The sequence below is a fragment of the Leiobunum rupestre genome, chromosome 2 (assembly GCF_980474605.1).
Source record: "Leiobunum rupestre chromosome 2, qqLeiRupe1.1.hap1, whole genome shotgun sequence".
Classification (NCBI taxonomy): Eukaryota; Metazoa; Arthropoda; class Arachnida; order Opiliones; family Sclerosomatidae; genus Leiobunum; species Leiobunum rupestre.
In genome coordinates, this window is record NC_143385.1 from 66,962,023 (window position 1) to 67,034,111 (window position 72,089).

Consider the following 72,089-nt stretch of genomic DNA (forward strand, 5'->3'; position numbering starts at 1 on the left):
GTACGATAAGTTAAAAATGTATTTGGTACAAACAAGTCAGAGAAGGATAAACAAGTACTTTCCAATCAAACTAAGAAAAAACATTTTTAATCTGAGTAACCAAAGGGTTGCAAAATTACAGGTATGGTTAGATAATTCCTGCCGCGATACATGTTTCTGCTATGGTGAACTTGTTTTTTTACTGACCTCATTATCTAAGTGAAAAATTAATCGTTTGTGATCGAACAAACGTTATTTGTAAATTTTCAAGTATGCTCTACAACTTTCTCATTGAAAACTGTACCCTAGCACCTAGCGGTCAATAATTAATTTAAAAAAAACGTGTAAACGTATTCGAGTTTTCTGCAATTTACAATTTAAAGCGTTCCCAACTAAATACCGAGGGGCTAACCACTCTTAGAAAATCTGTACACCGGATTACGCTTAGATTAGCACTGCCAAAGGCAGGGATTTCAAAATTACGCGTAATCCCATTAGTACAGTCAAAGGTACAGCCCCTCGCTAAATACGCATGCCCTGAAAAATTCAAAATTATATCTCAAATAGTTTTTGAGAAAAAAAAGCCTGGTCAGAGCAAATCGTACCACCCTGTATTGTCATAATTTATGGAATTGTTGAACAATTGCATTTCTGATTTGTGACTCACGGACGGACGATATCTGTTGGGAAATTAGGAATATCTTTGGTATATAGTTCATTAACGAAATGTAATAGATTTTACAAATATGGCCTTATTTCCGTATCAAAAGATTAACAAGACGTTCAATATACTAACACGTACCTTTTTTTGTCTTGAAAAAAATAGTTTTTAGCCCAAAAAGTGGAAACGAAAAATAACGCCGCCATCTTAGGGGCTGCCGCCAGCGCCCCTAACCCCGTATGAGCGTTTTGCGAACTTTTAAAATCGCGCAATTTAGGCTTAGGTCTCTTAAAACTGGAAAGCGCCGCGCGTGCAAAACAAATTTTTCGCGTCTTCAGCAGTGAGCGCTTTTACGTTGTTTTACTGTCTCACCGACTTCTCACCAGGTGTCACGGCGGACGCGCGCTTTTCGATTCCCCGAAATTTCTTTATTTTATTAAAAATTAACCACTCAATATTTTTTGATGCGGTTTTCGCCATAAATTTTAGTTTTTAATGGGCTATAGGGCTATCTAACTGGTTAAAGCTTGACCGTTCCCCTTTAAGATAATACGGGACCCATGAGTCTTGGTCATTTGCTTAGATTAAATCATTATCCGTAGTTCTGTACTCTGTTTAAATATACTGCAATACCCTATTTTGCCTAGGCCAAAACACGTCCCTGCTGTGCTGACAACTAAACCTGGATTGCGCAATAGCTCTAAAAATCAGTTCGTTGATAATTTTTCATTATGTTACTTCGATATGATAAATATAAAATTATTAATATTAATAATTAACATTATGAAGATAAGTAAACTGCCACATTTATGTGAAACCTAATTTTACACTTATGTCTGATAATAAAATATAAAAGAATATAAAATTAATATAAGATAAATAATTATGTCTGTACCTTGAAAACTATGATCTAGCAAAAATAATGTCACTGCGAATTTTCGTTGACATTAAAGATGATGCATAACTACAATCTATCATCTTTTTAACCGCCAAAATTAAATAAATAGTAAAAAACGACTCTGTTCAAATATTAGGTGTGCGGGTTAACAATAAGAAATGCCAGTTTCTTTATTAAATCGCCTTAGCCTTCTTGGAAACACCTGTTTCAGCAAAACCTCAACCAGGAATGGAACTATTCTGTGTTGAGACGATTTGTAAGTTCCGTCCCTATAAATCAAATTAAATCAACCACGGTACCTTATTGGTTACCAAAAATTGACGTCTATCGACGGGACGAAATGCATGATGGTTACGTTCCCCCCCCCCCCTCCATTTCGTGCCTGGGGGGAAATTAAATGACATAGTCACTCTCCCGACAGTATAATCAAAAGTAGCATAAGACCCAAAAGTGTGTCAGAACGGTATAGTAGTTAAAGAGAGTTTGTCGCAAAGTAAAAAAGGGAAACGAAGGGGGGTCGGAAAATACGTTATCAAAATCGAGGTACTCCAGCGCCACCGAGTGAGGCGTTTTAGAACGTATGTCTACGGGCGAGATAATCGAACTGAGAAAATCGCGCCAGATTATAGACTAAATATAATGTTGCTAGTACTGTTCCAACTAGTAGGTTATGTAGTCTATAGTGAGACTAGGTCTCACTAGAAATTTTAATAGGCGCGAAAGTACAGCTGATACACTTTTGGGTCTTACGCTACTTTTGGTATAATTACATTCTTGCCACAAACGATATATTTTTTGCACCGATTCCACGTTGGTATTATTTATTTCAAATGTCCCCTGCCGTCGCCATGACAACGGTGGACCTAGAGTAAGTGTATTTCAAAACATATCTCCGTTTGTAACCAACCTCTTTCCGCCAGGGAGCGTTCAAAACAGGCTGACGCGAAGTTCAAATGACAGGCGGAACATTCCGTGAATAGGAATTCAATGTCAATCCAACGGTATATAAGCTAGCGACAAACTCACTTAATAAGCTTATTCTAAAACTGAGCATGTACATCGCTATGAGGGGACTCAACATTTGTTTCCTCGCCTTTACATTCGTAAGTAATATTTTTTTCATCTATTTGTCGAACGCGTTTTTTTAAAATTATCAGCCTTTTCATATTAAGTTGCCGAACTCGTTTTTTTAATAAAATTATTTTTCAGATCAATTTGTCGAACGGTTTAAATTAATATCTTTTTCGGATCAATTTATCGAACGGGTTTAAATTAATATCTTTTTCAGATCAATTTGTCGAACGGGTTAAAATAATATCTTTTTCAGATCAATTTGTCGAACGTATTTAAATTAATATCTTTTTCGGATCAATTTGTCGAACGGTTTTAAATTAATGTCTTTTTCAGATCAATTTGTCGAACGATTTAAATTATTATCTTTTTCAGATCAATTTGTCGAACGGTTTAAAATAATATCTTTTCTAGGGATGCATTGTCCTATATTTCTAATATCGGTATTAGAAAATATTTTCTGAAAAGCATTTAAAAATAATAAAATGCTCGATTAACTAACTAATGATAATATTTGATTTGATTGGCCGCGCCGCGGACGCCAGACTTCAGAATCTAGATCATACCTTTTTTAGACAGGGGTTACGAGTTGAAACAAATAATAAAACAACGATATTCGATTTGTGATAGAAAATATGTATCACGTAAAATGAAAAAAACAAAAAAAAACAAATTTGGATATGCTCTTGCAAACATTTTTTTTATGAAAAATGAGAATAAAATGGTATGATAGTGCACTGAACCGTCTTTTACAATGATTTGATCATATGCACTACTGTTATGATAGATAACTTTGTTAATATAAGCCGATATTATCGGCCACGAATAGCCGATATATCGGCTGTACCCAAATCGGTGCATTCTATTCTTTTCAGATCAATTTGTCAAACGCGTTTTTTAAATAATTATCGTTTTCGGATTAATTTGTCAAACGCGTTCTTTTAAATTAATATTTTTAAGATCAATTGGTCGATCACTTTTTTTAAATTATTATCTTTTTCAGATTAATTTGTCGAACGCCTTTATTTCGGAATTTCTGGATCAGTTTTCTCATGGCAAAAATAGTAAGTAAAATAAGATTTTATAAAAATTATATCGTTATAAGAAAATTCAATTCAACTAAAATTTTTATATTACCTGCAAAATATCATGCTTTTTCCTCTTGAATTAAATTCAAGACAAAATATTATTACTCATTTCATAGTATTTAATGTCAGCGTTCCCAGAGTACCTATAATTCCTATAAATTTCAAATTATTCCTATTTTTCAAAAATCCCTATAATTTAAAAAAAAATGTTATTAGATAGCTGCTGAAACGCTTATGGGAAATGTAATAAACACCTTCACTTATACGAAATCTTTAAAAAATCACTTGGCGAGATTCTTACATGATAATAATAATAATAATAATAATAATAATAATAATAATAATAATAATAATAATGTAAGCGGCGTTATGGCATTCTTATTGAATATGATTTTTCAAAAAAGCCAAAACACTATTTTTTTTTTCCTATTTTAATTTTGAAACAAATAAGTAAAATTTGAAGTACATATTAAACGTGATAGAAAGAAATTAAAGTTATAAAATATTTGACTTTTGTTACAATGGTTTTTATGAGAAAGATGTTCCTAAATAATTTAAAATATATAATAAACTAAAATTTTTTTAATGAAAATAAAATCATAATATTATAATTTCATTTAATTTTAAAATGGTGAGCTGTTGTTACATACACAACTAAAAATTTGTTACATGATTGCAAATTAACAATTTTAAAATTTATGGTTCCTATATATAATCCTATTTTTTCATGATATTTTACCTATAAACTTCTATATTTTCGGTGTTAAGTTCCTATAATTTAAAGAAAATAATCGTGAGGAGCCCTCTAATGTTAGGATAGCAGTATTTATAGGAATGAAATGCACATGGAAGTGTGGTCTAGTTCTAAACAGCTGCGCCGTGAGATAAAAATCTTGCAATTCTTTTCAATAAATCAAGAAATTCTAACATAAAATAAATAGTAGGCCATTGATGTTAACATAAAAGTATTTAATTAAAATTAACTATTTTCGAAGCACTTTGTTGTGTTGTGTATTATTAATAAAATATTATTATGTAAACTATGAAATTTAAATAAATAAATACTAGTATGTTAACTTTGAAATTTAAATAAAATAAATATTAGTATGTTAACTTTGAAATTTAAATAAATAAAAGTATGTTAACTTTGAAACTTAAATAAATAAAAGTATGTTAACATTGAAATTTAAATAAATAAAAGTATGTAAACTACGAAATTTAAATATTTTATCGTTACTTTAAATTTTTCGTCACTCGAATTTTATGGTAACTCAAATTTTGTCTTAAAGGGACTTTCAAGGGAGGTGTGAGGGGTCAATGCAAAAAACGTCACTGAAACGTCGTCAGAGTGTAACTTTGTAAATGCGACGATCGACGACCGAATGACGTATTTTAAATGGACTTCACCCCCCCCACACCACTCCCTTGAAAGTTTCTTGAACTCTTATGGTAATTTTTAGACTGAGCTAATGGTACAAAATGGTACAAAATGGTACAAAATAAAAATTTTAAATTTAAATTAATTTTCGTCAACTTAATAGTAATTGAGCTCAAAAGATAAATTTAATAATTAACAAAAACATATTTAAAGAAAGCTCGATATTGTTTTTAAAAATCGTTTTGTCAAAGGTAAATAATTTTAATTTACCGTAAGTAACTCCAACAATGACCAAAAATAAAACAAAGTTTTTCGCGTCTTTTCAAAATTGAAACCAATTTATTTATTGATTTACCTCTTGAAAACTAATCATAGTGGTATTTAAATAAGAAAAACAAGTACTAAATTGTTAGTGTGAATTATAAAAAATAAAATTAGGATTATTTGATATGCAACATGGCAGTGAAAAAATATTTACTGGGTTCGTTGTAACAGCTGTGGAACAATTTTTGATTCTTCGAATTGTGACCTTTTCGACGAGCAGGTTTTTTCATACGGTTAGTAAAAGGGTCGTTGTTGAATTCTTTTCAACGTTCTGGCGTTCTATTTGGATCAGCAACCTTTACGTCACGATAAGCAATCGGACCGAACGGCAAGGTGATCAGAAGTATCTGCTTATTTTACGATTTTAGTTTATTGAACGCCATCTACAGGTATGCATGATAACTGTGACTATGTTGCTTGAAACTCTTGCCAACCCTTGTTCCAACACCACGGAATTGAAACTAGTTTACCATCGTTTCAAATTTTCAAATACTACATTTTCTTTTCTAATTTTCAAATAGTGCATTTTATTTTCTAATTTTCAAATAGTACATTTTCTTTTCTAATTTTCAAATAGTACATTTACTTTTCTAATTTTCAAATAGTACATTTACTTTTCTAATTTTCAAATAGTACATTTTCTTTTCTAATTTTCAAATAGTACATTTACTTTTCTAATTTTCAAATAGTACATTTTCTTTTCTAATTTTCAAATAGTACATTTACTTTTCTAATTTTCAAATAGTACATTTTCTTTTCTAATTTTCAAATAGTACATTTACTTTTCTAATTTTCAAATAGTACATTTTCTTTTCTAATTTTCAAATAGTACATTTACTTTTCTAATTTTCAAATAGTACATTTTCTTTTCTAATTTTCAAATAGTACATTTACTTTTCTAATTTTCAAATAGTACATTTTCTTTTCTAATTTTCAAATAGTACATTTTCTTTTCTAATTTTCAAATAGTACATTTTCTTTTCTAATTTTCAAATAGTACATTTTCTTTTCTAATTTTCAAATAGTACATTTACTTTTCTAATTTTCAAATAGTACATTTTCTTTTCTAATTTTCAAATAGTACATTTACTTTTCTAATTTTCAAATAGTACATTTTCTTTTCTAATTTTCAAATAGTACATTTTCTTTTCTAATTTTCAAATAGTACATTTACTTTTCTAATTTTCAAATAGTACATTTTCTTTTCTAATTTTCAAATAGTACATTTTCTTTTCTAATTTTCAAATAGTACATTTTCTTTTCTAATTTTCAAATAGTACATTTTCTTTTCTAATTTTCAAATAGTACATTTACTTTTCTAATTTTCAAATAGTACATTTTCTTTTCTAATTTTCAAATAGTACATTTACTTTTCTAATTTTCAAATAGTACATTTACTTTTCTAATTTTCAAATAGTACATTTTCTTTTCTAATTTTCAAATAGTACATTTTCTTTTCTAATTTTCAAATAGTACATTTTCTTTTCTAATTTTCAAATAGTACATTTACTTTTCTAATTTTCAAATAGTACATTTTCTTTTCTAATTTTCAAATAGTACATTTTCTTTTCTAATTTTCAAATAGTACATTTACTTTTCTAATTTTCAAATAGTACATTTTCTTTTCTAATTTTCAAATAGTACATTTACTTTTCTAATTTTCAAATAGTACATTTACTTTTCTAATTTTCAAATAGTACATTTTCTTTTCTAATTTTCAAATAGTACATTTTCTTTTCTAATTTTCAAATAGTACATTTTCTTTTCTAATTTTCAAATAGTACATTTACTTTTCTAATTTTCAAATAGTACATTTTCTTTTCTAATTTTCAAATAGTACATTTTCTTTTCTAATTTTCAAATAGTACATTTACTTTTCTAATTTTCAAATAGTACATTTTCTTTTCTAATTTTCAAATAGTACATTTACTTTTCTAATTTTCAAATAGTACATTTTCTTTTCTAATTTTCAAATAGTACATTTTCTTTTCTAATTTTCAAATAGTACATTTACTTTTCTAATTTTCAAATAGTACATTTACTTTTCTAATTTTCAAATAGTACATTTACTTTTCTAATTTTCAAATAGTACATTTACTTTTCTAATTTTCAAATAGTACATTTTCTTTTCTAATTTTCAAATAGTACATTTACTTTTCTAATTTTCAAATAGTACATTTTCTTTTCTAATTTTCAAATAGTACATTTACTTTTCTAATTTTCAAATAGTACATTTTCTTTTCTAATTTTCAAATAGTACATTTACTTTTCTAATTTTCAAATAGTACATTTACTTTTCTAATTTTCAAATAGTACATTTTCTTTTCTAATTTTCAAATAGTACATTTTCTTTTCTAATTTTCAAATAGTACATTTACTTTTCTAATTTTCAAATAGTACATTTTCTTTTCTAATTTTCAAATAGTACATTTTCTTTTCTAATTTTCAAATAGTACATTTTCTTTTCTAATTTTCAAATAGTACATTTTCTTTTCTAATTTTCAAATAGTACATTTACTTTTCTAATTTTCAAATAGTACATTTACTTTTCTAATTTTCAAATAGTACATTTACTTTTCTAATTTTCAAATAGTACATTTTCTTTTCTAATTTTCAAATAGTACATTTTCTTTTCTAATTTTCAAATAGTACATTTTCTTTTCTAATTTTCAAATAGTACATTTACTTTTCTAATTTTCAAATAGTACATTTACTTTTCTAATTTTCAAATAGTACATTTTCTTTTCTAATTTTCAAATAGTACATTTCTTTGGGGATGCCTTGAAACGGAACATTAGTAGCCCAAAACGTCACACTACTTTATAACCCAAAACGGCACAATAATTTGTATAACAATTTTTTTAGGTATGTTTTTAGGACACATTTTCATTTTAATCTATATATGAATATTATTTATCGGTAAGCGGTAGACGTGCTTAAATGGATTTTAAATTAATAGCCAGTAATAAGGGTGGTTATTGTTTTGTATTTGATGACTATAAATTTAAGTTGTTTCGTTCGCATAAATAAATTGGTGATATAGCATGGCGGTGTTTTGAAAAGAATGGTAATGCAACGGTTACGACCGACGCATGCCAAACCATAATTAAAGGAATAAACTAGGCGGAAAATGACCATGACAGGTTATCTTTTCTATATTTTTTTGTAAATTTTATCTGAATAAAATAAACCTACATAAAAAAAAATTGCCGTTTTGGATTATCTAGAAATGTGCCAATTCGCTTTTCAAATAGTGCAATAATTTTTTCGAATGCTAAAATAGCACATTTTTTTTCGAATTTAAATTAAACAATTATCGTTTCAAATTTAAAATAGGCAATTGTCGTTTGGAATTGTTAAATAACCAATTTAGTTTGAAATTTTAAAATAGTCAATTTTCTTTTTGAATTTTAAAATAGTCAATTTTCTTTTTGAATTTTAAAATAGTCAATTTCCTTTTTGAATTTTAAAATAGTAAATTTTCTTTTTGAATTTTAAAATAGTCAATTTTCTTTTAAATTTTAAAATAGTCAATTTTCTTTTTGAATTTTAAAATAGTCAATTTTTGTGTCGAATTTTAAAATAGTCAATTTTTGTGTCGAATTTTAAAATAGTCAATTTTCTTTTAAATTTTAAAATAGTCAATTTTCTTTTAAATTTTAAAATAGTCAATTTTCTTTTTGAATTTTAAAATAGTCAATTTTTGTGTTGAATTTTAAAATAGTCAATTTTCTTTTTGAATTTTAAAATAGTAAATTTTTGTGTCGAATTTTAAAATAGTCAATTTTTGTGTCGAATTTTAAAATAGTCAATTTTTGTGTCGAATTTTAAAATAGTCAATTTTTCTGTCGAATTTTAAAATAGTCAATTTTTGTCTTGAATTTTAAAATAGTCAATTTTTGTGTCGAATTTTAAAATAGTCAATTTTTGACTTGAATTTTAAAATAGTCAATTTTTCTGTCGAATTTTAAAATAGTCAATTTTTGTGTCGAATTTTAAAATAGTAAATTTTTCTGTCGAATTTTAAAATAGTCAATTTTTCTGTCGAATTTGAAAATAGTCAATTTTTGTCTTGAATTTTAAAATAGTCAATTTTTGTCTTGAATTTTAAAATAGTCAATTTTTGTCTTGAATTTTAAAATAGTCAATTTTTGTGTTGAATTTTAAAATAGTAAATTTTTGTGTCGAATTTTAAAATAGTCAATTTCAAAGAGTAATTTACTTTTTTTTAGAATTTAAGAACTAAATTAAAGGGAATATAACCTGCAAAGCAATCTTTACGGAAGACCCCTTCAATTTTTCAAATGTCCCTGTACAGTGGCGCCAAACATTTTAAAACCCAAAGGCAAGAGCGGCCAGAGCTGCAAGCGTTGGTGTTCCACACCAAATACCTGTGGTTATATTCCCTTTAATAAATCGTCATAAAAATGAGCTAACTAATCATACACTGTGAAATTATTTTCGATGCTCAAAAGATGGTTTATTTTAACAACTGTTAAAATTAACAATTTTTTTAAATCCATGAAGATTCAATCTTTTAAAAAAAATATTAACCATCACAACTTACGAATGGGCATTTAACCAGTGTTGTTTCCTCTCATACTTATTTTATTACGTTACTTATGCATCTACTGAATAACGTCCACTGCCAGTAGCTTTGGTTATTGGAGTGATTTTGTGCAGTTTTTTACCTATGGATTAAAGCATCGGTGACGTCTTGGGACGTGCGACTTAGGCTAGGCGCCCACTGGCTCTCCGTTTCGTATCCGCCCTGCCTTCCACGAGGCGTTGTCTCCGTTACGAAGCAAAGGCTTGTGGAAGCTAGGACAGAGATGTTACGAAGAGCAGTGGGCGCCTGGCCTAAAACGAATCTATTTCAGATAAAGAAGAATTGGCGATCGTTGACGCAGACTTTTGCGCCGATGACGTCATCGGAACCATGGTACTGACCATGAAAGAGGGAATAAAGATAAAGATTCTTAGTGTCACGTACGGCAACGTTGGATTGGACGTCACCGGCCCCAACGCTTTGAGGCTCGCAGAATTCTTGAATTTGGTAACAAACCGCATTTTGGACGTTTCTACCTTTTCGCATATTTTAAGGTTCTATTTGCACAACCACTAAATAATTTTCATCAAAGTTTGAAATTTGATAATCATTTCGTTTATTGCCTACGTGGTTAAAGTTTTATAAAAATCCGTTGAACCATGTTTGAATGAGTGGTCGATTTGACCTTTGTTAAGTTTGATCCACAATTAATTTATTTCTACTGTCGGGAGGATGACCATGTTGAAACGGTTGCTAATGCACTTTTTAAAATAATTCATCATTTATAGTTAGATATAGATTGATGATGTGACGTCACATATCTGAGTGACCCAACCCCTGTAGCATATCTGAGTGACCCAGCCCCTGTAGTAACTCTGAGTGACCCAGCCCATGTAGCATATCTGAGTGACCCAACCCCTGTAGCATATCTGAGTGACCCAGCCCTTGTAACATTTAGTAAGCTTGTATGATCCACCCTCCCCCCCCTTAGTGCGTTACGTCATTTGTGAACAGCCCCATTCTACGCTTGAGACACTGACCGCTCCATAAAATCACCTTGTTCTCACATACTTGAATGTATTCTCGCATAGAGCATTAGAGCTGCATAAAAATTATCAAGAAGGTTTTCGCGACCGAAACGAGTCTAGATGGCGTAACGGCGCTATCTTCTCCGAGGTTGAGTTTACGATCTAGCGTCCGCTACAGACAAATTAAAAAGTATTAAGAACGTGTTTTCTTAAATAATCTTTTGATAATATAAGCAACCCGGGAGTAGTGGCGTACTCCTGTAATCCCAGAAGGGAGGCAGAGTTTGTGGATAGCCGTGTGAGGACGACCACCAATCCCCCAACGGGTGGTCGAAATACTTCCGCCACGGGTGTCCCCACCCCTGTCCCCACGTATCCCCTCGTTAGCGTGGCCGTGGCACATATCTCGCCCTGATTAATCAGATGGACGAGAGGACTGAACTGTCCCACATGTTACAATCGAATAAAAGAAAATATATAAGCAAACGATGTAAAAATTATTTTAAAATGCAATTATCATTAGTTAATTTACAAAGTCAAATTAACGAATAACGACGAGGAAAAACTAATAGCGTCTGCTTAAGCCGCTTCCTATCTAGGTTTCAATTGCGAACTAAAGGGGGCGTAGCGATAGTTTTCGGTCGCGAATTGATTTAAAGTCTAGAAGAAGGCTTATATTGGAACGATTTTTAGCGTTGCTGCCAATCCCCCTTAATATCTAATAGTCAGCAGAAAATCACATCAGCTCGGTATCTCATTTTTTTGCCAAAAACTGTAGTCTCTCCACGCCAGTAGAGCGCACAATGGTGCTGAGGGGGGGGGGGGGGCACGCCCTCAACATATAGGAGCAACAAACACAAGGAGAACGCAGCTAGCCTTTAAACACGCTAACGCATTGTTCTGTACAAATTTCATTGGACGAACATTTAGGGCAAGTTTTCTCCCCACTGGTTTAAGGGGTTTTCCCTCGAGTTCTTCAGTTTCCCCTTCCATAAAAACTTGTTGAGGTTAACGTTAATAGATAGTGTAGGGAGCTGTTGGCTCGCGTGGCATGACGGGCTTGCCACCACCCTCCTTCGCATTTTAACCCGGCCACCTGAATTAATGGCTTCAAAAGTCGCTCGATGACTTAGGCGTAAGGTGGTGCCTTGGGTATTAGCCTAGCTGGTTATTACTATTACTAATTTCCGTATTTTCCCCTTCCGACGGCAGCAGGCGCTAAAGCTTCTAACCAATGAAAACTGTACGCGAGAAAATGCACGAATTTTGACGGGTTGCGTTCCCCTTGCGTGGGGTGCTGCGTTTGTTGGCCCTAGCCTCAACATAGTCATTATCCCTAAGTGGAAAGCAATAAATGATAGTTATTATACTGTAATTAAAAGTCATCCCATTATCTGGATAGGATGCGAAAATTTACCTGGGAGCTGAGAAACCGATGGTTCCTCCTTACACCAAGATCCCGGGTTTCGAAGCCTTCGGCGCTGACGGCATCGGGGGAGCTTCCGCCTTCTACACGGCCGGAACTAAAGACTACAACAGAAATATGAAATCCCACGAAGCCATGGTACAATACGTAAACGCCCACCCCGGACAAGTGTCCATCTACGCCTTCGGACCGTTGACCAACTTGGCTTTGGCCCAACAAAAGGACCCCACTTTCCTCTCGAAGACCAAACGAGTCTTCCTTATGGGGGGAAATATCTACGGTAATTACCTGTATTCTACTGTAACGGGAATCTATACAGGGTGCTTCAAAAGGTGATGCAAACATTTTAAGGAGTTGTAGGGGGTGAGTTGAGAAGTATGCCTGTTTTTTCCCCCATTTTCCTACGAGGAGTTAAAAGAGCGCCAGAGAGCTTCAAAGTGTGGCCTACTAGCCCCTGGAAGTAGGCTGCAACCAACGCTAAACCAAGCAGCAGGGACTTTAAATCATGTTTAAGTTTACTATTTTACTGTTTTAACAAGCTTGGCGTAATCTGATAGAATGTAAATTTCGGTTTTATGTACTTTACGTTCTATGCAAGAATGCATAGAGTCGCATTCCATAAAACTATGGCCCGACTCATAAACGTCTGGTGTACCTCTGTGATGGTAGTTGATCGCGAGAGAAAGTATATAACCATACCAGCATAGTTTTTATTTCTGATTTGTCCACTGCATGTATCGCTATATAGCACCACAGTATCATGCTCTTTCGAACTGTCAACATCTAGCAAATAGTAGCAGAAGAAAATAGGGGAAGTACGTATCTGTAGCTTTGAGCCATAGAAGTCGTCGTGTGACCCACGAAAATGCCTTTTTACGCATAATAAACCAAACTGAAAAAGTAGTTCCACTTTTGTTTTGATTCAACTCGGCTATAAACGACGAAAGCAAATACGCCTTAGCTCAATTAGCAGAGAATGAGAAGGACATTATGTTACAATTGTTCTATTTAAGAAAAATTGATTTTTTAAACGATGTATTCATCCGCGATTTCCCGCCAAACCGTTTTGGCGCGAAAATTCGTGAAAAGTGACGCCTTTCCAAAGCTGACTAGAAGCGTACTTCCCCCTATTTTCTTCTGATAGTAGTAAACAGCAGATGCAATGTCATTTGAGCCTGGCTTATCTTTCATTGAAAAAATGGTTCTATTATAGACGCTCAATTTCCTCAAATAAAAAGAATTTTTATTCACTTACACTATCCGAGGTGTAACACACCGATTTTGATCAAACTCGGATGTTTGGTAGACCTTCATGCAACTTGAAAAACCCTGAAGGGAAATGTCTCCATAGGCAAACGTTTTGCCATGGCAACTAAAAATGTTTTTAACAACACAAAATGGAAATTTTCCTACTGAATATAACATGGGAATCTGATCAATTTCAAGGGTACCCCCTGTAAAAATTTTAATCAAATTCGAACTTTTTTATTATTTTTATATTTATATTTTCTATTTTTAGCATTTTCAAAAATTTAATTTTTTTACTTAAAATTGATCAGATTCCCATGTTTTTTTCAATCTGAAAATTTCTATTTTGTGTTGTCAAAAACATTTTTGGTTGCCATGGCAAAACGGTTGCCTATGGAGACATTTCCCTTCAGGGTTTTTCAAGTTACATGAAGGTCTACCAATCCCCCGAGTTTGAACAAAATCGGTGGGTTACACTTCGGGATGTCTCCTTGTTAGTTACCACCATATCCCTCCACTCCGCAGACCCCGATCCCAAGCCCAACATATATGTCCACCAATCGTCCGACTTATCCAGTTCCGCATCTTCCTTTCTGCTGTTCAAGGCGATACTAGGATGCTTGTCGAGGCCTTGACGCCATTTCGTATTTTAGTTTTACCGTACCTCTTTCTCCACAACTTTGGTCCACACAGCCGTCGACCATACCCATAAGCACGATCCATAGCTTCCACTCTTTTGATGCAGGATGTCGGATGGCACATCGCTCTTAAATAACTGTAGACTTTGCTCGCGGTATGATTCCATGGCATGTGTATTAGCCGCCCGAGGTAAACCCATTTACTTCGAGCTTCACGTGCTGCAAAGGTGGAGCAGGCCAATTCTCCCTTTATCGCCGCCTTCGCCGTCATGAAGTTTCAGCCTACCACAGCCTTGCCGAAGGAGAATCGCTCTGGTTCAAGTGGCCGATTTGTTGGTTCCTTGAAACAAATAACTTCGTTTGCGTAAGTAAGGCTAGGCACGGTGACGGACTTCCAAATTGTACGAGGGACGATGTACGGATTGTAAGAATGGGAGCCTTATGTTTCATCGCACCCTGGAGACGGCCGAACTTTAGCTTCATGAAGCTCTAGATAATCAGCCTCGGTCTAGGTTAAGTGGTCGCTGGGCCGGATAAGTCGTCGTCGGACTATTCGTCGCCTAGGTGAAGTCGTCGTCGGACTATTCGTCGCCTAGGTGAAGTGGTCGTCGGACTATTCGTCGCCTAGGTGAAGTCGCCGTCGGACTATTCGTCGCCTAGGTGAAGTGGTCGTCGGACTATTCGTCGCCTAGGTGAAGTCGTCGTCGGACTATTCGTCGCCTAGGTGAAGTCGTCGTCGGACTATTCGTCGCCTAGGTGAAGTCGTCGTCGGACTATTCGTCGCCTAGGTGAAGTCGTCGTCGGACTATTCGTCGCCTAGGTGAAGTCGTCGTCGGACTATTCGTCTCCCAGGTGAAGTCGTCGTCGGACTATTCGTCGCCCAGGTGAAGTCGTCGTCGGACTATTCGTCGCCCAGGTGAAGTCGTCGTCGGACTATTCGTCGCCCAGGTGAAGTCGTCGTCGGACTATTCGTCGCCCAGGTGAAGTCGTCGTCGGACTATTCGTCGCCTAGGTGAAGTCGTCATCGGACTATTCGTCGCCCAGGTGAAGTCGTCGTCGGACTATTCGTCGCCCAGGTGAAGTCGTCGTCGGACTATTCGTCGCCCAGGTGAAGTCGTCGTCGGACTATTCGTCGCCTAGGTGAAGTCGTCGTCGGACTATTCGTCGCCCAGGTGAAGTCGTCGTCGGACTATTCGTAGCCTAGGTGAAGTCGTCGTCGGTCATTTAGTCACGTATCAGTAGGTCATTTCGTCGCACTTTAAAAATATTAATAAGTATATTATATTTTTTTTAAACGGCCTAAACTACAATTTATTTTTTTAAACGGCTTAGGTATATACAAAGAAATACGAATTTTTTTTACCGCAAAGATGGATTTTAATTCTGAAGAGACGAGTATCCTCGTAATTTGTTCGCAGCGCGGAAAACATATTTTTGGCCATTATGGATTCTTGCTGTACGATTCCGGGTCAAAAGAAGTAAATAGAATTCTCATTTTTGGCACGACAGAGAATCTGAATTTTCTGAAAACTTCCCCATGTTGGTTTATGGACGGAACATTTAAAGTTGCTCCTTCAATCTACTATCAACTTGATAGCGACAAAATGACCTACTGATAAGCGACTAAATGACCGACGACGAGTTGTCCGATGACGACTTCACCTATAGGCAACGAATAGTCCGGCGACCAGTTGCCCAGCGTCCAATTGACCGGTACAGAACAAAACTCCTAGATATTCAATCTGTGTAGCGAATTGGATAGTCGAACCTTGAAGACTCACATTGTCAGTGACTGGTTGGCAGTGTCAGTGTCGCCGGAGAACTGGAGAATCTTGCATTTGTCACTACCAAATTCTAGCCCTTGGTCCATCGCGAAGTTTCCGCAGTTGTTCAGGAGGTTTTGGAGGTCTTCGAGAGTCTCTAAGATCGTGTTCAAATCATCCGCAAAAAACAGCCCAGGGAAATTGCGCGAAATGTCAGAGACTCAGAGTAAGACGGGTGTTGAAGTTGAAATCCCGGACCCGACCGTGAGAGGCGACGATCGAGCGGTTCCAAGTACAGGGTGACAAGGACCGGGGACATCGGACATCCTTGCTTCAATCCCACCGTTGACCTTATCCAAGTCATCGAAATATCACCGAACCAATAACGGTAATCTTTTGAGATATAAATGGATGGTCGACGAACCTCGAAGGTGTGCCAAGATGGAGTAGGGTGTTCCAGAGAATTTCTCGGTTCACACTGTCATAAGCCTTCCTTAGGTTCAAGAAAGCGACATACAGTGACCTCTTTTTCACACGAGCTATTTCTATCAGCTGCGTAAGTGTGAAAATATTGTCCAGCCCTCGACGATCCTTGCTGAAACCATTTTTAAGTTCACCTAGAATGACATTTCCATCCACTACACTGACTAACCGAGCCTTCAAAATAGTTAGAAACAGCTTGGACAAGCATTGCGAGATGGCAATTGGTCTATGGCCGTTTAGTTCTTCCGGATCTTTCCCTCCTCCTTTAAAAATCAATTTCAGTAGCCTACCAGGATTCGGGGATTGAATTTGATACCAGGATGTCATTGAAGAGTATACAAAGAGCCATACGAGAGGCGACGGGAAGGACCCGTAATATTTCGTTTGAGATTTGATCTTCACCCACCGCCCTACCAAGAGGAAGGCATTTAATTGTAGCGTTTAGCTCCTCCAGCGAAATAGGCTCCGTTAGAATTTCTTCGGGGTCAGTAATATGATTGTGGTCGGTATGATTTATCGCTTTTTGTGGTAGCGTAGCTAGAGAGGCGTGAAGTTGACTTCCAAGGAGACATCCCGAGGTATTTCTAATCGGGGGTTAAGTAGACCTTCATGTACCTTTTTTGTTCGTTTTGCCATGCTAACCAAAAATGTTTTTAACAACTCAAGTTTAAACTTTCTCTACGTAAAATAGCATGGCGAAATCACGGATTGTAAGGGCCCTTTAATATTTCCAAAAATTAAAAAATTAAAATTTTGGCAAAACAATTGGGTAAAATTGATAAAAGTGGGCAAAATCAATAAAAATTCGGTCAAATCGTAAGGGTTTACACTCCGTGATTTTGCCATGCCATTTTACGTAGAGAAAGTTTAAACTTGAGTCGTGAAAAACATTTTCGGTTGCCATGGCAAAATGAATGTGCATTGAAACTTTTTCCTTTAGGAGCTTTCAAGATAACCCTCGAATGGGAGAAACACCTCTGGATGTCTCCTTGTTAAAGTATTTTCTTTCTTGGCTACGTATTGTTCTATACGCTTCGTAATGGCTTCTCTATCGGAGATACCATTTTCAGCATCATCCTTCAAAGATTCCACTGGCTTTCTAGAAATGAATTTGTCATCTTTAAATAGTTTCCAGATTTTTTTGCAGCCAAATTCTCCGCAGTCTTAATATTTAGCTCCGTTTTTGCATTTATCTCCTTGATTTTGGAGGCAACCAGAGGTTTCACACTGTGCTTATGGAATAGGAATGAACCTTCCAGACGCGAATTCTCTCTTGGACAGCTTGAGGAGATTTACATTTATTCCTCGCCAACTTACGGTAGCTTCTATTTGCTCTTTTACGATCCTGAATTGCTTTGCCTTCCTGGATGCGCTGCCGAGAATCAGGTTTCGTGACCCCAAGCTCCATGTGTCGTAGCGTGTATTTCTTTGCAAGATGGGGGGAAAAATTAGATTTGGCACTAACCAGAAAAAGTTTTAATTCTTAATTGTCACGATCAGATCTTGCCATTTCGCACTCCCCGAAATCAAAGCTTTTACGTAAAGCCAAGGTTAAAATAGTCAGTGCTGATACTCCGAGTTAGACTAAATTTCAGTACAAATAGTGACTAGCCACTTTGAAAATAGTGACCAAAAAGTGACTAAATAGTGATCAAAACGTCACTAAAAATAAACAGTGTATTAAAGTAAAACTCACAGCATTTGTAATAGTAACTTTCTTTTTCTTAAAAGTAGTGTTTTCTTATATTTTCTTATTCATATTGGTAATTAAATTATAGGGGTAGAAATAAGATAACCGACCTTGAAGGGAAAATATCCTATTTAAAAATAGAGTTATGATATATTTGAGTTAAATCAACAAGTTTTGCTAGATTATTAGTAACGTTCCCTATGAAATTTCACTCTGAAAATTATTTTTGTAGAGAAAACTTATCAAATTAGTTAAAAAAGTGACTAAGTATCAGCCCTGAATAGGTTGAAAGCTTTAAATTGGCGCCATCTATTATAGATAAAAGCACTGAAATAGAACCTCTATATGTTGGTTTTCCAGTACGCAGCTTGTTGGGAGCACGTAGATCCCAATCCCAAGTTTCCAACCAACGCCCTCCTATTAGCCTTTTTAGTTTGCATGAAGCCACGTAGCGGCCAATACGAGAAACTCATTAACTACAGGATTTTCGTCTGCTAAGCAGAGGGTTTGACATTTTAAAGTAGAAAGCACCTGTGTAGCGAACGAAGCTAAGTAAGCTTCTCGCGTTGGCCGCTAGGTGACTATGCGTTAAATGAAAAAGCTAATTCTTTCTACGTAAGGCTTGTAATTTTAAATGTTTCTAAATATTAAATTTGGTTAATCACCGCTAAGCACGTTTTTAAGCGCGGGACTATAATTGCCTTTCGACCAACTTTTTTCTTGTTAGGACGTGGAAACGCCTTCCACGACAGACCCTCGGCTGGAGAGTTCAACTTCGCCATGGATCCCCTAGCGGCGCAAATTGTCTTGACTCAAAACAATAAAATCACCGAGGTCTATCCGTGGGAAACGTGTCAAGACTACTCCATTCCTTGGGTAAGAAAAATTTCTACCACTGCATTCCCCCGCTGCTAAAGTTCGTCCAAGCCCACCTCTAGAAAATTCCCAAAAATATTTGCAACTGCAGATCTTTTTATTGGAGAGGTTAAGCAGAGCATTCTAGAAGTTTGAACAACAACGTCAGGAGTCATGTGTACATTTTACTTTCCCGTTTGCAGCGTTGCCAGACGTACGATTATTATCGCACTGCGATAATTTCATCGACATTTTTAGGGCGTACTATAATTTTCATGTCGTACGATATCGTGCCATTATTTCGATAATGTACGATAATTTTTAATTTTTTTTAAAAACCCACGAACGATTTAAATTTTATTATTCATTTATATACCTTCTACTTAAAAAGAATGATATTAGATGTGGATAATGGGGGGAAGTAAGAAAATAGCCCAAAATCGCGTGATATGTAAGTTTCGCCCTATTTCGTTGTTGAGCTACGCGTAGAATTACAGCGATTTACTGCTTGTAGTATTCATACGCGGTAAAGCGGTCTGAATCGTCTGCTATAATATCTGATGTTGCCTAGGTTGCCTACTCTGGGAGACTTGGCCTTGCTTTTACATGGAAGAGGGTAGTGTAGTGATTAATTGTGATATTATGGATTTAAACAAGGTGATTTATGTTATAGAGGAGAAAACCAAAGACTAAAAACCTTTCATAGTCTTTGGGAAAACTTAGGCCTGACAGTCCTTCTTATAAGGTTATGCCTTAATTTTTTAAGTAATTGTGACAAAAAATCTCTTAACCCATTTGGGAGTACTGCCTCGAGGCATCAACGCAAGGTAAAGATAACAAATGTGGAGAAAAAATTGGTATAGCAACATAAGTGAAGATTTCCTGTACTTGTCAACGATTTTTAACTTTTGTTACGTTAATATCTTCTATAAACATGTCAATAGTTTATAGAGAGCGGTTTCAATTAATAAATAGAGTAATTTAAATGATTGTAGATAGTAAAATATAATTACTTTAAGAAACATATCTTTGAATGAAAGTTGAAATTAACAAATGTGTTGTAGCTTTATTATGACCAAGGCTTGTATTTACCTAATAATGAAAATAGGCATTTTGTTTTTTCCCCTGAAATAAAACTCCTGTAGTGCTTTAAAAAAAATCATTTAAATTCAACGCATTAATTAAAATTTAGCGTCAAAAAGAAATGTGCGATAATTTTCCAGAAATACCAATACTGATAATTATAAGTTTCCAACTCAACAATCGAGACAGAGTTACGACAACTTAATATTTATCTAACAGCGTACTTGTTAAAAGGCGTAAATACTAGTTTGAATTGAAACACGCCTAGGCCTTGTACAATTAAGACGAATTTGGCAAAATAAGTATGACTTGTAATAATACGTATGATAATTATAATTTTCCAACTCAACAATCGAGACAGAGTTACGACAACTTAATATTTATCTAACAGCGTACTTGTTAAAAGGCGTAAATACTAGTTTGAATTGAAACACGCCTAGGCCTTGTACAATTAAGACGAATTTGGCAAAATAAGTATGACTTGTAATAATACGTACCCTAGATTCGAAATCAAGCTCCTTGCACCATGGACACAATTGACGGCTTTTAAAATTCATTTTGCGCGTGAAAATACCTCTACATGTTATGGTCAAAAAAGCACGCAAAGAAGGTTGTGTGCCCAAGACATGTACCTGTAGTGTCGCGCGCTAAAACGTCATTTTAAAATCCGTCAATAGCTGAAAACTATTCGTGAGTTCTGAACCGTTAATAGAACGGCTTAGGACTAAGCTGTGACGTCACGCAAAAGTTCTGGATAGTTCAGAACTTTTGGACGAATAGTTGTGATTCGTACGATTTGACGTACGCAGCCCGATGTGCAGACGAATTTTAGAGATTTCAACCTTGAGTTCCGGCCAGTACTTACTCTTGAGCAGGTACCATTAGCTGAAAACTATTCGTGAGTTCTGAACCGTTAAGAGAACGGCTTAGGACTAAGCTGTGACGTCACGCAAAAGTTCTGGATAGTTCAGAACTTTTGGACGAATAGTTGTGATTCGTACGATTTGACGTACGCAGCCCGATATGCAGACGAATTTTAGAGATTTCAACCTTGAGTTCCGGCCAGTACTTGCTCTTGAGCAGGTACCATTTAGAACGGTTCCTAACGGTTCAACAAGAGGTTCTTGTCTGCGAATAGTTTGCATTTGGGTAGTTCTAGAATTTTTTTGCCGAATAGTGCGCATGGGGACTGGTTGAACGGTTCAGAACTCACGAATAGTTTTCAGCTATTTAGAACGGTTCCGAACGGTTCAACAAGAGGTTCTTGTCTGCGAATAGTTTGCATTTGGGTAGTTCTAGAATTTTTTTTGCCGAATAGTGCGCATGGGGACTGGTTGAACGGTTCAGAACTCACGAATAGTTTTCAGCTACAGTGTCCATGCTTGCACGTAAACGCAGGCTTGAGTTCGCGGCGGAAGTCGGAAAAAACTGCCTCCATGGAGCTGGCAGGGCTACCGACATCTAGTTAAAACGTAAAGTTTTAGTGAAAGTTGCGCCGTGGTTTTTGACTGGCGGTTTTCAAGATACCAGATATTTTTGCGTTATATTGTTTTAAAACAATAATGGATCATGCCTGTAGCTCTAAAAAGAAAGAAAACTAAAGGTGAGTAATATAATCTTGGGTTATCTATTGAAATTCCTCATTTCTCACCCTGATATGGAGCCCGATTTTTCCGACTTCCGGCGGGAACTCACAATTGTCAGTAAAAGCCTCACGAGAAAACGCGCTATAGAGAAACGCCGTGATTTCGAATCTAGGGTACGTAGTTATATTATCTTTGCTAGTAGCCTAGTAACGACAGCCCTGGTAACAAGTATACAAAGAGAGACATTTGCGGTACACCCGGGCACACGAAGAAACGAATAATTGTATTTCAACAAAACTCATACCCATTATACATAACGCCTGTTTTAGTATTGTTCAAACGACATTTTCAATTCTTCGTGTACCCTCAGTTAACGAAAGCTGTGCAATTTGTTAAAATTCGATTGCAAACGTACTTGATTGCGTTATCCGGGGAAACTGAAAGCGATTTTAAAGAACATTTTTCAAGAACGTCGAGGTACTCCCAACATTGTTGTTTAAACTTCTAGAGCGCTTTGCTTAACATCTCTATTATCACCCGTCAGCGAGTACGCGTCGCGCACCGTTAAATAGTAGCTGGAAAGTCCCCTAGTGTTTTGTAGCGCCATCTTCCGTGTTGTCGGAAGAAAATATCCAGAACGTTAAAGGTTCAATAGAAATCGCACTTAAAGTATAATAATTCGATAAAAGTTAAAAAATTATTTTGGCTTGTTGCGTATAAAATCAAACGAATGAAAATATAAATTACAACTTTAATTACGAAAAAAAAGTCTTACACATTTTTATTTTTTAACTTTATTGCGTAATTAAAGGGAGGGGGGGGGGGCTCCAATGGCCAAACCACTGTAAATGAGCCAGCATTTCTAAAATTATCCGGAAATTTGGAGGCGTTTTCCATGCACGAAGTTTTTATATTAGGGAATTGTGGGTTTTAACGTTTATTAATGAAATAGAAATGGCGCATGTAAGGAAAATGCTTCCCGTTTGGGAAATTATTATAATGTACTACTTCAGTAATATTGTCTGGCGCAAACGCGATGACTGACCCGCCATCTACTACGTTTAAGTGTGTAGTTTCCATTTAACAAAACAAAATTTTCTTTGCTTTCGAGAAACTGCGGTAGAAGACGCCACAATAGTTCATTGATAGTTAATTATATTTCATTTTTAGTTAATTATAGTTCATTGTTAGTTGATTATATTTCATTTTTAGTTAATTATAGTTCATTGTTAGTTGATTATAGTTCATTGTTAGTTGATTATAGTTCATTGTTAGTTGATTATAGTTCATTGTTAGTTGATTATAGTTCACTTTTAGTTGATTATAGTTCATTGTTAGTTGATTATAGTTCATTGTTAGTTAATTATAGTTCATTGTTAGTTAATTATAGTTCATTGTTAGTTAATTATAATTAATTGTTAGTTAATTATAGTTTATTGTTAGTTAATTATAATTAATTGTTAGTTAATTATAGTTTATTGTTAGTTAATTATAGTTCATTGTTAAATAATTATAGTTCATTGTTAGTTAATTATAATTAATTGTTAGTTAATTATAGTTCATTGTTAGTTAATTATAGTTCATTGTTAGTTAATTATAGTTCATTGTTAAATAATTATAGTTCATTGTTAGTTAATTATCATTAATTGTTAGTTAATTATAGTTCATTGTTAGTTAATTATAGTTCATTGTTAGTTAATTATAGTTCATTGTTAAATAATTATAGTTCATTGTTAAATAATTATAGTCAATTGTGAATAAATTAAAGCTAATTGTTTATTAAGAACAGTTGATTGTTAATTATCAAATATTAACTCTTAATTGATTAATAATTATTACCCTAGTTTAGAGTAATATACGTCGTTTTAATTATTAACTATGTAATTGTTATGAATTTAGAAAGCGTACGACACGGCTGCCAGTTACAAGACTCGGTTCGGCAAAATGTTCAAGGCGTACACGACTGAAAGCGCCAACACGTTCAAGAAGTGGGAAAACAAGGGCTTCGAAATCTGCGACCTCTTGGCGGCCTTCGTGGTCGTCGACCCCAAAATGGTCGACAACGCCGAGGTGTTCAACGCCACGGTCGAAACGGAGGGCATCTACACCAACGGAATGATGGTCGTGCAGAAGGTCAAGCAACTGTCCGACAACAACGTTCTGGCCATCCAAGCTGTCAACCAAAGGCGAATGACGGACTTGTTGTTTAAATTTGTCAGACAGAATTAAATATTTTGCAAAAGATGTAATTTGAGACGTAAATTATACGCGTATTAAAGTAAGGTTCATTCTGAGTTGGTTTTTGTAAAATTTAATTTACAATTAATAGCGTCATGGCCGACTTTTCTGAAACCCTCTAATGGCAATTTACCATTTAAAGAACTATAAGCCGTCACATTTTTGTCTCGCGGGTAGGTTATTTCTCAAGAGATACGCCATTAGAGGTCGTTTTTTAAATACTCGAAGCGTTACCAGATGGCACCAGCTTTCTTAAACGAAGATATATTAAAGGGAGTATGAACTTGGTCGAAAATTTATGCTAAAACACGTTAGGGCTTCTTTTTAACGTAACTAGCGCCAATCATCTAAAGCTTCCTTTAAACCTGGTGACAGAAATGTGAAATTCGGGCGTCAGGATCAAATTCTGCCCTGACACGAAGGGAGGGGAAGGAAATACGTCATCGGCGTGCGCTGCGATCACGTCTGAAGACGTCAGTTTAATTGAACCAATGAGATACCGGGTTGATTTTATAGTTTTAGGGGGAAGTTTGGCCCTTAATGGGGAGTCGGGGTCCGGCTCTTGTAACCCATGCGGGCGGTGGTGCACTGGGAGATCTTAGCTCTGATCAAATAGTCCTATCTCCACCTCCGACTTCAGTTAGGTATGGGCTGGAAACTGAGTTTCGGCTCAGGCTAACGGAGAGGGTCCAGGCAAGCTAGCCGCCTCGGAGGATAGGGTAGTCTGCTGTGGGGCGGCGGGTCTCCGTATGAGGCGCAGTGGTCCTGTTTCTCGGTCTTTTGTGGCAATACCGTGTGTCCGGTGCCAGCTGTGCTGGGTTACTTAGGCCGCTGTGCGACCGTCGTTTCCCTTTAGAAGCTCTTTCTGAAGGGTGTCGGCTGGAGTTGCTATAGCATCCGATCTTATTCCCGCAGCTGTGTGCGAAGTGGGAAATGGTCGCCCCATTGCTGCGCCTTTTGTCGGGATGAGTGACTCGCGTTGAGGGTGAGACCATCAGTAGTAGGGTACTACTACCCTTGCTGGATTTGTCACCTGTCCGTCCGGGCTTGTGGACGCTGGCGTATGGCAATCTGATGAGATCACCGATGTAGTAGGCTGTTGATACGCTTAGAGCACCGGTATATACATTTCTGCCTTAAGGGGTCGCAGTATGCAATAACTGGTGGCTTTACCGAAGAGTCGGGGTAAAGTTACGAGTGCTCTGGAGGTCTCGTAAAGTTACGAGTGCTCTGGAGGTCTCGTAAAGTTACGAGTGCTCTGGAGGTCTCGTAAAGTTACGAGTGCTCTGGAGGTCTCGTAAAGTTACGAGTGCTCTGGAGGTCTCGTAAAGTTACGAGTGCTCTGGAGGTCTCGTAAAGTTACGAGTGCTCTGGAGGTCTCGTAAAGTTACGAGTGTTCTGGAGGTCTCGTAAAGACGTAAACGACGCGAAATATTGATAACAAAAATGTTGGAGTTGGTCGCTCTGCTCGCGATGCGAAGAGCTGAGGGAATAAACGTTGTTGAACCAGTTGGAAATAGAGGATTTATCACGAGAGACCAGACCCTTTGGTCAGACAGAGGTTTTAGCAAATTATCGACTTCCAAAAAGGGTACTCATTAAACTTTTGAAAGAGCCAAGGCCCGACCTTGACCATGAAACATTGAGATCAGTATTTGCAGCTTCCCAGGTAGGAATATATTTTTTTATCACTATGTAAATTTTTTTAACTACTATTATGTGCTTTAACACCGGTTATATGACAAACACTTTTGTTAACTCTTTGTACAACCTTTTGGAATACATATTTTAATCGTACTCTTTCATACTCAAAACTGATATTTTATCTAGGCTTAGTTTTTGAGTAGTAAATGAGTAAGAAAAGCGATTGGGCAAAGGTTGAAGAAAATATCTGGGAAGGAAGATACCTCACCCCTTTCGTGAGCTAGGGGTGCAAAACAAAACCAGAGAAAATTTGTGGTATAGGGTCAGTTTTTGGGAGATATACCATCGGAGGTTAAAAAATTTGCATATGGAAAATAACCGAGTGTAAAACATTGTAAAATAATTTGGTCTTTTAACATTTTCCTACCTTTTGTTGCTCTTTAATGCTCATATGTTGCCACTTCTAATCATTGTTATTTTCTATAGATACTCATTTGCTTGCATTTTTACGTGACTGGAAGTATACAGTGGATGACGGCCAATGATCATCGCCACATGGGTGAGAGATCCACAGTATCAAGGATCATTGAGTGATTACGGAGGCAATTTTCTGTATGCCCCAGATTTAAGATTTGCAAATTTGTATTCGCTTGTGTCATCTTGTACAATTTCTACCTTGACAAGGGTGTGGAAATGCCCGAGGCAATGGTAGAAGAACGAGATGGCACAAGCGAACAGGATCCCCCGTTTCAACTCACTAATGCTTAATTACATGCTCGGGCTAATCAAATTTTAAATCAATTGGTGGAAAACTTGAATGGACAAAGAAATTTACATAAAGAATAATTTCAGTTTTCTACGATATGATTTGATTTTTAAAATTAAAACCGCCCTCTCCCATTATTAAATTTAATCTTGGGGACATACTTGTAGAACAAATTTGCTTATAATGTAATCACGTGGTCAAGGATTCTCATTTTGGAACTAAAAACTCTAGTTTATCTAATAACTCCAATGATTTTGTTCTCTTGTGATATTATTCTTTGTTATTTATTACTGGTTCAATAATATGTTATTCGTCGATTACTTTCAAATATTTTTCCACTGTAAATTAATTGCTCTTAGCCAATAAAAAAAATATATTAAAAGAAAACATGGTAATTAATTAGAATAATTAAAAATTCTAAAAGGGCGCCTTTTATTTTGCGAAAAAATCTATAATGAAATATATTTCATCTCAATAAATAATTTGGCAATTCTCAACCGTACTCTTCTGATTTAGTATTTAAATTTAAACTTAGACTTAGACTTCCACTAGACACCTTTAAAATTAGTCATGCCCTCGCTAACACCAATAGTGAAGTTAAGCGAGTTATCCGGGACTAGATCAAATAGTGACGTTATTTACTATTAGCCTACTAATATATATTTTCCATTAAGGCCTACTGCATTTTAGAATTAAATACGTCACAACGAAGGCTCACTCTAATAATGTTTTAAGTAATTAAAAGACGACTTCAAACCTTAATGACAGTAAATAAGTAGAACATTTACATTTTGTCTGTAAACTAGACATTCAATCCTTCTTATCAAGAAAACACTAATTAATTCGCCGTTAAAACGTAAATGTTATATCTAAATGATCTAACATAACGCGTAACCTGGCCCGCCATTAATATCTGATCAATAGTTACGCGCAGTGTAGATAGGTGGCGTCGCTGCAGTTTTCGCTATCGAATAAGACAACATCGCGGGGCAAGTGCAACTCACCTACGCTTCAACATGTCACACCTCCTATGTCCCCCGGTGTGTCTCTTCTAACCATTAAGGGCGGTGGCGCACTGGGAGATGTAAGCTCTGATCAAATGGTCCTATCTCCACCTCCGGTTTGAGGTGGAAACTGAGTATCGGCTCGGGTTAACGGAGAGGGTCCGTGTTAACTGACCACCTCGAAGGATAGGGTAGCCTGAAGTGGGGTGGAAGGTCTCCGTATAAGGCGCAGTGGTCCTGTTTCCCGGTATTTGGGGGAACACCGGGATCACCGGTGCCAGCTGTGCCCGTCGTTCCCCTTTAGGAGCTCTCTCCAAAGGGTTTGACTCTTTCCCTACGTAAGTAGGGTGTCGGCTGGAGTTGCTAAAACACCCACTCTTACTCCCACTGTTGTGTGCGGAGTGGGGATTGGTCGTCCCATTGCTGCACCTTCTGCTGGGTTGACTATCTCGCGTCGAAGGTGCGACCATCAGTAGTAGGGTGCTACTACCCATGCTGGATTTGTCACCTGTCCGGGCTTACGGACGCTGGCGTAGGGCACTATGATGATAGACCTCCGGTGGTATGGTCTTGGTTACTGGGCACACCGCGCTATAAATTCTGACACACTGTCAGACTGTGTGTATTCTTTTACGGTACGGGGATATATAAATCTTTGGTACGCGCGTAGGCAAGGGTTTATAGATTTTGAATCTGCTACCACAAACCTAAGTATACCAAAATATTATTTCCAGTATATTTTAATTTCCCTTTAACCCAATATTGTTTAATTGACATTTAATTTAAAATCAATATAATTCGTCAAAGTGGTTTGGTTTAAATACATATTTTTCGTGGTTAAAAGGTAACCCTTGTTGCATACCGTTGAGGTGAAAACGTTCCATTATTTCAACAAGCACTAATTAAACAGTAGCTGGCAGGTCCTGGCTCTCGGAAAAATTACTTCTTGGCGATTTCCTCGAAATTGTATTATTAAAGCGTCTATTGGAATAGCTATCCTTAGAGAACAATTTGGGAAATTATTTAGTGCCGTTGTGGAGAAATTACCGTTTCATTAAATGCGTGATATTCGTGAAAATTCGTGAAATGCGTGACCACGCGCGTTGTGCCTTTGGGGAGAAATCGACCTAGGAATACCTTTGGCATTTGGGGGACGAAAAACCCCTCTTTGACTAATAGCAACGGCGCTGCTACGGCACGGTTAGACGGAGGGCATTAAGGCTATTTTTAACAATAGGTACTTTTGTTTTTTTTTTGGGTTTTGATTATTTTTTTGGTGTATTATTTGTCAAAGATTACAATAATGCCAAATGTTTTAACCGCAATTTATTATTTATTTATGATAAATTTAAAATTGTTACTTGCCAGCAATTTTTACCTCGGGAAATACGACATATTTCGAGATTTTTGTACGTGTTGGATGAGGTAGAACTGATAACGAATTAGATTTAACGACAAGATATTACTAAATTTTTGAAACGTGTGCAAACCGAAAATGTGTTTTTTACAGCGAATTCAATTCGCTAGATACTAGGTACGATTTCACTGGATACGATGTCCGTCGGTGGGGTCAATATATGCATCCAGGAGGAGGGAAAACTCCTTCGTGTGGGATCGATTCATCTCGCAGTCGCTCTCCCTTGTTTAATTCGCACCACAAGAGACTATACTAGGTACTGTCCTCTAGGTCGCGTTATAGATGGCACAGATTGATAAGCAAGAATGGGGCTGGGATGGTGCCGCGCGCCCTCAGCGCTCGAGCGAAGTGAGTGCGCGGCGCCGTGAGGCGCCAATACTTCTTTTACGAGTCCAGTTTAGCTATTAGTTTGGAACTTGCTTATCGGTTGTAGTTTTGCTTTAGACAAATAAATTATGTTATTGTTGCTTTCGGTTACTTTACCTAGTCAAAATTTCACTGGGGTTGTGTTGTTGTGCGTTCTTCTGGCTCTATTTTACTCAATTTTTCTTATATTAAATTTAGTCATATCTTGCCGTTAAAAATATTTCGTTATCAGTTCTACCTCATCCAACACGTACCTAAATCTCGAAATATGTCGTATTTTCCGTTGTAAAAATTGCTGGCAAGTAACAATTTTACATTGATCATATCTTTCTAAATAATAAATTGCGGTTAAAACTTTTGGCATTACTGTAATCGTTTTCGCGGAGTCCCTTTGGGAGCTAGCGCAACGGGGTATTCACCACCAACAACGACAACGTCAATTGTGAAAATAACAGTCTCATTTCCTCAATAACTAGGGAGTGAGTTTAAAAAGTCGGCGAAATAAAAACAAATTGTTTAGGGAATACTTAACTTTATTTTAAAAACAAACACGGTACAAAGGCAAATAGATAATAATTTGAGAAACATTTAAAAAAGCGCGTAAAGCGATTAAAAGGATTGTTTAAAAAAAGTCAGAGGTCAGGGAAATTTAACATAATATAATATTTTGAACTGTTTTTGTTTAGAAAAAACAATTTTGATTATCCTTCCTCAAGTTTTATCAAAGATAATAATGTCTATATAATAAAACACTGGGATCAAAACAAATATTAATACTAAGCTACTAAATACTAAGTAAGGGTTATGGTAACTATAGCGTCAACTTTAATAACAGTTAATACTATCTTTAAGAACAGCAATTTTGATATTTGTTCCTGAAGTTGTTATCTAAGAAAGTATGTTTATTGAATGCACTAGAAATTAACACATTTAAATGAAAACCTATATTAATACGAAACACCAAGTAAGGCTTGACAAAAAAACATAATAAGAATATATATTTACGTATAAGATTAATTACAGTTAGTTAGGTTATCTTTAAGAAAAACAATTTTAATATTTAATATTATAATACATTTGGATCAAAACAGATATTTATACTTACTTAATACTAACAAGGAGACATCCCGAAGTGTAACCCACCGATTTTGTTCAAACTCGGGGGATTGGTAGACCTTCGAAATTTAGAAATTCGTTAAAAATTTTCACAGGGGGGGGGGGGGGGGGAGGGTCCTAGGAATCGGTCAGAATGCCATGTTCTTTTCAATGGGAAAATTTCCATTTGTTGTTGTCAAAAACATTTTTCGTTGCCATGGCAAAACGGTTGCCCATTGAATACGTTCCCTTTAGGATTTTTCAAGTTACATGAATGTCTACCAATCCCCCGAGTTTGAACAAAATTTGTGGGTTACACTTCGGGATGTCTCCTTGTAAGTTAGGGTTATGCCATGGTAACTATGCCGTCAAGGAAATATACATGTATAACAATAATAACAGTTAGTTTGATGATCTTTAAGAAAAACAATTTTAATATTTAATATACTAATACATTTGGAACAAAACAAATATTTATACTTACTTAATACTCACAAGGAGACATCCCGAAGTGTAACCCACCGATTTTGTTCCAACTCGGGGGATTGGTAGACCTTCGAAATTTTGAAATTCGTTAAAAATTTTCACAGGGGGGGGGGGGGGAGGGTCCTAGGAATCGGTCAGAATGCCATGTTCTTTTCAATGGGAAAATTTCCATTTGTTGTTGTCAAAAACATTTTTCGTTGCCATGGCAAAACGGTTGCCCATTGAATACGTTCCCTTTAGGATTTTTCAAGTTACATGAATGTCTACCAATCCCCCGAGTTTGAACAAAATTTGTGGGTTACACTTCGGGATGTCTCCTTGTAAGTTAGGGTTAAGCCATGGTAACTATGCCGTCAAGGAAATATACATGTATAACAATAATAACAGTTAGTTTGATGATCTTTAAGAAAAACAATTTTAATATTTAATATAATAATACATTTGGATCAAAACAAATATTTATACTTACTTAATACTCACAAGGAGACATCCCGAAGTGTAACCCACCGATTTTGTTCCAACTCGGGGGATTGGTAGACCTTCGAAATTTTGAAATTCGTTAAAAATTTTCACAGGGGGGGGGGGGGGAAGGGTCCTAGGAATCGGTCAGAATGCCATGTTCTTTTCAATGGGAAAATTTCCATTTGTTGTTGTCAAAAACATTTTTCGTTGCCATGGCAAAACGGTTGCCCATTGAATACGTTCCCTTTAGGATTTTTCAAGTTACATGAATGTCTACCAATCCCCCGAGTTTGAACAAAATTTGTGGGTTACACTTCGGGATGTCTCCTTGTAAGTTAGGGTTATGCCATGGTAACTATGCCGTCAAGGAAATATACATGTATAACAATAATAACAGTTAGTTTGATGATCTTTAAGAAAAACAATTTTAATATTTAATATAATAATACATTTGGATCAAAACAAATATTTATACTTACTTAATACTCACAAGGAGACATCCCGAAGTGTAACCCACCGATTTTGTTCCAACTCGGGGGATTGGTAGACCTTCATGTATCAGGAAAAATCCTACAGGGAATTTATTCAACGGGCAACCGTTTTTCCATGGCAACGAAAAATGTTTTTGACAACACAAAATATTACATTTTCCTATTGAAAATAACATGGGATTTTGACCTCAAATTGATCAAAAGTTGATCAATGTTGATGTTTTTTTAGTTAATTTTTATCAATTTTTTCTTTTTTTGGACTTTTCAATGGGAAAATTTCCATTTGTTGTAGTCCATAACATTTTTCGTTGCCATGGCAAAACGGTTGCCCATTGAATACGTTCCCTTTAGGATTTTTCAAGTTACATGAATGTCTACCAATCCCCCGAGTTTGAACAAAGTTTGTGGGTTACACTTCGGGATGTCTCCTTGTAAGTTAGGGTTATGCCATGGTAACTATGCCGTCAAGGAAATATACATGTATAACAATAATAACAGTTAGTTTGATGATCTTTAAGAAAAACAATTTTGATATTTGTTCCATTGGGTCCAAAAGAGATTAAATTTCGTAATTCAGGGCCTTTCTTCAATTTTTTGAACTTTTCATTTCGAAGTCTTATTTGTTTCTGAATTTGCCTAGCCACCTTCGTTTGGCATCTGTTGGCTTTACTACTTCGCGTGAACCATCTGCTGATATTTAGGAAAGTCCATTAATGTCCTTTACGAAAAATAAATCTAGTTAAACTAATGTTTCGAGGCCTTTAAAGCTGTAACGGTGGTTATTACGTCCTCTAGGGTTGGTCGTCCTCAGGCCAGTCCAAAGAGATTGTTTCTTCCGAGTCCAATAATTTGATCCTATCGCTTTCGTCTGGACTTTGGTCTCCCTTCTGAAAAATTCTTGCGAAGCTGGTTAATATAGATTGAAACTTACCTTTTCTTGATTTCTTTGGTTTTTCATGTCGAGTGTCCTCATCCTTTGACTGGTGTTTTTGTGTCCTATATAATAAATGAAAAGGTCAAAACTATTGATCAAGATCTCGCGTGGCATTTGAGATAGTCGCTTATTACGTCCGTTGGGGCTGATCGTCCTCGGGTGCACGCGACGAGATGGTTCCAAAGTCCCTTCTGGCCCATGTGGCCAGGATCAACGGAATGTTGCGGCGCTGGTTAATTTCGCTTTTCTCTTCTTTCTGAATCAATCTTGTAAGTCTGGTTAAACTAAATTGACACTTACCTTTTCTTGATTTCCTTTGGTGTCCATCTTGAGGGTCTTCATATTTCGATTGGTGTTTTGTTGTCCTGTATAATAAAAGAAACGCATTGAACTTTTAATCATTAATTATAGTTTTGGTGGATTTTAAGATTATAGCGGTTGTTCCAATATAATAAATAATTTTAGCTGCAACTACATAATGTGCAGCGAAAACTAGTTGGACTCTAAACTTAGCTTTAATGTGTAAAGACTAGACCCAAGTCTACAAGTTCCTCTCACAGGTTTTTGGCCTGTCTAGTAGCTGCCCCAAACTGATTTCACATTTATAGAGTTGCGGAAAAGTTAATTTTTAGTAACTCTTCTTCAACTGTATTTAGCACCCTAGCTGAAATTATTGACTTGTATATAGCCACATACGAACAATGATATAGTTTTGACGTCACAAAAAGACAGAAAGTAGTTCTGTTCAATTCGGGACGAGTGCTAAAACTAGGAATCCTTGAAATAGTTGAGGTGGTTTTTTGTCTAAAAGGGACTAGGAACCAAAGTTTAGAAACAGAGCCCCTTCTTTCGCTTTTGGGCATAGACCTAATTACCGCTGCCAGCATTGTGTTAATGTAAGTAAGTATAATCTAAATTAGTGGCCCAATATTAACGTTAGTTAGTCAAATTCGACCAAACGCGTGTTTGTAAGTCCAATATAAAGCCAGCACTCCGAAATGGAAAGGTTCGAATACATCTACTTTGGATTGGCTATAGCCAAACTATTATTAATCCAATCTTCCACCACGAAGAAAACATAGTAGTAGCTTGGATTAATAAGTTTTACCGCAGTTAAATCAAAGAACTATATAACGTAAACCAAAATGTCCGTAGTAGCGATATTTCCTTCGTGGCTCTTCGAACCTTTGGTCTGTTCTATGGTAGGCCTAGTAAGAGGGAGTTAAAATTCTAAGAAAGTTTTGTATAACTTACGTGTTCACGAATGGTGACGACTCTTTATCCGACACTGTCCAGTGGGTGTTCATTTTCGTAATTAATCGCTAAAGCGTGGTCCAAGAACAATGAAAATAGCCAGGAGATGAAACAATGTCTTCCAATAAAGTCACTTCTGGTTTTAACGTTTCTTTATTTTCTTATTTTTAAGTTTCGGTGCGCGTGAAAGAGTCGCGAGGAATTTTATACTATTAAAGCTATGTCTCGTGACGTGAGAGAAATTCGATTGACGCCATATATTTAGCGCGTGTAAATGGCGCGTGCAATCGCGCTAAGATTACGTACGTCATGTGACGTAAGATAAACATTTTATGTTTCTATTTTTTGCTCCATTTATTTTATAAAAACATATTCTATTGTATTATTTATTCAGATAACCCCAACATTTAGCGAAATCGAAAGTATGAACAATGGCGACTTTCACAAATACCAAATGTTTAAAATTAATAACTTCTTCTAATTGTACTTTTGAAAAATGCTGTAACGATTATGTTACGCGAGATATTAAATAAAACGTTTTTATAAATACTAATATATTTCAATGTGAAAAATGTTTTGTATTCTGTTCCAGAGACATAAAATCAAGAAATGGGATGAGGCGTCGGTGTAACAGTGTAACAGATAATTGTATTTCCAAAATATTTTGTCTTGTAAAATATCTTCCTTAAGTTAACAGGAAAGCTATAAATTGTGAAAATAACATTTTTGGCGGAACTTTAAACGAAGTTTATACATTACTAATACCGTAATAATTAGATTAAATTTTTTTGGTCTACTATACGTTAGATGGGTTTCCTACCTTTCAAACGACGTAACGCACGTGCATCTATTGTATATACTCACCGAATTATACACAGTACAAAGAGAGGGGGCGCTAATACGTAGTGTCGGAAAATTCGCTTTATGCGAATAGGGCAATTTATAGAAGTGTATTTTTGGCGTCCTTGCTCTTAAGATAGAGCTCTTACGTTTCTAACGACGTAAATAAGCAAGACCACCTATTTCATATATTTGCCGAATTATAAAGAAAAAGATACAAAAAATTTAACAGCATTTATTATTTACAAACCGTACCAAGAACTTTTAAGTTTACAACAAAAAAGTGAAAATATAAATGAAAATTATTTTTATATATTATGTTAGTATTAATTTTATTACTTTATTACTATATATTTCTTTAGCAATATATTTTACATTTATATATTTACATTAGTTAGTCATCGTCTGTACATTTCATTTTATTTAAAATGCACGTGCAATCTAGGGGCCGACAAACTCTACTACAAGCGCAAGCCATTAAACTTATTACTACCTCTGGTGCCGGTAGTCCAAGCATCCACTGAATATCTAATTGACCTCTCGTTTAATTTCCATCCGTGATTCGCGGTTGGGTTCGGAATATCCGGTGAACTCATTAAACTTCCTTTCCAAATAGCGGCCTGGTAATTAGCGCGTAAAGAATGTTGTCGAAGGGTGTCTTCGCAAGGTGGTAACTGTCCCGACTTCACGTTTCCCTTTTTCACGCGAAACATTTGATATCTTAGTGAGTTTACATAAAAATATTTGGTTTTAGCGCAATATATTTGACACGTTAGTGCTTGAATGGACTAAAGTGTTTCTTCCGAGAGCTCCCATTCCGTACCGAGATCCGAGACGGCTTGTTGGAAGCTAGCATTCTGTACAATGTACTTAAACGCCTTGAGCTTTCCTTGTCCCGCGAGAGCGCTTACTGTACACTCTTAAAAAAAGGGTGTATTTTCAAACCTTTAAGAGTTTTTTCTTGTCCCATATTTAGCACCTTAACAGGTTTATAAAGGATGTTATTCTACACCTTAAAAAGCAGTTTTCCTGCTAGGGTGCTTATTTACACTGTTTGGGGTGCTTATGGCCTCCGTTTTGGTTCCTTTGTTAACAGTTTGTGGTATAAAACTATTCCCTTCAGGGTTATTATCTACTCCCTCTAGGGTACAAGACCACTCCTTTAAGGGTACCAAACGACTCCCTTCAGGGTGTTACACTACCCCCTTCAGGGTTCTGCAATACTCCCTTAAGGGTTCTATAATACTCCCTTTAAAGTTTTTAACTACTCCCTTTAAGGTTCTAGACTAATGCAGTAAGGGTGCTACAATACTCCCTTTAAAGTGTTAAAATACTGCCTTAAGGGAGCTACACCCTTACGAGGTGTTAAATCACTCAATTTACGGGGTAATATAACACCCTTTATACACCTTTTCAAGTGTTTAATTTGGGACAATAAAAATCCCTTTAGGGCGTTTAAATTAACATTAAAGAGTGTTTTTTTACAGATATTACACCCTTAATATACCATTAAAACACCATTTTTTTAAGAGTGTATCGCAACCAGTAAAACAATGAAGCCCAAATAAGGGCGTTACATACATCTGACATTAAAGCTGAGGCAAGTTTGGTTATGTCATCGATTCTTACGTTAATTTTTGTGCCTCTCGCGGCAAAAAGGTTCTTTGTAATTTGAGAAATAAAAGCTATGGATAAAATAAGCACGTCGGTGTCGTCAGCTGCTACTATTGTGTTGGAGTATTCTTTTTCGACTTGTTTAGCGTGGATAATTAATCGTGTATCGCCTCTTCTTGATTCGACTCCAGTTCCGATAATACTTCGCAGTTATCTTTCCGCAGTTTAGTTCATAAACCGTTACATAACACGATCATGGTCTTCGTTCCTATAGCTGATTTGCAGTTTTTTTCAAGGAAGCTGATAAGGTTAGTTTTGCTTTCGTAGCTTGTTAAAAGCCGTCTCAAATTTTTAATTCTTTGACCCGGTCTTATTTCGTGGAAAGCAACGCCACCGTCAGACCCTCTATTTATGCGCTCAGCCGATTTTATTGAAATTTCACGGTAAATATCAAACACAACGTTAATTCGGTTGCTGTCTCTACGAACCTTGATCATCTGTTGAAAAATTTGAACCGAAAGTTCTTCAAAAGTATTGTTTTCGTGTATTTTCTGAATTATTGACATAGCGTCGATCAAAGTAGCCTTGGAACCAAGTATATTTTATTATCGATAAATTTGGCGAAAGACGCTTTGTTGGTCTTTTTTAGCGTTCCATCAGCATTGGGAAGCGTCCAGAGTATAGGACCAAGTGGGTGACCAAATACCTCCTTCATATCTAGCTGGCGATTTTCAGCAACTAAAACCATGTTCGCGAAAAGTCTTTGGTCTGCTTTCAAAATAATTTCCTTCTTCTTTACCTTCATAGAACGGGGTTTTATAGTTGAGAATGTTTTAGGTTGAATTTCTTTAATATATTAAAGAAATTGGGGTGTTTAAAAAGTGTTAAGAAAGTGTTACACCTCGTGCACACCGTTTTAACACTTCCAAAACGGAGTTGCTTTTTAAAGGTGTAAAAATAGTGTGGCAACACTATACAAATGTTTAAATAAGATAAACATTCAAAGAAATTGGGATTCTTTTCACACCGTTCTAACACCATTAACACTCAATTTGATGAGTCCAACCCCGATTCAACAAATTAACCAAACAATTAAACCGGTTTTAAGCACTCTCCACAGTTTGTGAAACAATAAATCCAATAACATGTAAACGCACTTTTAATCAGTTATGACGCATCTTTTAAGCGTTAATACACCCTTTATTAAGAGTGAAATCACACCTTTAAAAAAATTAAAAGTGTTAATACGCCCTTTTGTTAGAGTTAAATCACACCTTTAAAAGTGTTAATACGCCCTTTTTAGAGTGAACTGACACCTTTAAAAGTGTTAATAAGCCCTTTATTAAGAGTTAAATCACACCTGTAAAATTGTTACTACGCCTTTTTTGGAGCGAAATCACACCTTTAAAAGTGTTAATTCGCCCTTTGTTTGAGTTAAATCACACCTTTAAAAGTGTTAATACGCCCTTTTGTTAGAGTTAAATCACACCTTTAAAAGTGTTAATACGACCTTTTTAGAGTGAACTGACACCTTTAAAAGTGTTAATAAGCCCTTTATTAAGAGTTAAATCACACCTGTAAAATTGTTACTACGCCTTTTTTGGAGCGAATTCACACCTTTAAAAGTGTTAATTCGCCCTTTTGTTTGAGTTAAATCATACCTTTAAAAGTGTTAATACGCCCTTTTGTTAAGAGTTAAATCACACATTTAAAAGTGTTAATACGCCCTTTTTAGAGTGAACTGACACCTTTAAAAGTGTTAATAAGCCCTTCATTAAGAGTTAAATCACACCTGTAAAATTGTTACTACGCCTTTTTTGGAGCGAAATCACACCTTTAAAAGTGTTAATTCGCCCTTTTGTTTGAGTTAAATCATACCTTTAAAAGTGTTAATACGCCCTTTTGTTAGAGTTAAATCACACCTTTAAAAGTGTTAATACGCCCTTTTTAGAGTGAACTGACACCTTAAAAAGTGTTAATAAGCCCTTTATTAAGAGTTAAATCACACCTGTAAAATTGTTACTACGCCTTTTTTGGAGCGAAATCACACCTTTAAAAGTGTTAATTCGCCCTTTTGTTTGAGTTAAATCACACCTTTAAAAGTGTTAATTCGCCCTTTTGTTTGAGTTAAATCACACCTTTAAAAGTGTTAATACGCCCTTTTTAGAGTGAACTGACACCTTTAAAAGTGTCAATAAGCCCTTTATGAAGAGTTAAATCACACCTGTAAAATTGTTACTACGCCTTTTTTGGAGCGAAATCATACCTTTAAAAGTGTTAATTCGCCCCTTTATTTGAGTTAAATCACACCTTTAAAAGTGTTAATACGCCCTTTTTAGAGTGAACTGACACCTTTAAAAGTGTTAATAAGCCCTTTATTAAGAGTTAAATCACACCTGTAAAATTGTTACTACGCCTTTTTTGGAGCGAATTCAAACCTTTAAAAGTGTTAATTCGCCCTTTTGTTTGAGTTAAATCATACCCTTAAAAGTGTTAATACGCCCTTTTGTTAGAGTTAAATCACACATTTAAAAGTGTTAATACGCCCTTTTTAGAGTGAACTGACACCTTTAAAAGTGTTAATAAGCCCTTTATTAAGAGTTAAATCACACCTGTAAAATTGTTAATTCGCCCTTTTGTTTGAGTTAAATCACACCTTTAAAAGTGTTAATAAGCCCTTTTGCTAGAGTTAAATCACACCTTTAAAAGTGTTAATACGACCTTTTTAGAGTGAACTGACACCTTTAAAAGTGTTAATAAGTCCTTTATTAAGAGTTAAATCACACCTGTAAAAGTGTTAATAAGCCCTTTATTAAGAGTTAAATCACACCTGTAAAATTGTTACTACGCCTTTTTTGGAGCGAATTCACACCTTTAAAAGTGTTAATTCGCCCTTTTGTTTGAGTCAAATCATACCTTTAAAAGTGTTAATACGCCCTTTTGTTAGAGTTAAATCACACATTTAAAAGTGTTAATACGCCCTTTTTAGAGTGAACTGACACCTTTAAAAGTGTTAATAAGCCCTTTATTAAGAGTTAAATAACACCTGTAAAATTGTTACTACGCCTTTTTTGGAGCGAAATCACACCTTTAAAAGTGTTAATTCGCCCTTTTGTTTGAGTAAAATCACACCTTTAAAAGTGTTAATACGCCCTTTTGTTAGAGTTAAATCACACCTTTAAAAGTGTTAATACGCCCTTTTTAGAGTGAACTGACAACTTTAAAAGTGTTAATAAGCCCTTTATTAAGAGTTAAATCACACCTGTAAAATTGTTACTACGCCTTTTTTGGAGCGAAATCACACCTTTAAAAGTGTTAATTCGCCCTTTTGTTTGAGTTAAATCACACCTGTAAAAGTGTTAATACGCCCTTTTTAGAGTGAACTGACACCTTTAAAAGTGTTAATAAGCCCTTTATTAAGAGTTAAATCACACCTGTAAAATTGTTACTACGCCTTTATTGGAGCGAAATCACACCTTTAAAAGTGTTAATACGCCCTTTTTAGAGTGAACTGACACCTTTAAAAGTGTTAATAAGCCCTTTATTAAGAGTTAAATCACACCTGTAAAATTGTTAATTCGCCCTTTTGTTTGAGTTAAATCACACCTTTAAAAGTGTTAATACGCCCTTTTGCTAGAGTTAAATCACACCTTTAAAAGTGTTAATACGACCTTTTTAGAGTGAACTGACACCTTTAAAAGTGTTAATAAGCCCTTTATTAAGAGTTAAATCACACCTGTAAAAGTGTTAATAAGCCCTTTATTAAGAGTTAAATCACACCTGTAAAATTGTTACTACGCCTTTTTTGGAGCGAATTCACACCTTTAAAAGTGTTAATTCGCCCTTTTTTTGAGTTAAATCACACATTTAAAAGTGTTAATACGCCCTTTTTAGAGTGAACTGACACCTTTAAAAGTGTTAATAAGCCCTTTATTAAGAGTTAAATAACACCTGTAAAATTGTTACTACGCCTTTTTTGGAGCGAAATCACACCTTTAAAAGTGTTAATTCGCCCTTTTGTTTGAGTAAAATCACACCTTTAAAAGTGTTAATACGCCCTTTTGTTAGAGTTAAATCACACCTTTAAAAGTGTTAATACGCCCTTTATTAAGAGTTAAATCACACCTGTAAAATTGTTACTACGCCTTTTTTGGAGCGAAATCACACCTTTAAAAGTGTTAATTCGCCCTTTTGTTTGAGTTAAATCACACCTTTAAAAGTGTTAATACGCCCTTTTTAGAGTGAACTGACACCTTTAAAAGTGTTAATAAGCCCTTTATTAAGAGTTAAATCACACCTGTAAAATTGTTACTACGCCTTTTTTGGAGCGAAATCACACATTTAAAAGTGTTAATTCGCCCTTTGGTTTGAGTTAAATCACACCTTTAAAAGTGTTAATACGCCCTTTTTAGAGTGAACTGACACCTTTAAAAGTGTTAATAAGCCCTTTATTAAGAGTTAAATCACACCTGTAAAATTGTTACTACGCCTTTTTTGGAGCGAAATCACACCTTTAAAAGTGTTAATTCGCCCTTTTGTTTCAGTTAAATCACACCTTTAAAAGTGTTAATTCGCCCTTTTGTTAGAGTTAAATCACACCTTTAAAAGTGTTAATACGCCCTTTTTAGAGTGAACTGACACCTTTAAAAGTGTTAATAAGCCCTTTATTAAGAGTTAAATCACACCTGTAAAATTGTTACTACGCCTTTTTTGGAGCGAAATCACACCTTTAAAAGTGTTAATTCGCCCTTTTGTTTGAGTTAAATCATACCTTTAAAAGTGTTAATACGCCCTTTTGTTAGAGTTAAATCACACCTTTAAAAGTGTTAATACGCCCTTTTTAGAGTGAACTGACACCTTTAAAAGTGTTAATAAGCCCTTTATTAAGAGTTAAATCACACCTTTAAAATTGTTACTACGCCTCTTTTAGAGCGAAATCACACCTTTAAAAGTGTTAATTCGCCCTTTTGTTTGAGTTAAATCATACCTTTAAAAGAGTTAATACGCCCTTTTGTTAGAGTTAAATCACACCTTTAAAAGTGTTAATACGTCCTTTTTAGAGTGAACTGACACCTTTAAAAGTGTTAATAAGCCCTTTATTAAGAGTTAAATCACACCTGTAAAATTGTTACTACGCCTTTTTTGGAGCGAAATCACACCTTTAAAAGTGTTAATTCGCCCTTTTGTTTGAGTTAAATCACACCTTTAAAAGTGTTAATACGCCCTTTTTAGAGTGAACTGACACCTTTAAAAGTGTTAGTAAGCCCTTTATTAAGAGTTAAATCACACCTGTAAAATTGTTACTACGCCTTTTTTGGAGCGAAATCACACATTTAAAAGTGTTAATACGCCCTTTTGTTAGAGTTAAATCACACCTTTAAAAGTGTTAATACGTCCTTTTTAGAGTGAACTGACACCTTTAAAAGTGTTAATAAGCCCTTTATTAAGAGTTAAATCACACCTGTAAAATTGTTACTACGCCTTTTTTGGAGCGAAATCACACCTTTAAAAGTGTTAATTCGCCCTTTTGTTTGAGTTAAATTATACCTTTAAAAGTGTTAATACGCCCTTTTGTTAGAGTTAAATCACACCTTTAAAAGTGTTAATACGCCCTTTTTAGAGTGAACTGACACCTTTAAAAGTGTTAATAAGCCCTTTATTAAGAGTTAAATCACACCTGTAAAATTGTTACTAGGCCTTTTTTGGAGCGAAATCACTCCTTTAAAAGTGTTAATTCGCCCTTTTGTTTGAGTAAAATCACACCTTTAAAAGTGTTAATACGCCCTTTTTAGAGTGAACTGACACCTTTAAAAGTGTTAATAAGCCCTTTATTAAGAGTTAAATCACACCTGTAAAATTGTAACTACGCCTTTTTTGGAGCGAAATCACACCTTTAAAAGTGTTAATTCGCCCTTTTGTTTGAGTTAAATCACACCTTTAAAAGTGTTAATACGCCCTTTTTAGAGTGAACTGACACCTTTAAAAGTGTTAATAAGCCCTTTATAAAGAGTTAAATCACACCTGTAAAATTGTTACTACGCCTTTTTTGGAGCGAAATCACACCTTTAAAAGTGTTAATTCGCCCTTTTGTTTGAGTTAAATCACACCTTTAAAAGTGTTAATACGCCCTATTTAGAGTGAACTGACACCTTTAAAAGTGTTAATAAGCCCTTTATTAAGAGTTAAATCACACCTGTAAAATTGTTACTACGCCTTTTTTGGAGCGAATTCACACCTTTAAAAGTGTTAATTCGCCCTTTTGTTTGAGTTAAATCATACCTTTAAATGTGTTAATACGCCCTTTTGTTAAGAGTTAAATCACACATTTAAAAGTGTTAATACGCCCTTTTTAGAGTGAACTGACACCTTTAAAAGTGTTAATAAGCCCTTTATTAAGAGTTAAATCACACCTGTAAAATTGTAACTACGCCTTTTTTGGAGCGAAATCACACCTTTAAAAGTGTTAATTCGCCCTTTTGTTTGAGTTAAATCATACCTTTAAAAGTGTTAATACGCCCTTTTGTTAGAGTTAAATCACACCTTTAAAAGTGTTACTACGCCTTTTTTGGAGCGAAATCACACCTTTAAAAGTGTTAATTCGCCCTTTTGTTTCAGTTAAATCACACCTTTAAAAGTGTTAATTCGCCCTTTTGTTAGAGTTAAATCACACCTTTAAAAGTGTTAATACGCCCTTTTTAGAGTGAACTGACACCTTTAAAAGTGTTAATAAGCCCTTTATTAAGAGTTAAATCACACCTGTAAAATTGTTACTACGCCTTTTTTGGAGCGAAATCACACCTTTTGTTAAAACACATTTCTCATGTATTCTATATTGTTGATCAGTGTATATTTATGTATATAACCCTTTTAATTCATTTGCAAATACATGTTTCGAGCCTTTAAATTTTTTGTAAGTACGTGTATAAAAAATATTCGGGTTTTTTTTGTTTATTAAGCGCGCGATTTGACGTTGGATTTTTTCTGTGTGATTTTCGAGACGCGCACTGGGTCTAACGGTAAAAAAAGTCTGTTAGACGTTTTTGAAATAAAGTTGTTGTCTTTTTCGTTTTAAACCGGATGGTTGTTGGTTTTTTTGTCCTGCTGATAGTCGAATTCTTTTCGGTTCCACAAACCTTTAGATATTTCAGTACTGATAGTCGAGATTTTATATTATTTTGGTGCCGAAACCCGGGAAAGCCCCTGAATTCTGGTACATACAGAAGGTTAAATATCGGTAGCATTGTAGAGAAGACACCGCATTTCACTGAAACTACGCAACGGTTACGAAATGGATGATTTTGCAATCATTAAGAGCAGAAGGACAGCTACGAAGAGAGCCGCAACAAAGATCAAGAACTTCCTGGAACCGGAACTGGATAAAGACGAGCCCGATGTTCACAAAATCGAAGGATACGTCAGGGTGTTGGATCAAAAGTCAGCAATGCTAAAAGGGTACGAAGCCGATCTAATGCAATTATTTGAAACCCAAGACGAGTTAGAGGCAGATCTCGCCACGTCCCAAGAATACATCGATGAACTGGAAGTCATGACTATACGAGCGAGAAGTTTACTAGACAGACGTAGGAGGGAGGCCCGTACAGCACGTCGCTTGGAAGATCCCAATAGTCGCGAATCGGACGATGATATCCTCGGGAACAGAGCACGTAGGAATAGAAACAACGCACCAATCGCACCAACGGTCAAACTACCCAAGTTAGAAATTCGTCATTTCAACGGAACAATCTGCCAATGGCAATCATTCTGGACCCACTTTGAGAACATCATTCACAACTCCGAGGCTATAACGAAGACAGACAAGTATAGTTACTTACTATCGTATTTGGAGGGACCCGCACTACGAGCAATCGAAGGTTTATCACTATCTGATGCCAACTACGACAACGCAATCGCGGTACTACGAGAGAGATTTGGACGGAAAGACATTATTATTAGCGAACACATGAACACTCTTCTAAATCTCCCAGTTGTGAGAAGAGCTAACGACATTTCTGGCCTTAGAAAACTGTACGATACTTGCCGCGTGCAAGTACGGAGTCTCGAGTCTCTTGGAGTAATGGATCAGTCTTACGGAAATCTCTTATGCCCCATAATTACACAACGACTACCTGAAGACATTACGTTGGCCTTCAGTCGACAGCATTCGGATGACCAGTTGAAAATTGAAGATTTACTGAAGTTTCTTCAAAAGGAAATCGCAAGCAGAGAACGAGCCCTAGTTTTAGGAAAATCATCTGAAACAGATAAACTAATGTATTCGCAACCTACGCATTCGCAACCAACGCATTCGCAACCTTCACATTCGCAACCTTCGCATTATCGCAGTTTTCGCCGAGAAAACAAATACAATTGCAACCCTTCTAGTGCTGCAGCCTTAACTATGGGAATTAGAACTAGACCCTGTCTCTATTGCGAACAAACGAACCACACCACAACTGACTGCGAGAAGATATCACTTCGAGAAAAAAAGAACGTACTAATTCGCAAGAAACGTTGTTTTATATGCTTGAGAGAAAACCACCAAGCTAGAGATTGCAGAGTAAACAGTAGAGGTTGCGGGAAATGCAACCGTCGTCACCACACGAGCCTCTGTGATCAAGCTGAGTATAACGCGGAACAATCACGGACGCAAAGTGATTCCAAACCACCGTCGCAACAAGATATAACTAAACCTAAAGAAGTGGCCCAAATGTCAGCTGGAATAACGGGTAGTCGAAACGAAGTCGTTTTACTACAGACAGCTCTAGCCCTAGCGCAGAAACCAGGAGATAAAAAGGAAGTGGTAGTGCGTTGCCTTCTCGACAATGGAAGCCACGTTACCTTTGTAAAGGAGAGTGTTTCGAGACAGCTTGGACTTGAGGTCGTTAGAGAAGAATATCTGAATTTGAACAGTTTCGGTAGCGCAAAACCAGAGACAGTGAAGAGAAGGAGAGTACGTTTGCAATTGAAAAACCGTCACGATCCGAGACAAAACGTGAAAATCGAAGCTTACGAAGCCCCCGAAATCTGTGGTTCGGTCTTCTCGGTACCAGGAACTGAGCTAGCTGAAGAATTTAGAAGTCGAGGATTTTTACTGGCAGACGAAATATCAGGGAATGTCGAAGCTAGTAATTCGCACGCTATTGATGTATTAATCGGAGGCGATTTTCTATGGGCAGTGGCGAGTGGTCGATCCGAACGCTTCGGAAGTTTCTTAATCGCAATGGAAACTACATTTGGTTGGACGTTACAAGGTCCGGTAGAAGTTGCCTCTCGCGCAATTGGGATTAATACCGTCGCAATTATGACCGTTACCGCTGAAAATAAACAAAACGAAGAGCTTTCGACTCAGCTTCGCAAATTCTGGGAGTTGGAGTCATTCGGACTTTCGAAAACTGACGCCGAATCCTATTCTCAAAAGGATATTTTAGAAACGTTTGAAAACACTACGACCTACGCAAACGGTCGCTATACCGTCGCATTACCGTGGATACCAGATACGTCGCGTCTCGCGAGTAATCACGCAGTCGCCACAAAACGCACGTCGAATTTATTGTACAAACTTCGCGAGGAACCTCGCATTTTAAAAGAATACAACGCCATCATGAAGGAGCAACTTGAAAATGGAATTATTGAAGAAGTGAAACCTACGATGAAAAAAGGAAAGCGCATTTATTACATGCCACATCGGGCTGTAATCAGAGAGACTAGTACAACCACTAAAACCCGCATTGTTTACGACGCTTCATCTCACGCGTCCGAAGTTGCATCGTTGAACGACTGTCTCGAAGTTGGAACGAATTTGAACCCTAATTTATATGACATTCTCATACGATTTCGTGAACGGAGGGTCGCCTTTACCGGGGACATTGCCAAAGCGTTCCTTCAAATTGAAGTGAGAGAGGAAGATCGCGACGCGTTGAGATTTTTGTGGGTTGATGTCGAGAACCCTCTAACGACTATGAGCCTAAGAACCTACAGATTTATGCGAGTACCATTTGGCGTAACATCTAGTCCGTATTTGCTAGCGGCAACGATAAGAACGCACGCGAAAAAATACAAAGAAACAAAATTGGAAATCAGTAAGATTTTAGACGATTCCTTATACGTGGATGACCTTCTGTCTGGCGCAGACACCGTTGAAAAAGCCCATCAGCTGATAGTCGAATCGCGGGAAGTAATGAGCGAAGCTGGAATGTGTCTAGGGAAGTGGCAATCTAATTCATCCGAATTAAAACAACTTTTAAACGAAACCAACGGCGAAAAAACGCAAATTGAAGAGCCAGCCATTTTTACGCAATTAAAGGTCCTTGGACTTTCATGGGACAGTACGAAAGACAAACTTATTTACGACATTAAAGAACTCTTGGATTTTGTAAAGAATCGGTCTAGTACTAAGCGATGGGTAGTTAAATCAGTCGCGAAGATCTTCGACCCACTCGGATTCTTGTCACCGTTTGTAGTTCGAGCGAAAATTCTCTTTCAACAGCTTTGGGAGAAAGGAATAGGTTGGGACGATACCCTTCCTGAGGACTTAAAGGACACATTTGATTCATGGTGCTCCGAATTAAAAGATTTGAGAGAAATTAAAATCGAAAGGTATTATTTCAATGGAGTTGAAGAATTGGATACCGCAAACGTCGAACTACACTGTTTTACGGACGCAAGCCAGAAAGCCTACGCGACCGTAGTTTACCTTCGGTATAAGAGCGTAGATGGAGAAAATAAATCAACTTTGATCACGTCGAAATCTAGAGTAGCCCCGTTGAAGAAACTTTCCCTACCAAGACTCGAGTTGATGGGAGCAGCATTAGGCGCGGAACTAACTAACAACCTCACCAATATATTTGAAAGGAAACCAACTAAAATATTTATGTGGACAGACTCGCAAATTGTTCTTGGATGGATAAAAGGAACGGCTTCAAGATGGAAACCGTTTGTTGAAAATAGAGTTCGCACTATCCAAACACTGTCGGATCCAATGAATTGGCGTTATTGTAGAAGTGCGGAAAACCCCGCTGATCTCCCAACAAGAGGTCGGAAGTTGAAGGATCTAGCAGAAGATGAATTTTGGTGGAATGGTCCCAAATTTATTCACGAAGAACCTGTGTCCCGAGAAATTATCGCTACCAATGATGACGTAACCGAAGAACCGCGAGAAGAGTTACGCGGCGCTTTTCAGGTTCTCGCAGTTATAAATCAACCAGAACGCAATTTACCTATCGATATTAAAATGTATCGCACACTAAAAACTTTACACCGCGTAACCGCCTGGATATTTCGCTTTAATCATAACTGCCGCTACAAAAACAATGCTAAACGAACTGGAGAACTAACAGCCGAAGAAATTCAGCAAGCGGAAACTTACTGGATTAAAAATACCCAAAAGGAACAATTTCCCGAAGAAGTGGATCGCCTAACGAAACAATTGCCAATCAACAAAGATTCGAAAATTAGAACGCTGAATCCTAAACTGGACAGAAATGGGCTAATCCGCGTAAATAGCAGAATTTATGGAAGTGGTCTATCCTATGAAGAAACGAACCCGTGGATTCTCGCACCGAATCACCCTTACACCACGCTTTTAGTGAAACACTCGCACGAAAAAGTAATGCACGCCGGGATGACCAGTACGACAGTCGCCATACGGGAAAGATTTTGGATAATTAAAAACCGGAGATTCGTGCAGTATGTTCTGAAATCATGTACCATTTGCCAATTCTTCCGCGCAAAGCCGTCGCAAGCTATCATGGGACCCCTACCGGAACTACGCACTACACAAGCTCCGCCATTCGAGGTTAGCGGAATGGATTTCGCTGGACCGTTATACTGCCGCGACGGCCAGAAAGTTTACATCGCTTTATTTACTTGCGCAGTAACTCGAGCAGTACATTTGGAACTGGTTTCAAACCAAACTACCGAGAACTTTCTACTTGCCTTCAGACGTTTTGTAGCGCGTAGAGGACTACCGAAACGCATTATGTCTGATAACGCGAAAACATACAAACGCGCGAAAGACGAATTAAGCGAATTATTTAAGAACATCGCGAGTCCCGAAGTTGAACAATTTTTTGCAAATCATCAAATACGTTGGGTATTTATCGCAGACAGAGCCGCCTGGTGGGGTGGTTTTTGGGAAAAGCTCGTATCATCGGTGAAGAAAGCCCTACGCAAAGTGCTTGGACGCGCGAAACTGGCGCACGAAGAACTGGAAACCATTCTCACGGAAGCCGAAGCGGCTATCAACAGTAGGCCGATCACAACGCTATCAGAGGATCCCAGTGAGCCACGGCCACTCACCCCCGCGCATTTTTATTGGGAGATCGAGCAACGAGTTTACCATCGAGAAGCTTCTCTGGAGATATTGCGGCGTCAGTTACCAGATCTGATTTAACTCGTAGATTGAAGTATCGCCAGACCATAATTGACGGATTCTGGCGCAGATGGAACAAGGAGTATCTACTTCAGCTGAGATCAGCGCACCATCGCACACCGAACAAACCAACGCAACCACTGAAGGAAGGGGACGTCGTCATCATTGCCGAAGACAAGACACCAAGGCTATGTTGGAGAATGGGAGTTGTTGACGAAACCTTTGCGGGAAGAGATGGACACAGTCGTTCATGTATGGTGAGATTGGCGAATAGGACACGACTCCGTAGACCAATCCAACTACTGCATAAATTAGAACTTTAATTAACCTTGCTATTGAACTGTCAAGTTCAACTGGGGGGAATATGTTAAAACACATTTCTCATGTATTCTATATTGTTGATCAGTGTATATTTATGTATATAACCCTTTTAATTCATTTGCAAATACATGTTTCGAGCCTTTAAATTTTTTGTAAGTACGTGTATAAAAAATATTCGGGTTTTTTTTGTTTATTAAGCGCGCGATTTGACGTTGGATTTTTTCTGTGTGATTTTCGAGACGCGCACTGGGTCTAACGGTAAAAAAAGTCTGTTAGACGTTTTTGAAATAAAGTTGTTGTCTTTTTCGTTTTAAACCGGATGGTTGTTGGTTTTTTTGTCCTGCTGATAGTCGAATTCTTTTCGGTTCCACAAACCTTTAGATATTTCAGTACTGATAGTCGAGATTTTATACCTTTAAAAGTGTTAATTCGCCCTTTTGTTTGAGTTAAATCATACCTTTAAAAGTGTTAATACGCCCTTTTGTTAGAGTTAAATCACACCTTTAAAAGTGTTAATACGCCCTTTTTAGAGTGAACTGACACCTTTAAAAGTGTTAATAAGCCCTTTATTAAGAGTTAAATCACACCTTTAAAATTGTTACTACGCCTCTTTTAGAGCGAAATCACACCTTTAAAAGTGTTAATTCGCCCTTTTGTTTGAGTTAAATCATACCTTTAAAAGAAATAATACGCCCTTTTGTTAGAGTTAAATCACACCTTTAAAAGTGTTAATACGTCCTTTTTAGAGTGAACTGACACCTTTAAAAGTGTTAATAAGCCCTTTATTAAGAGTTAAATCACACCTGTAAAATTGTTACTACGCCTTTTTTGGAGCGAAATCACACCTTTAAAAGTGTTAATTCGCCCTTTATTAAAAGTTAAATCACACCTGTAAAATTGTTACTACGCCTTTTTTGGAGCGAATTCACACCTTTAAAAGTGTTAATTCGCCCTTTTGTTTGAGTTAAATCATACCTTTAAAAGTGTTAATACGCCCTTTTGTAAGAGTTAAATCACACATTTAAAAGTGTTAATACGCCCTTTTTAGAGTGAACTGACACCTTTAAAAGTGTTAATAAGCCCTTTATTAAGAGTTAAATCACACCTGTAAAATTGTTACTAGGCCTTTTTTGGAGCGAAATCACTCCTTTAAAAGTGTTAATTCGCCCTTTTGTTTGAGTAAAATCACACCTTTAAAAGTGTTAATACGCCCTTTTTAGAGTGAACTGACACCTTTAAAAGTGTTAATAAGCCCTTTATTAAGAGTTAAATCACACCTGTAAAATTGTAACTACGCCTTTTTTGGAGCGAAATCACACCTTTAAAAGTGTTAATTCGCCCTTTTGTTTGAGTTAAATCACACCTTTAAAAGTGTTAATACGCCCTTTTTAGAGTGAACTGACACCTTTAAAAGTGTTAATAAGCCCTTTATTAAGAGTTAAATCACACCTGTAAAATTGTTACTACGCCTTTTTTGGAGCGAAATCACACCTTTAAAAGTGTTAATTCGCCCTTTTGTTTGAGTTAAATCACACCTTTAAAAGTGTTAATACGCCCTATTTAGAGTGAACTGACACCTTTAAAAGTGTTAATAAGCCCTTTATTAAGAGTTAAATCACACCTGTAAAATTGTTACTACGCCTTTTTTGGAGCGAATTCACACCTTTAAAAGTGTTAATTCGCCCTTTTGTTTGAGTTAAATCATACCTTTAAAAGTGTTAATACGCCCTTTTGTTAAGAGTTAAATCACACATTTAAAAGTGGTAATACGCCCTTTTTAGAGTGAACTGACACCTTTAAAAGTGTTAATAAGCCCTTCATTAAGAGTTAAATCACACCTGTAAAATTGTTACTACGCCTTTTTTGGAGCGAAATCACACCTTTAAAAGTGTTAATTCGCCCTTTTGTTTGAGTTAAATCATACCTTTAAAAGTGTTAATACGCCCTTTTGTTAGAGTTAAATCACACCTTTAAAAGTGTTAATACGCCCTTTTTAGAGTGAACTGACACCTTAAAAAGTGTTAATAAGCCCTTTATTAAGAGTTAAATCACACCTGTAAAATTGTTACTACGCCTTTTTTGGAGCGAAATCACACCTTTAAAAGTGTTAATTCGCCCTTTTGTTTGAGTTAAATCACACCTTTAAAAGTGTTAATACGCCCTTTTTAGAGTGAACTGACACCTTTAAAAGTGTTAATAAGCCCTTTATGAAGAGTTAAATCACACCTGTAAAATTGTTACTACGCCTTTTTTGGAGCGAAATCATACCTTTAAAAGTGTTAATTCGCCCCTTTATTTGAGTTAAATCACACCTTTAAAAGTGTTAATACGCCCTTTTTAGAGTGAACTGACACCTTTAAAAGTGTTAATAAGCCCTTTATTAAGAGTTAAATCACACCTGTAAAATTGTTACTACGCCTTTTTTGGAGCGAATTCAAACCTTTAAAAGTGTTAATTCGCCCTTTTGTTTGAGTTAAATCATACCCTTAAAAGTGTTAATACGCCCTTTTGTTAGAGTTAAATCACACATTTAAAAGTGTTAATACGCCCTTTTTAGAGTGAACTGACACCTTTACAAGTGTTAATAAGCCCTTTATTAAGAGTTAAATCACACCTGTAAAATTGTTAATTCGCCCTTTTGTTTGAGTTAAATCACACCTTTAAAAGTGTTAATAAGCCCTTTTGCTAGAGTTAAATCACACCTTTAAAAGTGTTAATACGACCTTTTTAGAGTGAACTGACACCTTTAAAAGTGTTAATAAGTCCTTTATTAAGAGTTAAATCACACCTGTAAAAGTGTTAATAAGCCCTTTATTAAGAGTTAAATCACACCTGTAAAAGTGTTAATAAGCCCTTTATTAAGAGTTAAATCACACCTGTAAAATTGTTACTACGCCTTTTTTGGAGCGAATTCACACCTTTAAAAGTGTTAATTCGCCCTTTTGTTTGAGTTAAATCATACCTTTAAAAGTGTTAATACGCCCTTTTGTTAAGAGTTATTTCACACATTTAAAAGTGTTAATACGCCCTTTTTAGAGTGAACTGACACCTTTAAAAGTGTTAATAAGCCCTTCATTAAGAGTTAAATCACACCTGTAAAATTGTTACTACGCCTTTTTTGGAGCGAAATCACACCTTTAAAAGTGTTAATTCGCCCTTTTGTTTGAGTTAAATCATACCTTTAAAAGTGTTAATACGCCCTTTTGTTAGAGTTAAATCACACCTTTAAAAGTGTTAATACGCCCTTTTTAGAGTGAACTGACACCTTAAAAAGTGTTAATAAGCCCTTTATTAAGAGTTAAATCACACCTGTAAAATTGTTACTACGCCTTTTTTGGAGCGAAATCACACCTTTAAAAGTGTTAATTCGCCCTTTTGTTTGAGTTAAATCACACCTTTAAAAGTGTTAATACGCCCTTTTTAGAGTGAACTGACACCTTTAAAAGTGTTAATAAGCCCTTTATGAAGAGTTAAATCACACCTGTAAAATTGTTACTACGCCTTTTTTGGAGCGAAATCATACCTTTAAAAGTGTTAATTCGCCCCTTTATTTGAGTTAAATCACACCTTTAAAAGTGTTAATACGCCCTTTTTAGAGTGAACTCACACCTTTAAAAGTGTTAATAAGCCCTTTATTAAGAGTTAAATCACACCTGTAAAATTGTTACTACGCCTTTTTTGGAGCGAATTCAAACCTTTAAAAGTGTTAATTCGCCCTTTTGTTTGAGTTAAATCATACCCTTAAAAGTGTTAATACGCCCTTTTGTTAGAGTTAAATCACACATTTAAAAGTGTTAATACGCCCTTTTTAGAGTGAACTGACACCTTTACAAGTGTTAATAAGCCCTTTATTAAGAGTTAAATCACACCTGTAAAATTGTTAATTCGCCCTTTTGTTTGAGTTAAATCACACCTTTAAAAGTGTTAATAAGCCCTTTTGCTAGAGTTAAATCACACCTTTAAAAGTGTTAATACGACCTTTTTAGAGTGAACTGACACCTTTAAAAGTGTTAATAAGTCCTTTATTAAGAGTTAAATCACACCTGTAAAAGTGTTAATAAGCCCTTTATTAAGAGTTAAATCACACCTGTAAAATTGTTACTACGCCTTTTTTGGAGCGAATTCACACCTTTAAAAGTGTTAATTCGCCCTTTTGTTTGAGTTAAATCATACCCTTAAAAGTGTTAATACGCCCTTTTGTTAGAGTTAAATTACACATTTAAAAGTGTTAATACGCCCTTTTTAGAGTGAACTGACACCTTTAAAAGTGTTAATAAGCCCTTTATTAAGAGTTAAATAACACCTGTAAAATTGTTACTACGCCTTTTTTGGAGCGAAATCACACCTTTAAAAGTGTTAATTCGCCCTTTTGTTTGAGTAAAATCACACCTTTAAAAGTGTTAATACGCCCTTTTGTTAGAGTTAAATCACACCTTTAAAAGTGTTAATACGCCCTTTTTAGAGTGAACTGACAACTGTAAAAGTGTTAATAAGCCCTTTATTAAGAGTTAAATCACACCTGTAAAATTGTTACTACGCCTTTTTTGGAGCGAAATCACACCTTTAAAAGTGTTAATTCGCCCTTTTGTTTGAGTTAAATCACACCTGTAAAAGTGTTAATACGCCCTTTTTAGAGTGAACTGACACCTTTAAAAGTGTTAATAAGCCCTTTATTAAGAGTTAAATCACACCTGTAAAATTGTTACTACGCCTTTTTTGGAGCGAAATCACACCTTTAAAAGTGTTAATACGCTCTTTTTAGAGTGAACTGACACCTTTAAAAGTGTTAATAAGCCCTTTATTAAGAGTTAAATCACACCTGTAAAATTGTTAATTCGCCCTTTTGTTTGAGTTAAATCACACCTCTAAAAGTGTTAATACGCCCTTTTGCTAGAGTTAAATCACACCTTTAAAAGTGTTAATACGACCTTTTTAGAGTGAACTGACACCTTTAAAAGTGTTAATAAGCCCTTTATTAAGAGTTAAATCACACCTGTAAAAGTGTTAATAAGCCCTTTATTAAGAGTTAAATCACACCTGTAAAATTGTTACTACGCCTTTTTTGGAGCGAAATCACACCTTTAAAAGTGTTAATTCGCCCTTTTGTTTGAGTAAAATCACACCTTTAAAAGTGTTAATACGCCCTTTTGTTAGAGTTAAATCACACCTTTAAAAGTGTTAATACGCCCTTTATTAAGAGTTAAATCACACCTGTAAAATTGTTACTACGCCTTTTTTGGAGCGAAATCACACCTTTAAAAGTGTTAATTCGCCCTTTTGTTTGAATTAAATCACACCTTTAAAAGTGTTAATACGCCCTTTTTAGAGTGAACTGACACCTTTAAAAGTGTTAATAAGCCCTTTATTAAGAGTTAAATCACACCTGTAAAATTGTTACTACGCCTTTTTTGGAGCGAAATCACACATTTAAAAGTGTTAATTCGCCCTTTTGTTTGAGTTAAATCACACCTTTAAAAGTGTTAATACGCCCTTTTTAGAGTGAACTGACACCTTTAAAAGTGTTAATAAGCCCTTTATTAAGAGTTAAATCACACCTGTAAAATTGTTACTACGCCTTTTTTGGAGCGAAATCACACCTTTAAAAGTGTTAATTCGCCCTTTATTAAAAGTTAAATCACACCTGTAAAATTGTTACTACGCCTTTTTTGGAGCGAATTCACACCTTTAAAAGTGTTAATTCGCCCTTTTGTTTAAGTTAAATCATACCTTTAAAAGTGTTAATACGCCCTTTTGTAAGAGTTAAATCACACATTTAAAAGTGTTAATACGCCCTTTTTAGAGTGAACTGACACCTTTAAAAGTGTTAATAAGCCCTTTATTAAGAGTTAAATCACACCTGTAAAATTGTTACTAGGCCTTTTTTGGAGCGAAATCACTCCTTTAAAAGTGTTTATTCGCCCTTTTGTTTGAGTAAAATCACACCTTTAAAAGTGTTAATACGCCCTTTTTAGAGTGAACTGACACCTTTAAAAGTGTTAATAAGCCCTTTATTAAGAGTTAAATCACACCTGTAAAATTGTAACTACGCCTTTTTTGGAGCGAAATCACACCTTTAAAAGTGTTAATAAGCCCTTTATTAAGAGTTAAATCACACCTGTAAAATTGTTACTACGCCTTTTTTGGAGCGAAATCACACCTTTAAAAGTGTTAATTCGCCCTTTTGTTTGAGTTAAATCACACCTTTAAAAGTGTTAATACGCCCTATTTAGAGTGAACTGACACCTTTAAAAGTGTTAATAAGCCCTTTATTAAGAGTTAAATCACACCTGTAAAAGTGTTAATAAGCCCTTTATTAAGAGTTACTTCACACCTGTAAAATTGTTACTACGCCTTTTTTGGAGCGAATTCACACCTTTAAAAGTGTTAATTCGCCCTTTTGTTGAGTTAAATCATACCTTTAAAAGTGTTAATACGCCCTTTTGTTAGAGTTAAATCACACATTTAAAAGTGTTAATACGCCCTTTTTAGAGTGAACTGACACCTTTAAAAGTGTTAATAAGCCCTTTATTAAGAGTTAAATAACACCTGTAAAATTGTTATTACGCCTTTTTTGGAGCGAAATCACACCTTTAAAAGTGTTAATTCGCCCTTTTGTTTGAGTAAAATCACACCTTTAAAAGTGTTAATACGCCCTTTTGTTAGAGTTAAATCACACCTTTAAAAGTGTTAATACGCCCTTTTTAGAGTGAACTGATACCTTTAAAAGTGTTAATAAGCCCTTTATTAAGAGTTAAATCACACCTGTAAAATTGTTACTACGCCTTTTTTGGAGCGAAATCACAACTTTAAAAGTGTTAATTCGCCCTTTTGTTTGAGTTAAATCACACCTTTAAAAGTGTTAATACGCCCTTTTTAGAGTGAACTGACACCTTTAAAAGTGTTAATAAGCCCTTTATTAAGAGTTAAATCACACCTGTAAAATTGTTACTAGGCCTTTTTTGGAGCGAAATCACTCCTTTAAAAGTGTTAATTCGCCCTTTTGTTTGAGTAAAATCACACCTTTAAAAGTGTTAATACGCCCTTTTTAGAGTGAACTGACACCTTTAAAAGTGTTAATAAGCCCTTTATTAAGAGTTAAATCACACCTGTAAAATTGTAACTACGCCTTTTTTGGAGCGAAATCACACCTTTAAAAGTGTTAATTCGCCCTTTTGTTTGAGTTAAATCACACCTTTAAAAGTGTTAATACGCCCTTTTTAGAGTGAACTGACACCTTTAAAAGTGTTAATAAGCCCTTTATTAAGAGTTAAATCACACCTGTAAAATTGTTACTACGCCTTTTTTGGAGCGAAATCACACCTTTAAAAGTGTTAATTCGCCCTTTTGTTTGAGTTAAATCACACCTTTAAAAGTGTTAATACGCCCTATTTAGAGTGAACTGACACCTTTAAAAGTGTTAATACGCCCTTTTTAGAGTGAACTGACACCTTTAAAAGTGTTAATAAGCCCTTTATTAAGAGTTAAATCACACCTGTATAATTGTTACTACGTCTTTTTTGGAGCGAAATCACATATTTAAAAGTGTTCATTCGCCCTTTTGTTTGAGTTAAATCACACCTTTAAAAGTGTTAATACGCCCTTTTTAGAGTGAACTGACACCTTTAAAAGTGTTAATAAGCCCTTTATTAAGAGTTAAATCACACCTGTAAAATTGTTACTACGCCTTTTTTGGAGCGAAATCACACCTTTAAAAGTGTTAATTCCCCCTTTTGTTTCAGTTAAATCACACCTTTAAAAGTGTTAATTCCCCCTTTTGTTTCAGTTAAATCACACCTTTAAAAGTGTTAATTCGCCCTTTTGTTAGAGTTAAATCACACCTTTAAAAGTGTTAATACGCCCTTTTTAGAGTGAACTGACACCTTTAAAAGCGTTAATAAGCCCTTTATTAAGAGTTAAATCACACCTGTAAAATTGTTACTACGCCTTTTTTGGAGCGAAATCACACCTTTAAAAGTGTTAATTCGCCCTTTTGTTTGAGTTAAATCATACCTTTAAAAGTGTTAATACGCCCTTTAGTTAGAGTTAAATCACACCTTTAAAAGTGTTAATACGCCCGTTTTAGATTGAATTGACACCTTTAAAAGTGTTAATAAGCCCTTTATTAAGAGTTAAATCACACCTTTAAAATTGTTACTACGCCTTTTTTGGAGCGAAATCACACCTTTAAAAGTGTTAATTCGCCCTTTATTAAAAGTTAAATCACACCTGTAAAATTGTTACTACGCCTTTTTTGGAGCGAATTCACACCTTTAAAAGTGTTAATTCGCCCTTTTGTTTGAGTTAAATCATACCTTTAAAAGTGTTAATACGCCCTTTTGTAAGAGTTAAATCACACATTTAAAAGTGTTAATACGCCCTTTTTAGAGTGAACTGACACCTTTAAAAGTGTTAATAAGCCCTTTATTAAGAGTTAAATCACACCTGTAAAATTGTTACTAGGCCTTTTTTGGAGCGAAATCACTCCTTTAAAAGTGTTAATTCGCCCTTTTGTTTGAGTAAAATCACACCTTTAAAAGTGTTAATACGCCCTTTTTAGAGTGAACTGACACCTTTAAAAGTGTTAATAAGCCCTTTATTAAGAGTTAAATCACACCTGTAAAATTGTAACTACGCCTTTTTTGGAGCGAAATCACACCTTTAAAAGTGTTAATTCGCCCTTTTGTTTGAGTTAAATCACACCTTTAAAAGTGTTAATACGCCCTTTTTAGAGTGAACTGACACCTTTAAAAGTGTTAATAAGCCCTTTATTAAGAGTTAAATCACACCTGTAAAATTGTTACTACGCCTTTTTTGGAGCGAAATCACACCTTTAAAAGTGTTAATTCGCCCTTTTGTTTGAGTTAAATCACACCTTTAAAAGTGTTAATACGCCCTATTTAGAGTGAACTGACACCTTTATAGGTGTTAATAAGCCCTTTATTAAGAGTTAAATCACACCTGTAAAATTGTTACTACGCCTTTTTTGGAGCGAATTCACACCTTTAAAAGTGTTAATTCGCCCTTTTGTTTGAGTTAAATCATACCTTTAAAAGTGTTAATACGCCCTTTTGTTAAGAGTTAAATCACACATTTAAAAGTGTTAATACGCCCTTTTTAGAGTGAACTGACACCTTTAAAAGTGTTAATAAGCCCTTCATTAAGAGTTAAATCACACCTGTAAAATTGTTACTACGCCTTTTTTGGAGCGAAATCACACCTTTAAAAGTGTTAATTCGCCCTTTTGTTTGAGTTAAATCATACCTTTAAAAGTGTTAATACGCCCTTTTGTTAGAGTTAAATCACACCTTTAAAAGTGTTAATACGCCCTTTTTAGAGTGAACTGACACCTTAAAAAGTGTTAATAAGCCCTTTATTAAGAGTTAAATCACACCTGTAAAATTGTTACTACGCCTTTTTTGGAGCGAAATCACACCTTTAAAAGTGTTAATTCGCCCTTTTGTTTGAGTTAAATCACACCTTTAAAAGTGTTAATACGCCCTTTTTAGAGTGAACTGACACCTTTAAAAGTGTTAATAAGCCCTTTATGAAGAGTTAAATCACACCTGTAAAATTGTTACTACGCCTTTTTTGGAGCGAAATCATACCTTTAAAAGTGTTAATTCGCCCCTTTATTTGAGTTAAATCACACCTTTAAAAGTGTTAATACGCCCTTTTTAGAGTGAACTGACACCTTTAAAAGTGTTAATAAGCCCTTTATTAAGAGTTAAATAACACCTGTAAAATTGTTACTACGCCTTTTTTGGAGCGAATTCAAACCTTTAAAAGTGTTAATTCGCCCTTTTGTTTGAGTTAAATCATACCCTTAAAAGTGTTAATACGCCCTTTTGTTAGAGTTAAATCACACATTTAAAAGTGTTAATACGCCCTTTTTAGAGTGAACTGACACCTTTACAAGTGTTAATAAGCCCTTTATTAAGAGTTAAATCACACCTGTAAAATTGTTAATTCGCCCTTTTGTTTGAGTTAAATCACACCTTTAAAAGTGTTAATAAGCCCTTTTGCTAGAGTTAAATCACACCTTTAAAAGTGTTAATACGACCTTTTTAGAGTGAACTGACACCTTTAAAAGTGTTAATAAGTCCTTTATTAAGAGTTAAATCACACCTGTAAAAGTGTTAATAAGCCCTTTATTAAGAGTTAAATCACACCTGTAAAATTGTTACTACGCCTTTTTTGGAGCGAATTCACACCTTTAAAAGTGTTAATTCGCCCTTTTGTTTGAGTTAAATCATACCCTTAAAAGTGTTAATACGCCCTTTTGTTAGAGTTAAATCACACATTTAAAAGTGTTAATACGCCCTTTTTAGAGTGAACTGACACCTTTACAAGTGTTAATAAGCCCTTTATTAAGAGTTAAATCACACCTGTAAAATTGTTAATTCGCCCTTTTGTTTGAGTCAAATCATACCTTTAAAAGTGTTAATACGCCCTTTTGTTAGAGTTAAATCACACATTTAAAAGTGTTAATACGCCCTTTTTAGAGTGAACTGACACCTTTAAAAGTGTTAATAAGCCCTTTATTAAGAGTTAAATAACACCTGTAAAATTGTTACTACGCCTTTTTTGGAGCGAAATCACACCTTTAAAAGTGTTAATTCGCCCTTTTGTTTGAGTAAAATCACACCTTTAAAAGTGTTAATACGCCCTTTTGTTAGAGTTAAATCACACCTTTAAAAGTGTTAATACGCCCTTTTTAGAGTGAACTGACAACTTTAAAAGTGTTAATAAGCCCTTTATTAAGAGTTAAATCACACCTGTAAAATTGTTACTACGCCTTTTTTGGAGCGAAATCACACCTTTAAAAGTGTTAATTCGCCCTTTTGTTTGAGTTAAATCACACCTGTAAAAGTGTTAATACGCCCTTTTTAGAGTGAACTGACACCTTTAAAAGTGTTAATAAGCCCTTTATTAAGAGTTAAATCACACCTGTAAAATTGTTACTACGCCTTTTTTGGAGCGAAATCACACCTTTAAAAGTGTTAATACGCCCTTTTTAGAGTGAACTGACACCTTTAAAAGTGTTAATAAGCCCTTTATTAAGAGTTAAATCACACCTGTAAAATTGTTAATTCGCCCTTTTGTTTGAGTTAAATCACACCTCTAAAAGTGTTAATACGCCCTTTTGCTAGAGTTAAATCACACCTTTAAAAGTGTTAATACGACCTTTTTAGAGTGAACTGACACCTTTAAAAGTGTTAATAAGCCCTTTATTAAGAGTTAAATCACACCTGTAAAAGTGTTAATAAGCCCTTTATTAAGAGTTAAATCACACCTGTAAAATTGTTACTACGCCTTTTTTGGAGCGAAATCACACCTTTAAAAGTGTTAATTCGCCCTTTTGTTAGAGTTAAATCACACCTTTAAAAGTGTTAATACGCCCTTTATTAAGAGTTAAATCACACCTGTAAAATTGTTACTACGCCTTTTTTGGAGCGAAATCACACCTTTAAAAGTGTTAATTCGCCCTTTTGTTTGAATTAAATCACACCTTTAAAAGTGTTAATACGCCCTTTTTAGAGTGAACTGACACCTTTAAAAGTGTTAATAAGCCCTTTATTAAGAGTTAAATCACACCTGTAAAATTGTTACTACGCCTTTTTTGGAGCGAAATCACACATTTAAAAGTGTTAATTCGCCCTTTTGTTTGAGTTAAATCACACCTTTAAAAGTGTTAATACGCCCTTTTTAGAGTGAACTGACACCTTTAAAAGTGTTAATAAGCCCTTTATTAAGAGTTAAATCACACCTGTAAAATTGTTACTACGCCTTTTTTGGAGCGAAATCACACCTTTAAAAGTGTTAATTCGCCCTTTTGTTTCAGTTAAATCACACCTTTAAAAGTGTTAATTCGCCCTTTTGTTAGAGTTAAATCACACCTTTAAAAGTGTTAATACGCCCTTTTTAGAGTGAACTGACACCTTTAAAAGTGTTAATAAGCCCTTTATTAAGAGTTAAATCACACCTGTAAAATTGTTACTACGCCTTTTTTGGAGCGAAATCACACCTTTAAAAGTGTTAATTCGCCCTTTTGTTTGAGTTAAATCATACCTTTAAAAGTGTTAATACGCCCTTTTGTTAGAGTTAAATCACACCTTTAAAAGTGTTAATACGCCCTTTTTAGAGTGAACTGACACCTTTAAAAGTGTTAATAAGCCCTTTATTAAGAGTTAAATCACACCTTTAAAATTGTTACTACGCCTCTTTTAGAGCGAAATCACACCTTTAAAAGTGTTAATTCGCCCTTTTGTTTGAGTTAAATCATACCTTTAAAAGAGTTAATACGCCCTTTTGTTAGAGTTAAATCACACCTTTAAAAGTGTTAATACGTCCTTTTTAGAGTGAACTGACACCTTTAAAAGTGTTAATAAGCCCTTTATTAAGAGTTAAATCACACCTGTAAAATTGTTACTACGCCTTTTTTGGAGCGAAATCACACCTTTAAAAGTGTTAATTCGCCCTTTTGTTTGAGTTAAATCACACCTTTAAAAGTGTTAATACGCCCTTTTTAGAGTGAACTGACACCTTTAAAAGTGTTAGTAAGCCCTTTATTAAGAGTTAAATCACACCTGTAAAATTGTTACTACGCCTTTTTTGGAGCGAAATCACACATTTAAAAGTGTTAATACGCCCTTTTGTTAAGAGTTAAATCACACCTTTAAAAGTGTTAATACGCCCTTTTTAGAGTGAACTGACACCTTTAAAAGTGTTAATAAGCCCTTTATTAAGAGTTAAATCACACCTGTAAAATTGTTACTACGCCTTTTTTGGAGCGAAATCACACCTTTAAAAGTGTTAATTCGCCCTTTTGTTTGAGTTAAATCACACCTTTAAAAGTGTTAATACGCCCTATTTAGAGTGAACTGACACCTTTAAAAGTGTTAATAAGCCCTTTATTAAGAGTTAAATCACACCTGTAAAAGTGTTAATAAGCCCTTTATTAAGAGTTACTTCACACCTGTAAAATTGTTACTACGCCTTTTTTGGAGCGAATTCACACCTTTAAAAGTGTTAATTCGCCCTTTTGTTGAGTTAAATCATACCTTTAAAAGTGTTAATACGCCCTTTTGTTAGAGTTAAATCACACATTTAAAAGTGTTAATACGCCCTTTTTAGAGTGAACTGACACCTTTAAAAGTGTTAATAAGCCCTTTATTAAGAGTTAAATAACACCTGTAAAATTGTTATTACGCCTTTTTTGGAGCGAAATCACACCTTTAAAAGTGTTAATTCGCCCTTTTGTTTGAGTAAAATCACACCTTTAAAAGTGTTAATACGCCCTTTTGTTAGAGTTAAATCACACCTTTAAAAGTGTTAATACGCCCTTTTTAGAGTGAACTGACACCTTTAAAAGTGTTAATAAGCCCTTTATTAAGAGTTAAATCACACCTGTAAAATTGTTACTACGCCTTTTTTGGAGCGAAATCACAACTTTAAAAGTGTTAATTCGCCCTTTTGTTTGAGTTAAATCACACCTTTAAAAGTGTTAATACGCCCTTTTTAGAGTGAACTGACACCTTTAAAAGTGTTAATAAGCCCTTTATTAAGAGTTAAATCACACCTGTAAAATTGTTACTAGGCCTTTTTTGGAGCGAAATCACTCCTTTAAAAGTGTTAATTCGCCCTTTTGTTTGAGTAAAATCACACCTTTAAAAGTGTTAATACGCCCTTTTTAGAGTGAACTGACACCTTTAAAAGTGTTAATAAGCCCTTTATTAAGAGTTAAATCACACCTGTAAAATTGTAACTACGCCTTTTTTGGAGCGAAATCACACCTTTAAAAGTGTTAATTCGCCCTTTTGTTTGAGTTAAATCACACCTTTAAAAGTGTTAATACGCCCTTTTTAGAGTGAACTGACACCTTTAAAAGTGTTAATAAGCCCTTTATTAAGAGTTAAATCACACCTGTAAAATTGTTACTACGCCTTTTTTGGAGCGAAATCACACCTTTAAAAGTGTTAATTCGCCCTTTTGTTTGAGTTAAATCACACCTTTAAAAGTGTTAATACGCCCTATTTAGAGTGAACTGACACCTTTAAAAGTGTTAATACGCCCTTTTTAGAGTGAACTGACACCTTTAAAAGTGTTAATAAGCCCTTTATTAAGAGTTAAATCACACCTGTAAAATTGTTACTACGTCTTTTTTGGAGCGAAATCACATATTTAAAAGTGTTCATTCGCCCTTTTGTTTGAGTTAAATCACACCTTTAAAAGTGTTAATACGCCCTTTTTAGAGTGAACTGACACCTTTAAAAGTGTTAATAAGCCCTTTATTAAGAGTTAAATCACACCTGTAAAATTGTTACTACGCCTTTTTTGGAGCGAAATCACACCTTTAAAAGTGTTAATTCCCCCTTTTGTTTCAGTTAAATCACACCTTTAAAAGTGTTAATTCCCCCTTTTGTTTCAGTTAAATCACACCTTTAAAAGTGTTAATTCGCCCTTTTGTTAGAGTTAAATCACACCTTTAAAAGTGTTAATACGCCCTTTTTAGAGTGAACTGACACCTTTAAAAGCGTTAATAAGCCCTTTATTAAGAGTTAAATCACACCTGTAAAATTGTTACTACGCCTTTTTTGGAGCGAAATCACACCTTTAAAAGTGTTAATTCGCCCTTTTGTTTGAGTTAAATCATACCTTTAAAAGTGTTAATACGCCCTTTAGTTAGAGTTAAATCACACCTTTAAAAGTGTTAATACGCCCGTTTTAGATTGAATTGACACCTTTAAAAGTGTTAATAAGCCCTTTATTAAGAGTTAAATCACACCTTTAAAATTGTTACTACGCCTTTTTTAGAGCGAAATCACACCTTTAAAAGTGTTAATTCGCCCTTTTGTTTGAGTTAAATCATACCTTTAAAAGAGTTAATACGCCCTTTTGTTAGAGTTAAATCACACCTTTAAAAGTGTTAATACGCCCTTTTTAGAGTGAACTGACACCTTTAAAAGTGTTAATAAGCCCTTTATTAAGAGTTAAATCACACCTGTAAAATTGTTACTACGCCTTTTTTGGAGCGAAATCACACCTTTAAAAGTGTTAATTCGCCCTTTTGTTTGAGTTAAATCACACCTTTAAAAGTGTTAATACGCCCTTTTTAGAGTGAACTGACACCTTTAAAAGTGTTAATAAGCCCTTTATTAAGAGTTAAATCACACCTGTAAAATTGTTACTACGCCTTTTTTGGAGCGAAATCACACATTTAAAAGTGTTAATTTTCCCTTTTGTTTGAGTTAAATCACACCTTTAAAAGTGTTAACACGCCATTTTTAGAGTGAACTGACACCTTTAAAAGTGTTAATAAGCCCTTTATTAAGAGTTAAATCACACCTGTAAAATTGTTACTACGCCTTTTTTGGAGCGAAATCACACCTTTAAAAGTGTTAATTCGCCCTTTTGTTTCAGTTAAATCACACCTTTAAAAGTGTTAATTCGCCCTTTTGTTAGAGTTAAATCACACCTTTAAAAGTGTTAATGCGCCCTTTTTAGAGTGAACTGACACCTTTAAAAGTGTTAATAAGCCCTTTATTAAGAGTTAAATCACACCTGTAAAATTGTTACTACGCCTTTTTTGGAGCGAAATCACACCTTTAAAAGTGTTAATACGCCCTTTTGTTAGAGTTAAATCACACCTTTAAAAGTGTTAATATGCCCTTTTGTTAGAGTTAAATCACACCTTTAAAAGTGTTAATACGCTCTTTATTAAGAGTGAAATCACACCTTTAAAAATTTTAATAAGCCATTTTTAAGAGTTAAATCACACCTTTAAAAGTGTTAATACGCCCTTTGGTTAGCGTTAAATCACACCTTTAAAAGTGTTAATACGCCCTTTTTAGAGTGAACTGACACCTTTAAAAGTGTTAATAAGCCCTTTATTAAGAGTTAAATCACACCTGTAAAATTGTTACTACGCCTTTTTTGGAGCGAAATCACACCTTTAAAAGTGTTAATACGCCCTTTTGTTAGAGTTAAATCACACCTTTAAAAGTGTTAATACGCCCTTTTGTTAGAGTTCAATCACACCTTTAAAAGTGTTAATACGCCCTTTTGTTAGAGTTAAATCACACCTTTAAAAGTGTAAATACGCTCTTTTTTGGAGCGAAATCACACCTTTAAAAGTGTTAATACGCCCTTTTGTTAGAGTTAAATCGTACCTTTAGAAGTGTTAACAAGCCCTTTATTAAGAGTGAAATCACACCTTTAAAAATTATAATAAGCCAATTTTAAGAGTTAAATCACACCTTTATAAGTGTTAATACGCCATTTTTAATATTTAAGTAACAATATTAAATCTACAACGCCTGGGCCACTGAAATGATCCATAACCCCGAATTTCACCATCGCGCAAAGACGATCAGCCATTACGCCTTAAGTAATTGAGCGAAGCGAGCGTAGCTTTCTTGGCGGCGAGTTCAATGGGAAAGTTTTGTCCGTCCGTCCGTCCGTTAGTAAGTTTCAAAGGAGGGGGGTACGCATGGTATGAGCAACGGGTTGCGAGAGAGAGAGAAAGCGAGAGGGTAGGGGTACTCGACGGGGATAGGAACGGTCGCCCGTTAGTAAGTTTAAAAGGAGGGGGGGGGGTCGGAAGAGAAAGAGGAATGGTATGAGCCACGGGTTGCGAGAGAGATAGCGAGAGGTTAGAGGGGCGCTCGGCGGGGATAGGAGCGAGTTGTACGGGAACGTTTTGTAGAGAAGTGGAGGGGGATGGGGGCTCTGATAATTTGCAGATAGTCGCGAGTATTTAAACGAGTTGCCACTTTGTGTGCTTGTTAATTTTCCAACATACTCAGGTCCGTCGTTATACAACAATATGATACCGATCCCACCAGTCACCGTTTCGTTTAAAAAGGGGGCGGCCACTTCGGTTACTTTACCTAGTCAAAATTTAAGCAATTCCCACTGCAACTTGCTTACGCAATCAGCATTCATCGTTCCCAGGGCTTAACACTTGAGCAAGCAGTTGTTGATCTCGGACCCAACGAATTCGCTCTCGGCATGGCATACGTTGCCGTTTCGCGCATAAAAAGATTGGACGGCATAATTTTCGATCCCGGATTTAACGTAGAACGACTTTTGAAAGTCAATGGTAAGACCGGGCTAGCTTAAAAAAAAAGAACTGGAGAGGCTGAAACTACTATGATATGTATGTCATAAAAATAAAAGTTATTACCTTAATTTCTTTAAATGTGTGTTCAATATTTGAATTATTTATATTGTCGCTAGCTCGTTCCGCTCAGGTTTTTGTCAAAAATACCCGTTGGGGTTTTGTGACGCCCTAGTATTTTCATCGAGGGTGATCACATAAGAAAAATGAGATGAAGGCATTTTTTTCTTAAGCTATCAATAATCAGTAGTTTTGTATGCATATTTTATCTCTCTGTCATTCTGTTTTTTAGCAGATAAGAATACTTTTTGTCGCGCTTGGTTTTCGGTATAAAACACCCTGGCATTATTGCTCTTGGTCGCAGTTAAAATTACGTCTCAGGCAAAGCACGTTCGTTGTGGCGTTGCTTTAGTTATACTTAACGTTCTTGTAAATTGTCGTGCTGTAAACTGCAACACTTTTTTCGATGGTATTTTTAACTAAAAAAAGGTTTTAGAATACTACAAAAATGACATAGTAACACTATTAAAATTGTTACTGAGCTCTTGTAGGTGGAATGTACCTTTCAAAAAGGCATTTTAACACCTTTATAGGTGTTATTTATCTCTTACCAAGGGAATTTACACCTTTGAAAGCGTGATTTTACACCTTTGAAAGTCTGATTTTACACCTTTGAAAGTCTGATTTTACACCTATGAAAGCGTGATTTTACACCTTTAAAAGTCTGAATTTACACCTTTAAAAGTCTGAGTTTACACCTTGAAAAGTCTGATTTTACACCTTTAATAGTCTGATTTTACACCTTTAATAGTCTGATTTTACACCTTTAATAGTCTGATTTCACACCTTTCAAGGTCTGATTTTACACCTTTCAAAGTCTGATTTTACACCTTTAAAAGTGTGAATTTACTCTTTATACGAATCTATTTACAAATCTTGAGGTGTGATTCAACTCTCATCAGGTACAATTTAAAGTGCGAATTTACACCTTTAAGAGTGTTATTTTATTCTTTAAAATGGCTTATTTACACCTCTAAAGGTTACTTTGAACTTCTTCATGGGTGTGATTTTTCTCTTGAAATGGGTGTATTAACACCTTTAAAGGTGTGATTTAAAGCTTACTAGTTGCAAAATGACTATTTAAAGGTGTGTTACTACACGGTTATTGGAAATATTTTGTGTAACAAACAAAGAATGATAAAAAAGTGTTTAAATAGTGTGGAAATGGAGTTTTAAATCTCATTTTTTACACCTTATTAGAATAATTAAAAATTCTAAAAGGGCGCCTTTTATTTTGCGAAAAAATCTATAATGAAATATATTTCATCTCAATAAATAATTTGGCAATTCTCAACCGTACTCTTCTGATTTAGTATTTAAATTTAAACTTAGACTTAGACTTCCACTAGACACCTTTAAAATTAGTCATGCCCTCGCTAACACCAATAGTGAAGTTAAGCGAGTTATCCGGGACTAGATCAAATAGTGACGTTATTTACTATTAGCCTACTAATATATATTTTCCATTAAGGCCTACTGCATTTTAGAATTAAATACGTCACAACGAAGGCTCACTCTAATAATGTTTTAAGTAATTCCAAGACGACTTCAAACCTTAATGACGGTAAATAAGTAGAACATTTACATTTTGTCTGTAAACTAGACATTCAATCCTTCTTATCAAGAAAACACTAATTAATTCGCCGTTAAAACGTAAATGTTATATCTAAATGATCTAACATAACGCGTAACCTGGCCCGCCATTATTATCTGATCAATAGTTACGCGCAGTGTAGATAGGTGGCGTCGCTGCAGTTTTCGCTATCGAATAAGACAACATCGCGGGGCAAGTGCAACTCACCTACGCTTCAACATGTCACACCTCCTATGTCCCCCGGTGTGTCTCTTCTAACCATTAAGGGCGGTGGCGCACTGGGAGATGTAAGCTCTGATCAAATGGTCCTATCTCCACCTCCGGTTTGAGGTGGAAACTGAGTATCGGCTCGGGTTAACGGAGAGGGTCCGTGTTAACTGGCCACCTCGAAGGATAGAGTAGCCTGAAGTGGGGTGGAAGGTCTCCGTATAAGGCGCAGTGGTCCTGTTTCCCAGTATTTGGGGGAACACCGGGATCTCCGGTGCCAGCTGTGCCCGTCGTTCCCCTTTAGGAGCTCTCTCCAAAGGGTTTGACTCTTTCCCTACGTAAGTAGGGTGTCGGCTGGAGTTGCTAAAACACCCACTCTTACTCCCACTGTTGTGTGCGGAGTGGGGATTGGTCGTCCCATTGCTGCACCTTCTGCTGGGTTGACTATCTCGCGTCGAAGGTGCGACCATCAGTAGTAGGGTGCTACTACCCATGCTGGATTTGTCACCTGTCCGGGCTTACGGACGCTGGCGTAGGGCACTATGATGATAGACCTCCGGTGGTATGGTCTTGGTTACTGGGCACACCGCGCTATAAATTCTGACACACTGTCAGCCGGTGTGTATTCTTTTACGGTACGGGGATATATAAATCTTTGGTACGCGCGTAGGCACGGGTTTATAGATTTTGAATCTGCTACCACAAACCTAAGTATACCAAAATATTATTTCCAGTATATTTTAATTTCCCTTTAACCCAATATTGTTTAATTGACATTTAATTTAAAATCAATATAATTCGTCAAAGTGGTTTGGTTTAAATATATATTTTTCGTGGTTAAAAGGTAACCCTTGTTGCATACCGTTGAGGTGAAAACGTTCCATTATTTCAACAAGCACTAATTAAACAGTAGCTGGCAGGTCCTGGCTCTCGGAAATATTACTTCTTGGCAATTTCCTCGAAATTGTATTATTAAAGCGTCTATTGGAATAGCTATCGTTAGAGAACAATTTGGGAAATTATTTAGTGCCGTTGTGGAGAAATTACCGTTTCATTAAATGCGTGATATTCGTGAAAATTCGTGAAATGCGTGACCACGCGCGTTGTGCCTTTGGGGAGAAATCGACCTAGGAATACCTTTGGCATTTGGGGGACGAAAAACCCCTCTTTGACTAATAGCAACGGCGCTGCTACGGCACGGTTAGACGGAGGGCATTAAGGCTATTTTTAACAATAGGTACTTTTGTTTTTTTTTGGGTTTTGATTATTTTTTTGGTGTATTATTTGTCAAAGATTACAATAATGCCAAATGTTTTAACCGCAATTTATTATTTATTTATGATAAATTTAAAATTGTTACTTGCCAGCAATTTTTACCTCGGGAAATACGACATATTTCGAGATTTTTGTACGTGTTGGATGAGGTAGAACTGATAACGAATTAGATTTAACGACAAGATATTACTAAATTTTTGAAACGTGTGCAAACCGAAAATGTGTTTTTTTACAGCGAATTCAATTCGCTAGATACTAGGTACGATTTCACTGGATACGATGTCCGTCGGTGGGGTCAATATATGCATCCAGGAGGAGGGAAAACTCCTTCGTGTGGGATCGATTCATCTCGCAGTCGCTCTCCCTTGTTTAATTCGCACCACAAGAGACTATACTAGGTACTGTCCTCTAGGTCGCGTTATAGATGGTACAGATTGATAAGCAAGAATGGGGCTGGGATGGTGCCGCGCGCCCTCAGCGCTCGAGCGAAGTGAGTGCGCGGCGCCAATACTTCTTTTACGAGTCCAGTTTAGCTATTAGTTTGGAACTTGCTTATCGGTTGTAGTTTTGCTTTAGACAAATAAATTATGTTATTGTTGCTTTCGGTTACTTTACCTAGTCAAAATTTAACTGGGGTTGTGTTGTTGTGCGTTCTTCTGGCTCTATTTTACTCAATTTTTCTTATATTAAATTTAGTCATATCTTGCCGTTAAAAATATTTCGTTATCAGTTCTACCTCATCCAACACGTACCTAAATCTCGAAATATGTCGTATTTTCCGTTGTAAAAATTGCTGGCAAGTAACAATTTTACATTGATCATATCTTTCTAAATAATAAATTGCGGTTAAAACTTTTGGCATTACTGTAATCGTTTTCGCGGAGTCCCTTTGGGAGCTAGCGCAACGGGGTATTCACCACCAACAACGACAACGTCAATTGTGAAAATAACAGTCTCATTTCCTCAATAACTAGGGAGTGAGTTTAAAAAGTCGGCGAAATAAAAACAAACTGTTTAGGGAATACTTAACTTTATTTAAAAAACAAACACGGTACAAAGGCAAATAGATAATAATTTGAGAAACATTTAAAAAAGCGCGTAAAGCGATTAAAAGGATTGTTTTAACATAATATAATATTTTGAACTGTTTTTGTTTAGAAAAAACAATTTTGATTATCCTTCCTCAAGTTTTATCAAAGATAATAATGTTGATCAAAATGCACTCTATATAATAAAACACTGGGATCAAAACAAATATTAATACTAAGCTACTAAATACTAAGTAAGGGTTATGGTAACTATAGCGTCAACTTTAATAACAGTTAATTCTATCTTTAAGAACAGCAATTTTGATATTTGTTCCTGAAGTTGTTATCTAAGAAAGTATGTTTATTGAATGCACTAGAAATTAACACATTTGAATGAAAACCTATATTAATACGAAACACCAAGTAAGGCTTGAGAAAAAAAACGTAATTAGAATATATATTTACTTTAAGATTCATTACAGTTAGTTATCTCTAAGAAAAACAATTTTAATATTTAATATAATAATACATTTGGATCAAAACAAATATTTATACTTACTTAATACTAACAAGGAGACATCCCGAAGTGTAACTCACCGATTTTGTTCAAACTCGGGGGATTGGTAGACCTTCATGTATCATGAAAAATCCTACAGGGAATTTATTCAACGGGCAACCGTTTTGCCATGGCAACGAAAAATGTTTTGGCAAGTTTTGGCAACACAAAATATTACATTTTCCCATTGAAAATAACATGGGATTTTGACCTCAAATTGATCAAAAGTTGATCAATTTTGATGTTTTTTTAGTCAATTTTTATCAATTTTTTCTATTTTTCGCATTTTCGAAATTTTGAAATTTGTTAAAAAAGGTTTACAGGGGGGGGGGGGGGTCCTAGGATGCGGTCAGAATACCGTGTTATTTTCAATGGGAAAATTTCCATTTGTTGTTGTCACAAACATTTTTCGTTGCCATGGCAAAACGGTTGCCCATTGAATAAATTCCCTTTAGGATTTTTCCAGTTACATGAATGTCTACCAATCACCCGAGTTTGAAAAAAATTGGTGGGTTACACTTCGGGTTGTCTCCTTGTAAGTTAGGGTTACGCCATGGTAACTATGCCGTCAAGGAAATATACATGTATAACAATAATAACAGTTAGTTTGATGATCTTTAAGAAAAACAATTTTGATATTTGTTCCATTGGGTCCAAAAGAGATTAAATTTCGTAATTCAGGGCCTTTCTTCAATTTTTTGAACTTTTCATTTCGAAGTCTGATTTGTTTCTGAATTTGCTCAGCCACCTTCGTTTGGCATCTGTTGGCTTTACTACTTCGCGTGAACCATTTCTGCTGATATTTAGGAAAGTCCATTAATGTCCTTTACGAAAAATAAATCTAGTTAAACTAATGTTTCGAGGCCTTTAAAGCTGTAACGGTGGTTATTACGTCCTCTAGGGTTGGTCGTCCTCAGGCCAGTCCAAAGAGATTGTTTCTTCCGAGTCCAATAATTTGATCCTATCGCTTTCGTCTGGACTTTGGTCTCCCTTCTGAAAAATTCTTGCGAAGCTGGTTAATATAGATTGACACTTACCTTTTCTTGATTTCTTTGGTTTTTCATGTCGAGTGTCCTCATCCTTTGACTGGTGTTTTTGTGTCCTATATAATAAATGAAAAGGTCAAAACTATTGATCAAGATCTCGCGTGGCATTTGAGATAGTCGCTTATTACGTCCGTTGGGGCTGATCGTCCTCGGG

At 35.6% G+C, this 72,089-nt stretch overlaps 2 protein-coding genes and 2 long non-coding RNA genes across 4 annotated transcripts in view; 2 read left to right on the forward strand and 2 right to left on the reverse strand.

Annotated features, from left to right (window-relative positions):
- Window positions 1-2,493: 2,493 nt before the first annotated feature.
- Window positions 2,494-24,042, forward strand: LOC149958838 (uncharacterized). The gene is made up of 6 exons (XM_090165059.1): window positions 2,494-2,641; window positions 3,613-3,673; window positions 10,280-10,455; window positions 12,379-12,682; window positions 18,952-19,100; window positions 23,648-24,042. The coding sequence occupies exons 1-6, from the start codon at window positions 2,591-2,593 to the stop codon at window positions 23,975-23,977; spliced, it is 1,071 nt and encodes a 356-aa protein (XP_090021185.1). The 5' UTR covers window positions 2,494-2,590; the 3' UTR covers window positions 23,978-24,042.
- Window positions 24,043-32,332: 8,290 nt separating this feature from the next.
- On the reverse strand, window positions 32,333-33,953 carry LOC149958839 (uncharacterized). Its single transcript, XR_016478340.1, has 4 exons — window positions 33,906-33,953; window positions 32,786-33,016; window positions 32,504-32,713; window positions 32,333-32,435 (listed from the first exon to the last, which is right to left on the reverse strand). It is a non-coding gene; the product is annotated as an uncharacterized LOC149958839 (long non-coding RNA).
- A 9,694-nt stretch (window positions 33,954-43,647) lies between these two features.
- On the forward strand, window positions 43,648-48,750 carry LOC149958840 (uncharacterized). Its single transcript, XM_090167260.1, has one exon. The coding sequence runs from the start codon at window positions 43,648-43,650 to the stop codon at window positions 48,748-48,750; it is 5,103 nt and encodes a 1,700-aa protein (XP_090023386.1).
- A 22,705-nt stretch (window positions 48,751-71,455) lies between these two features.
- LOC149958841 (uncharacterized) overlaps window positions 71,456-72,089 on the reverse strand; it is an 828-nt gene continuing 194 nt past the window's right edge. The window contains exons 1-3 of the long non-coding RNA XR_016478341.1: window positions 72,064-72,089; window positions 71,782-71,991; window positions 71,456-71,713 (exon numbers count right to left, since the gene is read on the reverse strand). The exon at window positions 72,064-72,089 is cut by the window's right edge and continues 194 nt beyond it. This is a non-coding gene — a long non-coding RNA (uncharacterized LOC149958841). The remainder of the gene's footprint in view (window positions 71,714-71,781; window positions 71,992-72,063) is intronic.

Bases quoted from the DNA above. Each gene is read 5' to 3' on its own strand.
- LOC149958840 (XM_090167260.1), top strand. From the start codon at position 43,648: ATGGATGATTTTGCAATCATTAAGAGCAGAAGGACAGCTACGAAGAGA.
- LOC149958838 (XM_090165059.1), top strand. From the start codon at position 2,591: ATGTACATCGCTATGAGGGGACTCAACATTTGTTTCCTCGCCTTTACA. The intron at 2,642-3,612 runs GTAAGTAATATT...TATCTTTTTCAG, and splicing joins GTTTCCTCGCCTTTACATTC to ATTAATTTGTCGAACGCCTT. The intron at 3,674-10,279 runs GTAAGTAAAATA...AATCTATTTCAG, and splicing joins GTTTTCTCATGGCAAAAATA to ATAAAGAAGAATTGGCGATC.